Source organism: Coptis chinensis, chromosome 2 (assembly GCF_015680905.1).
Source record: "Coptis chinensis isolate HL-2020 chromosome 2, ASM1568090v1, whole genome shotgun sequence".
Lineage (NCBI taxonomy): Eukaryota > Viridiplantae > Streptophyta > Magnoliopsida > Ranunculales > Ranunculaceae > Coptis > Coptis chinensis.
Window position 1 is genome coordinate 29,628,270 of NC_141457.1, and position 72,089 is coordinate 29,700,358.

Consider the following 72,089-nt stretch of genomic DNA (forward strand, 5'->3'; position numbering starts at 1 on the left):
TGCTAGTTATGAATTGGTAGAAATGCCATGTGTAATTAGGGATTAGGAAGAACCAATTGTTCTGCGTAGCAGTTCAATTCGGATTACGACGATTCGTCGTTACTAAGTTAAGTTGAGTTAAGGTGGAATCAATCCCCCCCCCCCCTAATTCCTTATCATAGAATCGACGTAGTATTTTCATAAATGTTTATTTAGTTGACTAGTTGCATCTTGTGGGTAGTTGCATCGTAGTCTAGCTTATAATTCGTAAATCTCTCATTAGACTTTAGTTAAGATTATTTATATGTAGAGAACATTACTATGCGAAAGAACTAGGAGTGGAACGAATCATCTACTTCACTATATCTCAATAGGATTGAGAGTAGAAATCTTTGATAAATTAGGCACGTAACTTAGTTTTAGTTTTACTTATGTTTAGAGTTTCATCGCTTTATTCATTAGTAAAACTATTAATCTTTTTACGGTTATCAAATGGCGCCGCTACCACCTTAGTTTCACTTTCGCATTGTTTTTGTAGTATAAGTACTCTTCTTAAAGTCCCATTTCACCTACCCACCCTTGTTCGATTGTAACTGTGGTTGTCTTTTTCAGCATTAAACTTCCTCATAAAAATGCACGATGTGGCACTAATGGGCTCTAAATGGAGCGACTGCGCTTAAAGTATCGTAAGTTGAGCGACCAGCGACCCAAAACCGAAGGCGACCCGCTCAAACACTGTAAGTTGAACTTACACGGAGCGCACCTGCGCCCTCAGCTGATTTTGCCGGATTTTCACAGGTTTGTTTCGAATTTCGATTTTTCAAGTTTTTCAGTGTTCTAACTTGTTATATACACTGAACACGCGTAAACAAGACACTATTCATAAGCGAAGCAAGGACGCAATCAAGTATTCCATTCTTCCACACCTCGCATCTTCTGTTAGAGGTTTATACTAGAATATCAGGATTGTTTGGAGGTTGTCGTGTTTAGTTAAGTTTGGTCTTAACCTTGTATGAGATTAAGGTCTGGTCGAACAAAAACACCTAACATAATTACACGGCAACATCAACAAGGACGCCTATCTAGTATACCACTCATTGCACCTCTAGCTACTATTCCACATACTCTACCTGACACAATGCCCGACGAAGGAGAGACTCCTCTCGGACTTTTATAAAGCCTTGGCGATAGCCCCAAATCTTGCATCGTTCTTGCAGGACCGATTGGGGATTTCGAATCCCCAAATATTTTAATTTGTTACCCGTTTTCCATGGTTTAGACCATGAAAAACCTTATCGACTTATCGTAGGATTGAACAAGTTCTTACAACATTCCACCATCCTACGGTGAGTCTTTGAACAAATTAAACTTCGGGTATTTCCCTTCACTTCGGCCGATAAGGCGTCTTGGTTAAGCGCCCAAAGCGCCTAATTACGTGGACTCGTGGGCTAAACTTGTTCATTTGTTTATGGAACATTTTTACCCACCCCTAAAGACGGATGAGATGCTTTTCAAGATTCATTTCTTTTCGACAAAATCCTCATGAATCATTTTGGAGGCTTGGAATCGTTTCACCAATCTCCTTATAGAGTGTCCACATCATAACCTCGTGAAAGACACGTTAGTTCGTGCCTTTTTCAAATGACTTCTACACCACCATAAAGAAGTCCTTGACATAATGAATGGGGTAGTTTCCTAAGTAAAGGAGCCTCGGAGGCTTATAAATTTTTAGAGGATCAAACTAAGAGAAATAACAACTGGGGGGGTAGTGACGATATCCACCGTTCCGCTAGTTCTTCTAATACAGTTAAGGCCGCCAGTATGTTTGACATGAAACACGATCCCGAGCTTAAAACTCTAATTGAATCACTCACTAAAAAGGTAAAGGCCATTTCTATACAACAAAAGCCTATCCCCGTCATGAATGAAAATTCCAATCCATGTAGTTTCTGTTGGAGTCCTGAGCATCCCGACTCCCACTAACCTATAGCCTATGAACATGCTTGTTCCATTAATAGTGAACCTAACGCCCCTTGGAGACAAAATACCAACTTCGGTTGGAGAAATAACCAACAAGTCACACCTCCAGGGTACAATAATCAATATGTTAGGCCAACGCCCAGTTATAACCAAGCTCCACCAAGACAAGGACAGGGTCAGGGTAATTATAATAATTATAACAACCAAGCGCAACCTCGACAAGGTCAAGCACAAGGTCAAGGTAATTATAATAATTATAATGCTAATAGAGGTATCGCTCCGGTAAATAATAACTATCACAATCCGCCCATAAATAATCAACGCGAGATATTTCCAGTCACACCACCTATGACCACTACACCCACCCAACCGGATCATCTTGACACCTTCATACAGGTCAGCCAAAAACTCTTCCAAACCTTGGCTCAATCTAACCAACAACTTCTACAATCCGTTAATAATTTAAGCCAACAGTTGGCCCAAGATAAAGCCCAACCCAAAGGTGTGTTTCCAGGTCACGCGATACCTAATCCTAAAACAACAAACACGGCCTTTGAGGTATCCGATAATACTAGTAATGAAAATGAAAACGTAGGTAAGCTAAATGCCATCACCACTCTTCATTCTGGCAGAGTGGTTGATAACAAAGTAGTTATGCCTATAGTTACCCCATCAGTAGCCCCTACACATGCTACCTTACTAGATACCGAAATAGAAACTGAAGAGCCTACCACAGTAGAGGTACCAATTACAACACAACCTAAGAAAAAGAAAGCCAAAGTTAAACATCCAGGTGATACATATGCTAAATATAGAGAGAAACCACCGTTTCCACAAAAATTAGCCATGTTAACTAGGGATACAAATTATGAGGAGATTAAGGACGTTTTCAAGAATCTAACTATAAACCTTCCCTTCCTCGAAGCTATTAAAAAGCTACCACACCATGCTAAGTTTCTTAAGGAGTTGTGTACTACTAGGCGTAAGACCAATATACCAAAAGGCGCTTTTAACGAACAATTCCCAACTCTATCGAACATAATGGAATTGTTAAGTACAAGGACCACCGGTTAGATCCCTCTTTGTACAATGCACCTTAGGAGATTCCTATCGGACGACCCGGCGTTATTAGACACGGGGGCTAGTGTTAACTTACTCCCGTTTTATTTGTATAGACAAATAGGTCTAGAGGAGATGCAACCCACTAAAATGACGTTGCAATTAGCTGATCGGTCTATTAAGTATCCTAAGGGTGTGGTTTAAAACGTCCTGGTAAAGGTTCAGGATTTCTACTATTCGGCTGATTTCGTCATCCTCGATACAAAAGTCGCTAACGACTATGTCTCGATCATCTTAGGGCGTCTTTTCCTGGCAACTGCCAATGTGCTCATAAATTGCCGCGATAGTTCGATGTCCATGTCTTTTGGCCATCTTTCTGTTGAAGTAAATGTTTTTAAAAAAAAGACACAGTTACCCGATTCGTCTATGGATGGAGAGATTAGCATGATCGAGAGCTTCGCTCGATATTATTTCAACAACACGTTCACTGATAATCAGATGCCCAAATTTCTTTCCTTTGAAGGTTCAGACTCTAACGTTTTCATCCCTACACTAGTCGATACACATATTATGGATGAAGACGAGATAGATGACTTTCTCAAAGATATAGAGGAATACCATAGTAATGTGGATATGACCAAGCTAGATGAAGAATTCGATGAGTTTCTTAGAGCAGGTGATGAGTCACCCTATCAAAAACTACTTTGCACAACATCCGCCTCGACTCCCCTCTTTCCACCCTTTCAAAGGAATCTCAAGTTTGCACTCGATCCTTTTGTTTCTCCTATGCTTCAAAATTTTTTAAATCCTCCTAGCAAACAAATACTTCAGAAGGACAAACCATTTGACACCTTCATTTTCAGAATTGAGACAGTGCCTACCTACACAATGAATGAGTTTTGTGCTTAACCTACATCCTCATTTTTTCCATGCTTTCCTTCTACAACTAATCCATATCCACCATATCTTCCACAACCATTCACTTTTTCACACTTATTCACTAGGACACCCTCTCGTTCAAAGATGAAAAAGAAGGTGCATGCTAGGTTACGTTATAGGTCTATCCGACTTCGCTTTTATTTCACTAGGTTGCGTCATAGGAAATCTTGGTGCTTGATTGTGTTTGGGTATGTTGTTTGTGATATTTATTTATGGAATGATCCACAACTATTTCGGTTATTGATATATGATAAACTGCATGTTCATATATTTGTTTAGATAAAGTCTCGAGTATCTGACTATAAACGACTCAGTTTTTGTGTTTGGTGCATTTCCTTTCATTTCCAGATATTGGTGAGTGCACTATTAAGGTAATCGGGCCCTCCCTATGGAGTGTGTGGCTGTAAGTACCGGATCCTAAGTCCACGTTTAACATAATTCACGTTTTCCACTCTTGCATGTTTTCTCGGATTTTTGAGTCATGTTTCTCTATTGGGTGAATTATGTCCTTATTGCTTATTGTTTTTCCTTATAAAAATAAAAAAATATATTAAATAATAAACATAGTAATCTTGGAAATCTCGAGAATCTGACTTTAAAAGACCGACTTTTAAAAAACAAATTTTCTAAACTCTGTTGTAAAAATTTGTTGCGGGTGTTCGTGTTTAAGATCCTAGAATGTTTTATGTCCCATTAGAGTTGCTTAGGCCATTTAATTGTATTCTGATTCGGGTTGACATAATCTATGAATTTAGAGTTCATTCGTTCGCATAACTTACGTCATGCACGTACTTCGAGGCATTTTCCACTATCTTATATGTAATCCACGTCAGAATAGAGTGTTTTATGGATCATTGGATTGGAAATTCTCTCTTGATCATTTCCATATCTCATTCGCAAAAATCGGCCCGGTAACGAAGCGACAATGTTAGTTTGAAGTCGCGCTAAAATTCGACAAAAATTCGAAAAATTCGAATTGGGCTTGGGCCCAACCCGCGCACACCAGCAGCGCACCTGCGCCCCTATGTTTCCACCAACAGTCGTGCGTTTTCATCATCCAAACCGCCATTGACAAACTTCCAAGCTTCAAACCCTAACAAACAATAAATTAAAAAGAAACCTAACTACACCCACGCCAAACATCCAAATCAATTTCAAATCTTCTCAAAAACCTTTCTACCACCACCTCCATCAATTTACAAAACCAAAAACCACCGAAAAATCCAAATCCTGGAGCTGCCACGCCACTACACCACCACCACCATCATTTTTTTGAGTGAGGTTGTCCCTTATTGCTTCCCCCTACCTTATTCAAACCCCCTAACCTTATCAAAACTTCCAATGGCTCAACAACGCCGGATTTTGCCAGAGCAAGTATTTACTGGTGACCACTTTGCGCCGTTTTACGGTGACGAAATGATTAGTAGAGATTAGAATAGCTTGTGGTACTCGACCGACGCCTTTTACCACGAAGAGCTAGTCCGACGGTTTTACAACACGAGGGAGTTGGAGGGGAATCGAATTTTTGTTACGGTGGCAAAGAGGAGGAAGGAAGTAACTACTGGGTTGTTGGCTGAGATTCTAGGCATTCTGCCTAGAATCCATCTTGATGCCACGTTACAGGAGTCCCAATATACTGGGGTCGAGCCGTTGATGAACGCGACTATTACCGAAGGGAACTACAATGTGAGCTTGCATTGTGTTCGCCAGGCATCCCTCAGAACCAACCAGCTGGCTACAGCTCAGTGGATTGGTAGGAATGTCATAGGGAAGGAGAAGGTCAGCAATATCGGTCTGAATTGCCTTCACATTCTATGGATACTCCAGGAGCAGAAGTATGAGTTCTGTATCTTGGAGTTTTTGCTTAACATGATTAGGGGAGTAGGGAAGTCTATTGCACCTCTCCTTGTTTTGATAACCAAGATCATGCTGAAGTTGAGAGCGACTCCGACGTCTGATATGATTTACCTCATATTACACCGAAATCCTCGGATTTATAAGGAGTGTATCCAACAAGTTTGGAGGTTGCCTGAGGATAGGGTAGTCGACGAGGAGGACGTCGGAAATGAGAATGACTCGGAGGACGAGGAAGACTTGACATGTTTTGATGCTGATGCCTTGGAGAGGTGTTGGTCAGATGCAGAACGCATGGCTGTGATTCATCGTGGCATGCGTTCACTCAATACTATCTGCGAAGACCTCCGGACTCGACAGGCTACTATCCACCATAACCGAAGTTTAGTACCCGGAGAAGATGAGTGGTGGGAACAGATGAGGGGCTGAGCTAGAAGCTCGGTGCGATTCGGGCCGATATGCTTGCCGACGTTTTCCACGGCGGGGATTCTCCTTCGAGGATACATCATCGAGGCTGGCGTCATCGCCGAAAGGCGAATGGTCTTTGGCCCATCGGGAGCTCAGGAGCCATCTCCTGAGTGTGTGCCCTCCGTTACCAGTACAGAAGTGTTTAGGGATAGTATAGCTTGATGATTTTTATTTGTAGTTTTATTATTGTTAGTTATTTTAATGTCAGTTTTAATTCGGTAATTTGAATTTTGTAGTGAAATGTACTTTGAATGAAAAATTTAATATAATGCAGTTATTTTCATTGTGTGTGGTTGTTTAATATTGATCCCACCTTCCCAAATTGTTTGGGGGTGGTATTATCTATTCCATCATAATTTCTATATGACCCTCGTTTTTAGAAGTTATTTCGGAGTTAGGGTGAGAATATTACCGATATGGGCATATCTATGAATAAATATTGGTTAGGATGAAATCTCGATAAGTTAGGTAGTTTTATCCTAAATTCAACCTAAAAGATACTAGGGTTGTTTTAGAATCAAGAATATGAGTTGTTTCCATTTCGGGTTTGAAAATTTTAGTATTTCCGGAAATTGCCGTAAAAACTTTTTGGCAACTTCCCGATCCGGTTTAGCAACTTAAAACCTATAAAAACTTCATTCATTCTACACTCACAACCCACACTACACCTAACTTCCATCACTCACCTTTCACTCCCACGTTTCCGGTTGTTCTTCACCATTTTCACAAATCAGCACCTCGGGCACTCAAGCGCTTGATGGAAGCGCACCAGCGCTAGTCTATGTCATAAATTTTGCAATCGAGTGCACCTCGCTACCCCAAACACTTGGAACTTCGAAAATCATCGAGGCGCACTGCATACGACCTCTGTAAACATAAAATTTCGGTTTTTGCGGGTTGTTCGGATCATTTTGCTGTTCGAGCATCGTTTTGAGATGACATGTCCTACAATAATACCGAACAGTCTTTCAAAGATTTGTTCCAAAGCACTACTTATGGTGCTTGGTTTTTGGCGTGGCGATCACATCGTAAATTTGGAAACCGCTTATGGTAAGACACGATGAACTTTATTCTCCAAAGACTTGCATCTTATTTTTATGATAATTGTATTTTCTTTGATAGACCGGATGGAGAACAAGTGTTCTCCATCAACATTAATGATGAACCAATGGAAATTACCAGGTTCTTGCTAGCATTTGTTCTTGGACTTGCTATGCCCGCTGAAATACAAGACCCATGGTGCTATTGGGTAGATAATATGCATGTCTACACTTATGAGTTTATGCATGAGTCATATGGGGTAGGCATTTTCCGTATCGAGGACCAAGGGGAATATAACGTCGCCTTTGGTAGCCTGTCCATGAACATAGGAACTGTTATGTTTTGGATCATGCTAAACATTTTAGGGGAATAGAGTTTTTCTTCTGTAAATGATGCCACTTGCGCCGTCTTCCTTGCTTTATACCGGGACGTATGTGCCATGACCTTCCCAGAACCTTGATGTCTAGTTTAGCTCGAGCCCATAGCATGAGGCATAAGTACCTTCTTATGCCTGTTCTAATTTCCCATATTATGATATGTTTCTTTCCTGTTTTTTGTACACGTTTCACGGATTGGATTACGGTCGACATTGTGCGACCCACCAATAGTATTATTCGATCTTTCCGTGCAATGACTTGGCAAGGGTGGAGGATACAACCTCATCAGGTTGCACCCTACACCCCGTCAGACCAAGTGGCGCTTAATAGGTTAGCAATAATAGATGATAAATGGCGAGAAGCCTGGCAGATTATCATGGCATGGGAGGACGCGAAGGAACCTCACTTCTTTATAGAAGAAGAGGATGAGGAGGGTAAAGAATAAAAGCGGGAGATAAGGTCAGTTTTTTAATTCCAGTTAGTGTATGCTTATGTCCCAAGCAATTTTATTCTTGTTAACCCCATAATGGGTGGAACTCTTACAAAGTTGCATCAGTTATTATTTTCTATATTACTATGTTATAACCTTGTTTTGCAGATGTTCCAGAATTTCACGCGTTTCCATGGTATTTTTCTACCCTCTTTATTTAAATGCTTTGAGGACAAAGCATGCTTCTTGTTTGGGGGAGGCATAGAAACACATGTAATTAAGGCATCTGTTAGGATATAGATATGTATAATATGAAATTGTTTTCAAGTTAAAATTTTCAAAAATATAAATAAATAAGTTTATGCTATACACTTAGGAATATTGGTATTGTTTTCTTTCTCTATGCTATTAACAATCTAGAAGTCTCACGTAGCTTTTGCATCAGAATAATTGTTAGAAACTTAGGTTAATATGTAGATAATAATCTTTGCATCTATCTATAAATATATTACATGAGTATTTATGATTGTTAGCAGTAAGTTTCTAAAATCTAGGCTAGAGTACTTATTCTACAAATCCTATGAGAATATAGCCTAAAGCCTTATATGAGCGAAACATTCAAGACATGACACAAGGGAGAAGTAAAATCCGGATAGAGAAATCACACGTCCACTTGCTTGATCACTATGCCATATCCTAAGCGAGAATTTAGGCCCTCTTTGGATCGATATAGCCAGAAATTCAAACCTATGAATTATTTTCCGCTAGTCGCCCCTCTGAGCTTTTCTTTAGCCTTCCATAAACCACAATTCCTTTTGTAACGCCCGTATTTAAATACATAATTATTTATTAATTAATTAAATTATTTATTTAAAAATCGGCTGTATTGGATTTGGGATACGCGGGCCTGATTTCTGGGCCCGAGTCTATGTTGGGCTTGGGTTTCAGACCCAAGTATATAAACACATTGTTCTAGATAATAGGGTTTTGGAGAATAAAAATATATTAAAAATGGAGGCAGAGCTAGAAGCTTGTTTGCTCGAGCGCGACGATTCGGGCTAGGAGGAATTCGTCGAGCTGTTCATTAAAGTGAGTAGTTATATTTTTACTCTGTTTCGCAAAAAGCTTTTTGTCGGTTAATTTCGATATCGTATTTCGTTATTTTTTCACATCCCTGTGGAATTATTGAGTATGGTTAGATGTTAGTATAGTTACTTTTATGTAATTAATTGAAAACGTTGCTTTTGAATATCTTTGGAGCTTTCGGAGCAGTCGTTAATGGCGCTGAGCTTCAAATCGCTTTTTTTACTTTTGTTGATTGTTTTGATGTTGGTTGTTGAGGTTTGGGCGGTGTTGTTGGGAGTTGTTGAAGGGGTTAATGGGTGCGGTGGAAGTTTGGAGCAGGCGTTCTTGGAGGGCGAGATATCGATCCGGTTTGAGGAAGGAGTGTTAGAGTTATGAAACGAAGTTTTTGGTGTTAAACGAAGTTGTAGGGGTTTTGTTTTGGGGCATTTTCAGTTGGGTTTGGAGTGGTGGCTGCAGAGAGGAGTGGTGGTGGCGAAATTAGTCTTCTTTGGCCGGTAAGAGAGGGGAAATCGGGTGTTGTTGGTATTGGAAGGTTGGGCTTGTCTTGGGGTTTAAAAGCGAGCTATTTCCATTTAGTTTGGAAGTTTGGTGGTGGTGCGTCTTGAACCGGGCGGTGGCTGAAATTGGTGGCAGCAAGTGAGGGAGGATGACTATTTAATTTGGGCACGGGGTTTGGGCCTTAGATGGGCTGTTGAAATTTTGGGCGAAATGTTTAAGTTCTTTGGGCCATTTTATATTTCTTTTGTTTTAGTTTTGGGCCCGATTTTTGGTTGTTTTGTATGGGCCAGTTCTAATATTAGTCTATGGGCCCGTTTCATTTGTTTTGATTGGGCCGGTTTCAGTTAAATTTTGGGCCGAACCCATTTGTATTTTTGGACCAGTTTAAGTTAAGTTTTGGGACAGTTCTCTTTGTTTTGTTTTCGGGCCGAACTCAGTTGTGTTTTGGGCCAGTTCAGTCTGAAGTTTTTGGGGACAGTTTCTAATATTGCTTGGGGCCAGTCCATAGGACTTAAAATAGATCTTTTTGGGTCTTTCAATGTTTGAGACTTTTGGGTTCTAAGGTTTGGGCTTGGCCAGTTGGGTCCGAACCATTACCTTAGCCATGCGCCCATGAGCCATGCACATTGACCTTAGCCATGAACCATGGCTATGACCCTGAACCTGTCGAACGTGGAAACGACAGTTTGACTTTGACCTTCACTGTCGACTGTTGACCTTTGAGTGTTGACCTTTGACTTTGACCGTTGACTGTGGAATGTTGACTTTTCCCGTTTTTCACATATTTAAGAATATGGACAAATATAGTAATAAAATATTGTCGGACATTATATAACGTTGTTTGTCATTACCTAATTAAGATTTGACGTGAGTAGTGTGTAAAACATATATATATTGGGCTTTGATTGTGGACTGTGGATTGTTTAATTGTGCTACATTTTATGTTGTAAATTGTATGGACAAATCCAATGCTAAAATGCTGTGGAAGCTTGTATAGATTTGGTGGTCATTTATCTAATTGAGATTGGACGTGGATATTGTGACACTATATAATATGTGGGATATATATATTGGATGCAATAGTTTTGGAGACATAGATTTATATAAACACTCCATTATTATATATGTGAGATGCTACTATGAGGTAGTATAGTATTTGTGGATATTTTCCCATGGGATTATAGCTTAGTGCAATAATATATTGGCACGTGAAAGAATGAAAGTGGTTATGAGATATAATTAAGATATTTCTAAATATTGTGGTTTAGTGCAATAAGGTATTTGACCTGCACGTGATATAGTGGAATGTTTATGAGTCATAAATGTATGACACTTGAATAAGTTACGTAACGAAAATCCTAGAACCTGACTACCATAACTCATGTGATTTGGCCCTTCTGGCGTTTCAGTGAATCTGAATGGCCTTCGGGCGTAAGTAATGTGATTGGCCCTTCTGGCGTTTCAGTGAATCTGAATGGCCTTCGGGCGTAAGTAATGTGATTGGCCCTTCTGGCATTTCAGTGAATCTGAATGGCCTTCGGGAAAAGTAATGTGATTGGCCCTTTCGGCGTTCGGTTAAGCTTAATGGCCCTTACGGCGTAGCGAATAGTGGCTTGATTATTCCGTTTAAGAAAATAGAACGAGACGTAGCGATATTTTATGCCGAATAGTGGCATTACTTACATAATGGCTTCCGTGTGAGGATTTACCTAGTGTGCGGCATCTCGCTCAGGGTGGTTACGCACGGAGTGGTTCATTATGTAAGGGGAGGCATGTGGATGTACATGTTCGGCGTTGGGTAGCGATTGTGGTAGCCAGGGAAACTAGGTAAGACATAGATACGACGTGAATTTTAGGGACACACAAAGAAAGTCTAAACTAATATAATTATGATAATATGTTGGTAAATGATATATCTCTAGATAGATGATTATATATGTTTGGCTGGTTAGTAGTTTAGTTAGAACCTAAGGCGCCTCGATGGAGGAACTACATGCCTTATTCATTATGCGTATAGTTTGTTGTGTGGTTAGTGGGAAGTTAAGGCGCCTCAGTGGAGGAACTACCTGCCTAGATTATTGTACTTAAGGATGTTGTATTAGTTGTTGAAAGTTACGGCGCCTCGGGGAAGGAACTAACTGCCGTATGGATGGTGTATATATATGTATAATTATATTTTATATTTTAGAGCTACTCACACCAGCATTTTTATAATGCTGACCCGATTTGCATGTTTGCTTAGCGGGTGTGTTCATTAAATAAACACAGTTGATAAGTCTTGACAGGTTTAGTGTGGAAGAAGATTGGTTGCTGCTCGTGGTTTGCGTTAGCGTCGCTTTTCAAGATAGGCCTTGTTTTCCTTTGAGGTGAAATAGATTTTCAGTTGAGATAAGGTTATTTGCATTTTCATTTATAAATTTTTGTAATGGAGATGACTTTTGTTTCAGTTGAAATTTTTATTGGTTTTTAATTATCCGCATTATTTAAACTGTTTATGGGTTTTTGAGAGTTGAGAGTGTGTCACACCTCGGAGATCGAAGAGTCGGGAACAAATAATGTTTATTTCGAATTCTGTCGAAATTCGGGGTGTGACACCTTTACCCTGTTACAAAAACAAAACAAAATAAAAAATTCAACTTACCCAATCTAGAATAAGTCTGATAATAGAATGAGTGAAGAAAGAAGAAGAGAAAAACACGTGTAAACAAAAAAATTAGTTAGTTGCTTGAGAAAAAGAAAAGAAGTTTCCATCCAAGGAAAAGAAAAAGAAAAATAGAAATAAAAACTCCAAAAATAGAATAAAAGGGAGTCAAAAGCCAAAGAAAAGAAAAAGAAAAATATGGCTAAGGATGGAAACAAAGTATAGAAGCAAACTGAAATAACAAAGTTTTCTCTAAGTTACATAATATGAAAACTCTAGTATCTCAGACTTGTCCTTTTGAATATCCATTTTCTTCCTTCTTAAACCATCCTAATCCCCGCAACACCTAATAAAGACCTCTAGCTCAATTAGGAATAGGTTAGTGTGATAGTAAGTGGCAGATGTGTTTGATCGACTCCGACTTCCTTGTTTGTCATTGAGATTGTAAGGTAAAGTGTGCCCACTGCGCATTGGAGTAGCGAAACTTGAGTGGGAAAATCAGAGTGTTATATCTTGACTATTATTGTGAGAACCTACTTAAGGACATTATTCCGAGTTTCAGAAATGGACCTGTTAATGCATTTCATAGTATTACTCATTGTATATCTGTTTATTCGTAGATGATCGATTATTATGCAAATATTAGCTTAGGTTTTTCAACTTGGTTATTCTTAATCATTTGCTAGTGAGATGTATCGATAGTTGAGACATGAATAAAGAAATAATAGTTTTATTTTTTAGTCGTTGTAGTATAGATGAAGTTTGTGAGCACCTTCACTGAAAAACTCTAACGAGGCTACAACTCGTCCACTAGGGAATTCCTAGTGGTTTAAGGCCTTGTTGCATATGGTCAATGCAATCGCACTCCGTGAAACGAGAGTAGTTAGAACTCCATTTTTTGTCACTTATTCTAATTTCTCATATTTGCTTAAGGACAAGCAAAATGCTGTTTGGGGGTGGTTTGATAAGAGCCCAAAACTATAGTTTTAACCCCTTAACAATCGCACTTTTAGACCAATTATGTGAATAATAAGTAAGAGTTAATATTGATTACGTGTTTTTATGCATTTCAGGCTTCAAAGTCCATTATGTACAAAAATGTGCCACTTTAGCGAGATAAAGGAGCAAAGGTCGGTTGCTAAGGAGTTCTGTGAATAAAGGCCAAGATTCAAGGAGACAAAGCATTTGTAAAGCCCGGTCAAAAGCTGAAAAGTCAACACGGGCAGAAACAGTGCACAAGTCAGCAAAATTTCCGAAGACCATATCTTTGGACTCAGACCTCGGAATTAGTCCTACCTTATGTCAAAACGACCAGCTCGGAAAGAGCTTTCCAATGGTTTAAGCCTTGACCCAATCAGAGGAGCAGAAGTGGACGAAAAGTCTATTTAAGCCAAATCTAGCTGAGGAGCCCTTTTTGGACTGAAAGAATTGGGTTTTGGGCCCGATTTTCCGGCCCAAAACATGGCTCCAAGCCCATGCACGATTTTTGGATCAGAAAGTATAAAAACAAAAGCTTGACTCTTTGTAAAGGATGGATAGTTAGGTTAGAAAATAAAAGTAGCTTAGAATAGAAAGTAGCCATTAGAATAGCTTCTAGATCTAGATTTAATTGTTTTTAATTAAGTTGAGTTTCAAATCCAATTCTTGTTTTAGATTAAAATTTTAAATCATTGATCTTCATTGATTAGATAAATAAATTAGTAGATTCTTATTCAATTCGTTTTTCTGTCATTACATTTATAGATCTAGTTTAAATTCTTGTTGATATCATTTCTTAATTATTAATTAGATTTTAATTATTGTTTAATTTAGATTAGCAAATTTCAATTCTTTATAGTATGTTTAGTTTTAATTTAATCGGAAATGATTGCGTAATGACTCTCGGCTAAACCTCCATTAGAGTGGGGTTGAGAAGTCTTGATGAAAGCTTGATTTGTGTTAGCGTAGGATAGTTGTAATTTCTATTCCACTCTAGAAACGATTAGTTCACCATGAGAATGGGTTTAATCGTTCACATGCTAGTTATGAATTGGTAGGAATGTCATGTGTAATTAGGGATTAGGAAGAACCAATTGTTCTGTGTAGCAGTTCAATTCGGGTTACGACGATTCGTCGTTAGTAAGTTAAGTTGAGTTAAGGTGGAATCAATCCCCCCCCCCCTAATTCCTTATCATAGAATCGACGTAGTATTTTCATAAATGTTTATTTAGTTGACTAGTTGCATCTTGTGGGTAGTTGCATCGTAGTCTAGCTTATAATTCGTAAATCTCTCATTAGACTTTAGTTAAGATTATTTATACATAGAGAACATTGTCATGCGGAAGAACTAGGAGTGGAATGAATCATCTACTCCACTATATCTCAATAGGATTGAGAGTAGAAATCTTTGATAAATTAGGCACGTAACTTAGTTTTAGTTTTACTTACGTTTAGAGTTTCATCGCTTTATTCATTAGTAAAACTATTAATCTTTTTACGGTTATCATTGTATTAAGGCATATGAGAGAAACTATGACTTTAGGCATAAAGTCATCATCATAAGATATGTAATTCACATGATATTCAGGTGGAGGATGATAGGTTTTTAACTGGTCATGAGTATCAAGATGAGCTTTCGCAATGGGCTTTGTTATAGTAACACCTTGTTTCTCTTGCTGGATAGGTTCTGGACTAGTGGAAAGAATATTATTCTCAGATATGACATTATTTGAATCAGATTGGAGAAAACATAATGTAGTTGCTATTTGCTGAGTTAGTATTGTTTCCTTGGCCATTTCCTGGTAGAGTTGGTCTGTGATAGATGGTGTAGTGGAATATGAATTTGATATGAATGTGAATGGTAATGGGTTTTAGGTGAAACCGTAGTCTAACTGACCAGGTGGATAGATGAATGGTGGTTGACTATTTGTGATGGAACTCCATGAATTGTCGACATGATTAGAAAACTCTTGAGTGTATGGAGTACTAGGGAAGTTTGGAAATTGAAGTTCATAATTGTAAGGATTTCCCGTAGTATACTCAAATTTGGTATATGGTGGACAATGGGATAACAAGTAATAAGGACTACAACAAAAAGAACAAAGTTTTGGGTTTGCATTATAATTCCATGATGGTTGCGATGAATATTGATAAGACACGAATGCTCAATCAATGATGATGCACAAATGGTATAAATACATTTTTTTGGATTTTTGAAAATATTTGCTTGGTCTATAGATTACTATGCCCTATTAAAAGGAACAATTGGGCGCGAGACTAGGATGGCTCTACTACATGTCTCAGAAGAGTTGGCAGTCACTTCACCAAGTGGTGTGCTACCAAGAATCTCACTCACGATGAATCTGGAGGAGGGGAGTGAGGAAGGTAGTTAGTCCACCGAAATCTAGTAACTGATTACTCTAAATCCTCGTGGCTATATTTTTGTCCTTTTCTAGAGGAGCGTGACTACTTTGGACTCCAGTTTAATGATTTTAATTAATTTTTTTAGTCTAGGGCTTCCAAGAATCAAGCAACGTCCAATTTACCTACATTGGGTAATGACTTCCCAATGGTTGTTATGTGGCTTGGGTTCAACCTTATGTACTGTTCCGACCCCCACAGATGTGGCCCAATAAAAGCCCATGCTCAGAGCCTATCTATAAAAAAAGCCCACGCTCAGAGTCCATGCTCAAAGCTTATCTACAAAAAAGTCCATGCTCAGAGCTCATCTATAAAAAAGCCCACGCTCAGAGCCCATGCTCGAAGCTTATCTACAAAAAAGTCCACGCTCAGAGCCCATGCTCAGAGCTTATCTATGAAAAAGCCCACGCTCAAAGCCTACATCCCACGATAGTTCTCTCGCCAGTTCTCCAACTTCACCCCACGAGTTGACAGATATCCCGCCAGTTCTCCAACTTCATCCCAGGAGATGCGGTTCTCCGCCGATTCTCAACTTCTTCCCACGGTGGCAGTTCACCCATGATTCACCAACTTCATCCCACATAGTTGTCCGCCAGTTCTCCAACTTTATCCCACGAGCTGACAATTCTCCCGCCAGTTCTCCAACTTCATTCCACAAGCTGACAGTTCTCCAACTTCATCTCACGAGCTGACAGTTGTCCGCCAGTTCTCTAACTTCACCCACTTACCGACGGATGTCCCCGCCGGTTTTCAACTTCATCCCACGAGTGGCGGTTCTCCCACCCGGTTCTCAACTTCATCCTCTACGGTGACGGTTCACCCACTGATTCTCAACTTCATCTCACGATTGGAATATTAGAGAACGAGGAAGTAACTATCACCAATCCTACCTATAAAATCGAACCTTCGTCATTTTCCAGAACTACGCAATCGAGACTTGATCCCAAGCAATATCTTTGGGTACATAGGCAACTTCAAAACCGAAGTCCAGTCTCATCTTTCCCCAATCACCATCTCCAAAAAACATTACTTCCAACCCTCAACTGGTGTGTTTTGGCAAATCTTGCTGAAACATATTTGGCGCCATCTGTGCTCCTACCCTCAACCACAAAACAAAAGTTACGTCAATGGCTTCTCGAAAAACAAACAATGGTGAAAGTATCCCTTTTACTGCACAAGTTCAAAATTCACCTTCTATTGGGAATTCACTTTCCAAGTCCGATGGTCCTCAACCATCTGCGACGGAGAGAGTGGGTATTCATGTATCCGATCCATCAACTCAGGTAGACCGTCGTCTCCGACAATTAGAGAGCAAGAATAACAATCTGAAGAAACAGCTGCGTCAACTTCTCGAAGATGATTCAGGGTCCACGGAAAAAAGTGTTTGGGATCGTTTGAACACTGAAGCATCTCTGTCAAAGACTCCGAGTACAAACTCCCCACAAGAGAAACCGCGGCGAATTAAACTACTTAAAGGCCCGGCGAAACAAAATGTGCAACGCCGAAAGCCTACACTTTCCAGTGTAATCGTAAGCGAATCCACAAACTCCTCTACCGACCTTGATGCCGACCACCCTGTCAGGGATCACCAACTCACAAAAGATCTCATGACGAAAACCGGTTTTACCGATTCGAACCGAATTAAGGGAGATCGGCAAAATATTCATATAGGTCGGCAAGATAGACTACCCAACCAATGAAAAACCAATGAAGTTCCTACCCCAAGCTCTAGAAGGGGTAGGCAAGCCACTACAAGTCCTCATCGCAACAACAGTATGCGCCGATCTCGACAGCAACATTATTCACCAAGCAGTTCCAGTTCACAACCTAGTCGCTCAAGTTGTAGTCCCAATGCAAGAGCTCATTGTCGGCCAAAGTATGTTGACAATGGTAGCCATGGAGATGGAGACTCACTTGCATCAGGTCAAGAAAATCGTTGTGACAGTCCACCATTCCGTCTGTATTCTCCCGATGTTCACCAAAGGAGACGAAGGAACTGAACTCCTCTACTGGCTCGGTCACCTTCACCTACATGGATGGGTCGACGAGAACTTACTCCACCTCCTCCGAAGAAATCTTGGCCAAAACGTCCACAGTTTGGTCGTGACCATCATCAAGAGAATGTTCCATTTTCTGAACGACGTCTACACGAAATGATATTGAAGGCTGTTAATGATAAGGAGTCACGAGAAAATAAAATACGAAATCTCGCTATCGAGAGTGGTATCGATTCTCCCTTCTCTCTCGAATCAAACAACTGTTCATCACAAGGACTTCAAGCGGCGACACCAAAAAAAGTATGATGAGATTGATGGAGATCCTTTGATGCATCTTGTTAATTACAGAAACAAGATGATCTTATGGACTTTCGACGATGCTCTTCTTTGCAAGTTATTCCCGTCCACACTCATTGGAATTGAGTCGATGAAATGGTTTAACATGCTTCCAAAAAGATCCATCCACAATTTTACTGATCTGGCTTACAAGTTTGCCGAGCATTTTCGTCATAACTGGAAAGAACCGAAACATATTGATTCTCTATTCAGTATTAAACAACAAAAATAAGAAAAACTCAGTAAGTTTGTTGTGAGATTTCGGAAAGCGGCTGTTGAAATCCCAGATGCATCTGATATTCTTGTCATTTATGCCTTCAAGGAAGGCATTAATTATGATAGGGACGACATTTACAACTTTATTGTAAAAGACGTCCCAACAACTCATTATGAACTTTTTTTCTCGAACTCAACAGTTTATTCGAGTTGAAGATGATACATCGGCACGAGTTCACAGAGATAGGGATCGAATAAGCAAGCCGCAGGAACAGAGTCAAAAACCGAAGTTTCAACAAACAACCGATCAAAAGTCCAAGAGTGATGGTAGGCCACAACAATGGAACGACAAAGAACAAAAGAAACTTCCAGAGTTAAAACTTACCGCCCTCAACGAGAAGTACGCTGTTATCTATGAGAAGATTAAGGGAAAGAATATCTTATCTACACCTTTTCCTCTCTCCGAAGATACCAAGGCTACACGTGACAAATCCCTGTGGTGCAAATTTCACGATGATTTTGGTCATGAAACTGAACAAGCTTTAGTCATTACCGCACACAATGTAATCAAAGTCGGTCATGCCAGAGTTGATTCAATATCTAACACCCAGCGCAAGAATTTTAATCACTCCAAGATCACTGATCTCAGCCACCACTATGTTTATAGTGGATATGATTTTCTCCACGGAATGGGTACTGAAACTTATGAGGAAGGACCTCTTTGTTGGAGTGACAATGACCTGATAGGAGTGCACCATCCTCATTATGATGCTGTTGTAATACAAGCTTTTGTTGGAATTCATCGTGTGCAGAAAATCATGATCGATACAGGTAGTTCGGCAAGTGTGATCTACAAGCGTTGTTACAAAGGACTCAACCTCCCGAGAAAATGATAGTTCGATCCAAATCCTATCATTGGCCCGATGGGATAGCAGCAACATCAGTTGGTAGATGCTCTCTTCCGGTGACATTAATGAACAAGGAAGTTACAATTGATTTTCTTCTCTTGGATTGTAACTCCTCCTACAATGTCATTTTGGGAAGAGATTGGATTCACTCAATGGGAGCTATCGTTTCTACTTTCCATCAGGCTATCAAGTTCTGGTGTGATGGTATGGTATGCAAAGTTTGAAGTGATCAGATAGTAGCTTTGAAGTGTCATGAGTCTGTACTCGAAGATTATAAAGATTCGGAAGTCAAGGGTAACACCATCCTAAATGTCGATGGGAAAAAGTAGCAATTACAGAATTCCATTGGTAAACGCGCTATGGAGTAAGCGTTTAGGTGGCCCCGACCATCGACGGACTCCTCGGAAGTCTGGTCGGCAACAAGGAAGAAGAAACCACTTTTATTTTTGTGGAAATTTCAAAGAAGAAACAGGATGATCTCATTGAGCTTTTGAAGAAAAATTGCGTACGGTGTTTGCGTGGACGGTCGAACAAATGCAGGATTGATCATTCACTTGCATGTCATGGTCGGATATCGACAAAACACAAAACCGATTGAGTCGGAAGCCTCGTAGAATGTCTCCGATCGAAAGCTCAAAGTGAAAGAAGAGATCGACAAACTTCTAAGTGTTAATTTTATTAGGCCTGTACTATATCCGAAATGGATATCAAATGTAGTAGTAGTCCCTAAGAAAAATGGGAAACTTAGAATCTGTGTTGATTTTCTCGATGTCAATAAAAATGTCTGCTTCACCGTATCCCTTGCCTCGTATTTCTGAAATGGTTGATGCCACTTCAGGGTTTAAACAAATTTCTTTTATGGATGCCTCAATGGGATTTTATCAAAATGCATTAGCCAGAGATGAACAAGAACTTACAACTTTCATAACAGACCAAGGCTTATTTTGCTATAAGGTAATGCCTTTCGGTCTAAAAAATGCACCGCCAACATATCAGAAATTCATTAATACATCATTTTCAAACTTCTTAGGCAAGTTTATGGAAGCTTATATTGACGATATGGTCATCAAGTCGCATGAAGAGTCATCACACCTTCATCACTTGCAAAAATAGTTTGATCGGCTGATGCATATTCGAATGCGTCTAAATCCATCAAAATTTCTAAATCCATTTGGGTTAGCATCTGGAAAATTTCTTGGATATCTTATGACCAAACGAGGCATTGAAGCTAATCCTGATCAAATCCGTGCAATTACTGAAATTCCCTCGCCAAAAACTAATAAGCAAATCCAGCAACTTACAGGTAGGATAGCCGCTTTGGGTAGATTTATCTCAAAATATTCAGATCGGCTCCACCCCTTTTTCCAAGCCATTAAGGGATCCCCAAAATAGACAGATGAGTGTGACATAGCTTTTCAGAAAATGAATGAATACCTAGTACAGCCGCCAATTCTTGCTAGTCCGACTACCGGACAAACAATTGGCATCTATTTGGCAGCATCAGAAATAGCTGTGAGTGCCATATTATTCATTGATGATGAAAATGAACAACCAATTTTCTTCATAAGTAAGACCCTTACAGCTCCAGAAACAAGGTATTCACAGATTGAGAAAATAGCTATCTCACTTGTCCATAGTGCACGAAGAATGAAGCCTTATTTTCAAGGACGTATCATTAATGTCTACAATGAATACCCCTTGAGAAAAGTTCTTCAAAATGCTGATTCGAGCTGATTAGCAAAATGGGAAACATATTTGAGTGCTTACGAAATTTTCTACAAAGCCCGATCATCTGAGAAAGGCCACGCAATGGCATCACTTATAGCCGATTTTCCTGTCGATGACATACCGACCATGGAAGAGCAGTTTGACGAACCTCCTCCTAGTCCACAACAAGGATCGGCCAATCCATCCACAAGTGCTGACCCTTCTTTATGGACTATACACACGGACGGTTCCAAGAACAAATCAGGTTTAGGCCTTGGTTGTGTTTTGATCCGACCTGATGGCGAAAAGATTGAAAAATATGTTCGCCTCGGATTTTGCGCATCAAACAATGAAGAAAAATATGAAACGGTTCTTTATGCAATGCGAACGGCACTTGACCTGGGGGCGACAAAGATCGAGTTATTCACTGACTCAAAGCTTGTTGCGAATCAATTTGGCGGATCTTTTGTTGCTCGAAATGATAGGATGGCTGCATATGTCCAAAAAATGCATGAGCTATCCATTCATTTCAAATCCATTCTGTTTCACCGTAGCTCATAATGATAATCGTCATGCCGATGCCTTAGCTAGCCTATCTCTCTGCCGCAGTTGATGTTAACAATGAAAGAAAAATCTATATTGATTTCCAACCTTTTCCAAGCATAACTGTTATAGAAGAACATGTTCAAAACTTATATATTGCTCATCTATGATATTTCCAGACGACATATCGGAATTTCAAATTCGAGCAAGTTAATGTCGTAACAACAAGGAAAAGAAAGAGAGAAGAGCTAGCTCAATCTGCCGGCACAAGTTCAGAATCTCACTCAGAGGAAGCAGCTCAAGAAGATTTAACCGACCATCAAGGTTTGGCCGATCATCGTGTTGAGAGTGATTCTCCACTCACACATGATGTCGACCAAGTCAATGTTGATATGGAAGATGAGTCCCACGAAGCAGATAATTTTCCAGAAGTACCACATTTGGATCTCCAATCTATCAACGGTGATTCTTCACCAGATGATTGGAGACCTATTTATTTAGAATTTCTGCAACATGGAACTCTACGAGGATTATTAAACTTTCCTACAAAATTAAGAGATGCACGGAAATTTGTTATAATTCCAAATTCTAAAGGAAATCTCCTACTTTATAGGAAAGCAAATAATTTTAGTCCTCTTTTTCGGATGTCTTTCCAAAGATCAAGGTCATCTAGTTCTCGAAGAAATACACTCGGACTTTGTGCAAACCATTCGGGGGCGTAGTCTTGCACATAAAGCCATGACTCAAGGATCTTGGTGGCCTAGCATGCAAAGACACTCGGTGAATTTGCCCAAAATGCATACCATGTCAAAACATGCAAATATGGGCAAACTTCCGCGGAACTCCACCCAATTCTAAGCCCTTGGCCTTTTGCGAAATGGGGCTTAGATATTGTAGGACCCTACCAAAGGCTCACGGAAGTGTCACGATTCTTATTGGTTCGTTGATTATTTCACTAAATGGGTAGAAGCTCAACCGCTTGTCAACATCTCAGCAACAGATGTATGGTGTTTCTTATGGAAAGACATCGTTTGTCGCTTTGGAATTCCATCTAACATCGTCTCTGACAACGGTAAACAATTTGATGCAGAAGAAATTCACAAATTTTGCGCCTCACTAAAAATTCAACATAATTTCTCCTCCCCATATTATCCACAAGCAAATGGACAAGCATAAGCAACCAATAAGACGATTCTCTCGACTTTGAAGAAGAAGCTTAATGAAGCAAAAGAAAATTAGGTTAAAGAGTTGACAGCAGTGCTTTGGGCTTATCGCACAACTCCAAAGCATTCTACCAATCTTTCCCCTTTCAATCTAGCTTATGGCATGGATGTTGTCCTCCCGACAGAATTAATTGCACCAACTACAAGGACAGAAGCAGTACAAACTGGGAACAATGACGCTGCTCTAACTTTGGTAGCAGACTCAATTGATAAAACTCGAGAAGAAGCTTTACAATGTCTAATAAAATATCGGTGACCATGAAACGCCAAAAATATGATGAAAGCTTTGCCTCAAGAGTTTTGAACCAGAAGATTGGGTACTTAGCCGCAAACAAAAGCTCATTGAATCTGGGAAGCTGTCAGAGAATTGGGAAGGACCATTCATTATTGATAGACCAGCATCCAAAGGGTCTTATTTCCTTCGTCGAATCACCGAAGAAAAATTTGCCAAGCCATGGAATGCTTTTCATTTGAAAAAGTTTTATCGTTGAATGTTTGTTTTTCATTCATTGTAATCATTTCATAATTCAATAAAATTCAATAATCTTTCGTTTTAACTAGGGTTCAAATATCCCAAATTTTGTTATCATTACACTATGGGGGCGGCGACCCCCAATTTCATTATGTTATCATTACACTATGGGGGCGGCGACCCCCCAATTTCATTATGTTATCATTACACTATGGGGGCGGCGACTCCCCAAAATTAATTATGTTATCAGTACACTCTGGGGGCAGCGACCCCCCAAATTTCATTATGTTATCATTACACTACGGGGGCGGCGACTCCCCAAATTTCATTATGTTATCATTAAACTATGGGGGTGGCGACACCCCAAATTTCATGCGGTGACACCCAATTGATACGATTACGTTATGGGGCGACACCCCAAATTTCATTACGTTATCATTACACTATGGGGTGACACACCCAGATTTCATTACGTTATCATTACACTATGGGGGGTGACACCCCAAATTTCATTCGTTATCTTGGGGCGTGACCCCCAAATTTCATTACGTTATCATTACACTATAGGGCGGTGACACCCAAATTTCATTATGTTATCATTACACTTTGGGGGGTGACACCCCAAATTTCATTATTATTATTATTATATTATGGGGTGACACCCCAATTCGTTATCCTTAATACTTATATCTATTTTGCCGACCTACCTCAAGGCGGATTACCCTAACTCTTATATATTTTGACCAACCTATTACGATTACCAATCTAATAAAAATAGATAAAACCAAATATCATGGTGGAAAATTGGAAAAAATAAACATAATCGAGAAAGAAAAACCGTGAACCTAACCTCACATCATCCTAACAATAAAAACAAAAACTTCACTCAAGAAGTTTGCATAATGCTATCCTCCACTTTGAACTGGAACACCTTTTAGATCCGACAGAGATACATCTTCCAACTTCCTATAACACATAGTATAATAATCGACAATTTGCTGCAATTTTTCCGTTTCTCAGAATCTCTCGATTTCCAAAGTCCAACACTTGCCGATGCTTCACGCAACAATGCCCCAGATTTCTTAGTTTCAACTGCATGTTTCTCAATCATATCATCCTTCTTTTCACACCCAACCCTAAAATTTTCCACCCTCTCATGATATTCATCTAACTCATTATTCAAAAATGCATTCTCTTCCAATAGTACCTTGTAGTCTCCTCTAATCCCCTCAGCCTAGCAAACTCGTTTTGCCAATTCCAATTTCTCACATTTTAAAATCTCAACTTCATCACTCAAAACCTTCTGCTCCTTGAGAACAACAATTTCTTGATTCTGTTTTGACAATTCAGCTTTCATGATATTCATTTTCATCTCATAGTCGTGCAAAACTACTTCATTTCTCATAAGTACTCCTCTCATACATTCATTCTCCTGAAAAATGAGCTCTCTCTCCTTCCAAATATTTCTCAATCTCGAATATTCACTGGTTTTAATCTTATAATTTTCTTTTGCTTCTAAGATTTCTTTAGCACAATCCCCAATCTTCGACACCTAAGAGAACAAAAATAATGTAAAAAAAAAAAACACACACACACACACACTCACACACACACACACCACACACACAAAATTACCTCTGCAAGCTTTGAATTCAACATATTAACAGTTTTTCCAAAATCTACACTTCGTTGATAATCCAAACACAATAACTCTGGATCTGAAATATTAGACAAAATAATTTAAAATAATAATATATAATAATAAGTCAATACTATTAAAATAACTATTCAACATCTAACCTTCAATTGCCAAGGCTTGCATGTCTTGAGTGATGAGCACAGGCATTGTAGAACTGCCGCTCATCCCTGGCTGCATTGAAGAAGGTACAGTTGGGCCAACAATGATGTTGGTACTAACCACGGTAGACACTTTTGTTGACACGCCTGCATCGGTGTCAATAGAAGTTGGCAATCCAGCACTAGTGCCAACAACAGTTGATACTAAACTCGACACACCAGCAATGGTGCCATCGACAGAAGTTGCTGCACCAGCAATGGTGCCATCAGCAGAAGTTGCTACACCAGCATTGGTGCCAACAACAGGTGTTGGAACTCTAAAAATACTTCCACCAAAAGGAGTTGGCACTCCAAAATTGATCTTGACAACAGAAGTTGAACCCATTGTATCTCCACCATCGAAAACTTTTTCAATCTACATTACCAAAAGAACCATTAAACAATCAAAACGAATATTATTCTAAATCACAGAAACAAGATCAACACTAACATCAAGTCCAGATATATTGTTAGTCATCGCTTCCCCACCGATATCATCATCATCATCAATATCAAGCACATGGTAGTTTTGTGCGGGGAAGACAAAAACCTGTCATAATGAAACATCATTTCAAAACATATTATAGGTATTACATATATGATATTTTAAAAGAAATATTATATACGTACCATTTCTCGACTCTCAATCCCTTCCTCAATTTTACTTGAGTTATCCCCAGTTTTCTTTTCCATCTTTTTTGGACGTACACTTCTTTTCTTCTTTCTAATATTTTCTTGTCTACTATCCTCAGAGTCATCTCCTTCTACTTCTTCGTCATCTTCACTGCTATCATCTACAATAACATTCTTTCTCTTCTTTGAGCCACAGTAAGGTGCTAATTCCCTAGGCTCATTAAGCAGTCCAGTTTCTATATCATGATAATAATCTACAATATCGTCTGGAAACGACAGATCATAGACATCGGCATTATGACTAAACAAACTACCAAATTTCCTTTTTATCACCTCGTTGCTAAACACTGATTTATTTGGAAACTTCATAAAATCCCCCATATAAATATATATATATATATATATATATATATATATATATATATATATATATATAAAAAACAAGATAATCAAAATGTGATGCTAACTATTTAAAATTATAATTATAAGAATATTGAGTTAACATCTTACCTGATATATTGTTAGGATAATCAATATTTTCGAACCTCCAATTGCCTTTGATCTTAAAACCATACAATTTTGCATTCTTGTAGTTTGAAGGCATCCCATAAAACCGATAATTCTGGTTGTGATGGTTATGATACCCCAACGCATAACTTTTAGAAGAGGCCTTGGTTTGCCGCAGAGGCTTCAATAACTCAAACAAAAGGTCTGACGACATACTATTTTGATAAACTTTACAAATTCTCGCTACACGGGCAAATATAGCCCAATAGCCAGTAGATAATTGTAAGGGATGTACTCTCCATCGAGCTAATAACTCGGAAACTGATTTCCGAAATGGAACACTACAACCAAGCCAAAAATGTGAAAACAATAAAATTATCTCATCCTTTTCACATTTTTGGTCAATATCGCTACCAACATACTCAATAGAAACATCATCTCCAATATCATACTTTGCTCTCAAACTATCAGCATCAATTCCCTTCACCACCCTATTCATATTAAAATCCCCCTTATCACCCCATCTCCTCTTCAAGTTATAATTCTTCTCCATTATCAAATATTTTCAATACTGTCAAAAAATAAAATAATATCGGTTAATCCTTCTCTCAAAAACAAAGATGAGTTTCTTTGATAATAAGATCTAAACACATGGTTTACTGTCTCGCGATCACTACAGAGATCCAAATCCTAATATACATTCCTCAAAAAAAAAAAAAAAAAAAAAAAACAAACAAACAAACAACCTTACTGTTCATAACTTGACGATTTTTTTTTTTATTATTATGAATAAAACAAAAAAAAAATAGTGTGTTAACGTGAATAGAACTTACCTTGCTGCACAGGTAAAACAAGAACATGAAGAAGAAGAAAGGAACTTTTATTATTCTCTTCTCAAACCTAACTTTCTCAATCTTTTAAGTCTGTGAGTATTTAAGACATCAAGTTCTCTTTTGTATTTACATTCTAATTTAGAGAATACTAAACAAATAGGACTCTCTTCTCTCTGCTGAAGCCTAATACATCCAACACTTGGTTTCCTAGTTCGCCTCTTATTATCATAGTTCAATCATTCTATCCGATACTAATGTGAACCAAGTTCAAATTAACAACCCAACAATTATATAACAACTGCCGACCTATTAATTTTCTTGATTTGCCGATCAAAACTAAAAGTTTGAATTGCCGCTCGAGTAGCCGATCCAATAATGCCGCTCGCATTGTCGCATTGTCGCTGGTGCGCTAATCCATAGAATAGCCGCTGGTGCGCTGATCCATAGAATAGATGCTGAAGAATAGCTGCTGAAGAATTGTCGCTGGTGCACTGATCCATAGAATAGCCGCTGCTGAAGAATAGCCAGTGTCAGAGGCCTTCAAGATTCAAGGACCTTAAAGGAGCAGTTCATAATAAGGAGTGACCGTAAAACTCAGTAAAAGTGATATTACTCAAGTCCCAAACTCCCAATAGTTACATCCAAGCTCCTCCAAACCCCAAAAACTACTGAGAAAATGTACAAGATTGATGACCATGTTGCTTGTGTTGTGGCTGAGATTATGTCGGATGCCAACATCCTGATCAATACTGCTAGAGTCCAAGCGCAACGCTACACTTTTTCTTACCAAGAACCAATGCCTGTTGAGCAGCTTGTTTAGTCTCTATGTGATACTAAACAAGGTTACACACAATTTGGAGGGCTTCGTCCGTTTGGGGTGTCATTTCTATTTCTTTGGTTGGGACAAAACTACGGATTCCAACTTTACATGAGTGACCCGGTGGAAACTATAGTGGGTGGAAAGCTGCGGCAATAAGAGGAAACAACAAAACTGCCGGTCAATCTTGAAAGCGGGATTACAAAGATGATATCACAAGGGAGGAGGCTGTCCAACTTTCACTTAAGGTGCTCAATAAGACCATGGACAGCACTAGTCTCACTCCAGTCTGTTGCAGAGGAGCCTTGAGTAACGTCCCGTCTTTAAGAACTGCTTTCGCTGCAATCTTGCTTCAGGCATTTTTGGATTACTTTAATGCGACTTTTTTGGGTACTTAACTGGATGCTTATTGCTGATGCTTTTTACTTATGGTTTCTTTGTACTTATCTGAACCATGCCATAGTATTTCCAGTTGATGTTCTAATGGAATATTTTCAGTGCAAAAAAAAAAAACTTCTTTGCTACACAGGCTTTGCCCATGTAACAAAGAGAGGGCGATGTTCCGGCCCCCACAAATGTGGCCCAATAAAAGCCCAATTTAATACAAGCCCATGCTCAGAGCCCATCTATAAAAAAAGCCCACGCTCAGAGCGAATGCTCAAAGCTTATCTACAAAAAAGTCCATGCTCAGAGCTCATCTATAAAAAAGCTCACGCTCAGAGCCCATGCTCGAAGCTTATCTACAAAAAAGTCCACGCTCAGAGCCCATGCTCAGAGCTTATCTATGAAAAAGCCCATGCTCAAAGCCTACATCCCACGACAGTTCTCCCGCCAGTTCTCCAACTTCACCCCACGAGCTGACAAATGTCCCGCCAGTTCTCCAACTTCATCCCAGGAGATGACGGTTCTCCCGCCAGTTCTCCAACTTCATCCCACGAGCTGACAGTTCACCCGCCAGTTCACCAACTTCATCCCACACAGTTTTCCGCCAATTCTCCAACTTTATCCCACGAGCCGACAGTTCTCCCGCCAGTTCTCCAACTTCATTCCACGAGCTGACAGTTCTGCCACCAGTTCTCCAACTTCATCTCACGAGCTGACAGTTGTCCGCCAGTTCTCCAACTTCACCCCACGAGTTGACAGATGTCCCACCAGTTCTCCAACTACATCCCACGAGCTGACAGTTCTCCCGCCAGTTCTCCAACTTCATCCCACGAGCTGACAGTTCACCCGCCAGTTCTCCAACTTCATCTCACGATTGGAATATTAGAGAACGAGGAAGTAACAATCACCAATCCTACCTACAAAATCGAACCTTCGTCATTTTTCCAGAACTACGCAATCGAGACTTGATCCCAAGCAATATCTTTGGGTACGTAGGCAACTTCAAAACCGAAGTCCAGTCTCATATTTCCCCAATCACCATCTCCTTCACCATCTCCAAAAAACATTACTTCCTACCCTCAACTAGTGTGTTTTGTCAAATCTTGCTGAAACATGTACGAATGTAAATTGCAGTGCGGAAAGTAAATTTCAAACAGTCACGTAAACAAGCTTGAACACACAAGTATTCTCTTATGTGGGCTTCGAGGAGGGTTAGAATTTACCTCTCAAGCCATGCTTACACGCTGTTTGAGGAGAAGGCGACGTCGGTTGGTGCTTGATCTGAGAATCAGGCCCAACCTTTCGAGCTTTACACTGTTTTAAGTTACAATAAAGGCATACTTAAAAAGCCCACAAGTTAGGTTTTTTTATAATTTATACAATTTTGCCTTCAAGGGCTCTGATAAGAGCCCAAAACTGTAGTTTTAACCCTGTAACAGTCATACTTTTAGACCAATTATGTGAGTAATAATTAAGAGTTAATATCGCGATTCACGTGTTTTATGCATTTCAGGGCTTCAAAGTCCATTATGTGCAGAAATGTGCCACTTTAGCGAGATAAAGGAGCAAAGGTCGGTTGCTAAGGAGTTCTGTGATTAAAAGCCAATTTTCAAGATGACAAAGCCTCTGTAAAGCCCGGTCAAAAGATGAAAAGTAAAAGTCCACGCGGGCAGAAACAGTGTACAAAGTCAACAAAACTTCCGAAGACCATATCTTTGGACTCAGACCTCGGAATTGGGTCTACCTTATGTCAAAACGACCGGCTCGGAAAGAGCTTTCCAATGGTACAAGCCATAACCCAATCAGAGGAGAAGAAGTGGACGAAACGTCTGTCGAAGCCAACTGCAGCTGAAGAGACCATTCTGGACTAAAGAAATTGGGTTTTGGGCCTGATTCTCTGGCCCAAAACATGGCTCCAAGCCCATGCACGATTTTTGGATCTGAACATATAAAAACAAAAGCTTAGCTCTTTGTTAATGGTAGATAGTTAGACCTAGATTAGAATTAGATTAGTTAGCCTCCATTGATGAGTTTTAGAACTTAGTTTTAGAATTTCATTTCTTGTTTTAGATTAATTTCTTGAATCATTGAATATCATTCATTAGATAAATAAAATAGTTATTATTCTTGTCATTTCGATTTTTGTTATTTCAATCTATTAGATCTAGTTTTAATTATTGTTGGTTACCATTTCTTAGTTGTTAATTAGAATTTAATTATTGTTTAATTTAGATTAGTAAATTTCGAATCTTGATATTATGTTTAGTTTAGATTCATATGGAAATAATTGCGGAATGATTCTCGACTAAACCTCCATTAGAGGGGGTTGAGAAGCCTTGATGAAAGCTTGATTCGATTATCGTAGAAATTAAGTCGTCGTAATTTCTATTCCACTCTAGAAACGATTAATTAAGCCATGAGAATGGGTTTAATCGTTCACATGCTAGTTATGAATTGATAGAAATGTCATGTGTAATTAGGGATTAGGAAGAACCAATTGTTAGCGTAGCGATTCAATTCGGATTCTGGCGATTAAATGGTTAGTGAGTTAAGTTGAGTTAAGGTGGAATCAATCCCCCCTAATTCTTTATTATAGAATCAACGTAGTATTTTCGTAGTTGAATCAATTATAGTTTGTATCTTGTGGGTAGTTGCATCGTACTATAATTCCCCCTCGTAAACCTCTCATTAGACTTAAGACCGATTAATTAGATTAGAAAACATTCCATGCTAGAGAACTAGGAGTGGAACAAATTTGTTACTCCACTCTATTTCGATAGAATTGAGAGTAGAAACTTTGATAAATATAGACACGTAAATAGTTTTAGTTTACTTACGTTTTGAGTTCATCGTTCATTCCGTAGGTAAACTATCTAATTTTACGGTTATCAGGCTCAAACTTAAAACTAAACTAATATTATACTAATCTAATTAACTAGTTTTAGATTAATTCCTAGATTAACTAGAGTCAAATAGACTTAGAGTGTTGATTATCAAGTTGATTTAAAGTATGTAAGCTATGATTCACAACTTGCCTCACACACTTGAACTTCCCAAGGCAATTAAAACTCTAATCCCTTGGTAAGTATATAACTTAAACCAAGTTTAACTCATGTTCATTATAAAAAATCAATCAAAAATTAATTTTTCCTAATTTTTTTTGATTTTCTGTTTATCACTAGCTATGACAATCAACTTCCATTGATTTCTCCTACTATATTACAAAATCCGGGCTCGGAGTATAACTATTCATCACAAATCATTTGGGCTGCCATAACACTGGACACCCTTCAATGGAACTGAGCTCGCGGTCTCCCTCCACCAAGGCCGCGGTCGCCCATCGGCACCGGTGACTTTTCGTCTGCTTTTGTCTGTGTCTTTAGCTTATTTTCAGCTTTGTTGTCCCGCAACCTGATTTGTAAGAAAGTAGATCAGTACTAAGAAATAATAAAATAAAATGACAAAAAAAATAAAAAATAAAATAGAAATGGAAAGATGAGAATGATGCTCCCTTCTTAGATTCTAAACCAATCACTCTTACTCCTTCAATCCCCGGCAGTGGCGCCATTTGAAGCTTTAGATAGTGGTGAGTATACTTCAAAAAGTTTGTTTAAGATTGAGGTTCATCATAAATTGTTTAGAGTTTGAATGAGTGAGATGTGAAGAAGAAAGGTAAACTTTTGTATGGATTGTAATGGTTCTAAGCTAATGAAAACTTGAAAGATTTAACTGTTGTATTGAAATGACTTCAAAACATTAAAGTAAAGATTGATTAAAACTTGAAACAAGAACAAGTAAACAAGATTAAAGATTGAAACTTGAAACTTGAAACAAGAACAAGTAAATAAGATTGAAATAAGAACAAGTAAATAGCAAGTTGATTGAAATAAAATAAAACAACAAGAAAGTAAAAATATGAATTGAAAAACTAGACAAGAAATTAAACAAACCAAATGGTTTAGATCATAAGACAATGGATGGTTTCTCTCTCCCTTGCTTTTAGCTTATATACCCTTACTTTAGCCTTTTACAAATTTACCTTTCTCCATTACAAAGTAAACACCTCACACTTCACTTTTCCTTCTGCATTTGCTTTTGGTTTTTGGTTTTTTCTTGACCAAGGTAGGTTTAGGGAGAAAGTCATCATATTTTGAGATAAGGGCCTCCATCTTTGGTCTTCTGATTTAAGGGCTTTGACTTTTGACTTTTACCGTTGACTTTAACTGGTTGACTTTGACTTTTTCAGCACTTTTCCATAGCAGCTACTGGTCTTCATAATAAGCGTGATTTAGGCTTCTTTTGGTGCTAAGATACAATTTTTATAATAAGTGGCCTGAAATACTCCTTAACCTGAAAATGACAATAAAATCTATGAGTTGTCTTTTCGTTAAGCGTAAAAGGGACTATAATGCAGCAATATACGGGTAATAAAATGCACATTTGTAAGCTAATAAAAAATTAGTCAAGATGATTACTGAGGAAGTTCTACGTTTAAAGCCCAAGAATCATGAAGAAAAGCCTTTTTCAAGCCTAGTCAAAGATGGGAAGTCAAAGTCAATCTTGGTAGAAAAAGAACAGAAAAATCAACAGAACTTCAATAGGTTGTATCTTTGGACTCGGGCCTCTGAATTGGGCCTACTTAATGTCAAAATGACAGGATCGGAACCATCTTTCCAATGAATGCAGAGCTATAAAAGTAGACAAAAATATAATGTAAGTAATTTTTAGTAGTTGTGGCCTCTTTGTACTTAACCTAATGGACTTTGGGCTCACATTAGAGGCCCTAAGTCCCCCTTTTTTACCCATGCACAAAAATGTAACCCTAACCCTCTCATATATAAAGAGGGTTAAGGCTAAACATTCCTCTCCTTTTCTTTTCTCTCAAACCCCTTAGTTTCTCATTAGTTTTAGTTTAGTTTAGGGTTAGAATAGTTTTATAATTGTAGCCTCCATTAAAACTTCTTCAATAAAAGCTTTAGTATTAATTTCAATTCTTGTTTTTATCATTATATCTCTATTTAATTGTTTAGTTAATATGATTTCAATTACACACTGCTAAACTTCTATTAGAGGAGGTTTATGAAGCCAAGTGAGAATGACTAGCCATTAGTTTATTATTGTTTTGCATAACGAACTTCAAGTTCTTCGTTGTGAGTGTCTAGAGATAGAGCTCATAACTGAGAACTAGAGTTTAGAGCCACCACCAAAGAGATTTGTGGGTAGCTAAACTCTCAAGCTAGTGAAACCTTGATCCGAGACGACTTGGTGTTCACTAGGAATCAAACAAGCAATTCGATAACTAACTAATAGTCAATCAAATCGCGTGGCGGATTAACATTCTCTATATCTTCTCCCATAAATTAATTTAATATTTAATTATTGTTTTCACATCGTATTACTCTCACTAGTAAAAGCATTTAACTAATCTAGATTTGCATTCAAGTAACGTACGACTAGAATGGATTGAACACGACTACTCCTCATTATTTCTATGATATTGAGAGTATTTTAATTACTAATTTTCCATCATAAATCTACTGTTCAAGCATCTCTAATCTAGTGTTCATCAATTTATTCTAATCCATTCTTATCTAAGTACTTTTATTAGAATACTTGTGAAAGCTGTAGTAACAGTTGATTACAACTTAGAATTAGAAAATATAAACTTGCTAACTTCTGGAACAAAATAAAAACTAAACGTAACTAAGGAGACTAAAGTTGTGTCTTCCCAATAAAGACTCCCTTTTAAAGCAAGAGATTTCTTAATTTTCTTCCTACCCACGTGAATCAACCACCTAATTTAATTCTACCATTTGATTTTCCTAACCACATCATTAAATACACTTTTGTTTTTTTTAATCAATAATTTATCTTCCTACCTAATCAAGACTTTTATGTGCACAAAAGTCTTAAGTGCAATAATGAGTTTTGACTTGAGAATTTTATTTTGAGAGTTTGCATTCACGTGGGAATACATGATGATAGCATGACCGTCTGTGGGTCTGCATAGTGGGCCCACGTGCTATATACAGTGACGGGTCTATAAATCGATTTATGCAAAATTTGGCATGAGATAGAGCTTGTCGCACTGATCGTTCTGATGGTTCACTTGCCAGATTTGTAGTCTAGGTTCAGAAGATATATGCTTCAGAAGTTTGATGTTTTCCAGCACGTTGATCCTGTTCTGATTTGGAAATGTCCTTTTTGTGTCTCAGGCTTTGGTTACACTTCGTGGAGCTTTGGATGGGCTAAATCAGAATACTTCACGTACACACACTATTTCATGCTTAAATACTGGCTTTATCCTCATTTTTATATTCAATGCAAAAACCTGTAAAAGCACAAAAATACAATTAATTCAAGATTATTAAACACATAATTAACCAAACTGCTATGTCTCTATGGGGTTTTATATTATAGTTTTTGGTGTTTATCACACCACCTACAAACAACATTTTGCTTGTCCTCAAGCAAAGAAGAGACATTAAAACATATAAGTAGCCAAAAATTTGTAGTCTTAAACTAATTCTCGTTTCGCAGAGTGTGGTTGCATTAACTGTATGCAATAAGACCTTAAACTACTAAGAATTTGCTAGTGGACGAGTTAGCCGTGTGAGAGTTTTCCAGAGAAGATACTCACAAACTTCATTTATACTAACAACGACTTAGTAACAAAGGGTTGTTCCCTTAATTAATCTCAGATATTTATACATCTCACTTGCGGGGAACTAGGATTAATTCCTTTGAAACTCAAATTAATATGCATGTAATAATTAAAACATCTACATATGAGCATGCATATATTGAAATGTACAAGTAGGGCCGTTTATGGATCCTTTGGAGAGCATCCCTAAATAGGTTCTCACATGTATGTGTCGAAACACAAATTTGATCCTAATTTTTCTACTCAGGTTTCCCTAACTCCAGTGTGTAGTGCCATACATTTGCTCACATCTCAATGACAGTGAGAGGAGCCAAGGTCGATAAATCACGTCTACTACTTATTATCACACCATCATACTCCTAATTCAGCTAGAGGTCTTTATTAGGTATTATGGGGCTTAAGTGGTGGTGCAGAAGAAAATGGTAATGGAAAATAAAAAACAACAAGTATGAGAGAATAATGCCTTCAAGATATTTACACTAAAGAAATCCTTGTTTTCTTTTTCTGCTTCTATATGAGTTTCCATACTTAGCACTTTTAAGCTTTTGGACTCCTTTTGATTTGATTTTGGGGAGTTCTAACTTTGATTCTTCTTTTGATTTTTGGGAAACATATTTCTATTTTTTTTTTTCTTTTCTTTTTCTTTCGAAAGCAAGTAACTAATTTTGATTTGGGACAAGTCTTTTTCTCTATTTTTCTACATTTCATCCTATTTCTCATACTCATTATTTATGTGAGTTTATTTTATTTAGGGTTAATAGATGGGTAAGGAATTGTTGGTGAAAGTGAAAGGTTTGATGGAAGGTTCAATAGGGCGACTAGCGGTAAAATTTGTAACAGGTATAAATTTTTTGGCTATGTTGATCCAAAAAAGGCCTAAATTCTCACCTAGGATTCGGATAATGATCAAGAAAGTAAACGCGTGATTTTCTCTATTTGGAAAGACTACCCCTCTATGTCATCACTCATATATCACACATATCGAGGCTTTTTTGTTAGATTCTCACAGGATAGCTAGGTAATTTAAGTAGACTAATCATAAGTCCTAGAAACTTACTACTATGTACAGTCATTGACACTCAGTGCATTAATGCTCATGAAAAGATGTAAAAACTATTGTGTACATATTAACATAAATTTCTAAAGACAATTTCTCATCTTAGTGCTATAAGGTGAGATTTCTAGACAATTTTCATCACAGAAAAAAAACAAGACTTTGTCACTAAATATGTTAAAAAGAAAAGAAAAGAAAACTATAAACAACCTAAATCTGCTAAATTTTTGCGAAAGGTTCTAACCACCCCCAAACATATATAATGAAGTTTTGTCCTCAAAGTGTCAAGAGATGAAGAAAGGAAATACCTGAGAAGTTTGGGCAAAAATTCAGCTAACACTACGACAAAAAGTGACTCGAACACAATATACAACATACCAAAAGAAAGTTGAAAATATCACACCAATCAGAGAAAACAAACAAATATACACAATCAAATATCACACAATAGGAAAAGGAGAGCACACCAAATGAGACATGAGCTTTTGCCTGAACACCGTTACATGGCATGTACGTGAAAAGTTAATTTTTTTTCAAGGTGGGTCTTTTAACGTCAGATTCCCTAGATGAAGATCGAGACTTTGTGATGAGGTAGAACATATGGAAGTAGGCTTCACAAGGTAGTTAGACCAACACGTATATTCTGAATTGATCTGATGGCGCAAACCTCAATAGTGGAAGCTGTTTGGAGCTTATAAAGTAGCGCACAAGACAGAGTTTATGCACAATCTAGTAGCGCACGCAACCGTATTTGAGCAGAATTAATTCATTTTGCTTTGCTTTTGTCATTTTTTTATTTGTTTGATTTTTAATGGGCTTTCTAATTATTTTTTGTTTTTTATGATAAGGCAAAAATACAAGTAATACACACAAATATAAACATAGAGAATTTCTCAAATTAATACGTAAGACGTACAATTTGTGAGAATTTATTAAATACACGACACGTATTTACAAAAACAACAAAGAGAAGGAAAGAACGGAAGTCACATAGATCTAGATATTTGTTATAACTAGATACCACATCAACAACATGACAATAATAAAAAGTGTCAACTAGAAGACCATAATTGCATCGTCAATGTCCTATTTATTCAACTTCTCTAATTTATCCATGAAGCCGAAGTAAGATGAGAATATATATAGGAAAATTTAATGGTGGAGAGGTTGAGAATATGAGATGAGGAGGTGAGAAGATGGAATGTTGAAATGAAGATCACAAATTTATAGGAAGGAAAGAGTGTCGTTGGGGTGTCCATTAGCTGACCGTTAGGAGACTACCGTTAGGACTACCATTAGAAGATGACCGTTAGGAACACCGTTATCAAACAATTGTTAGCAGACGACTGTTTGTCATTTTTTTTACGGGAAAATTAACGTGTTACCATCATTGTTACGGCTATTGAACTCTTTTTCAATCAAGATGATCTTAGGCAACTTTTTTGTCGGCTAAGCGAGAACCCAATCCAGCCAGACAGTGGCTTTTTTTATCTTTTGGGGGTTTTACTGCTCAGGACAATACCGTCTTAGACCTTGCGCAGAGCACGACGGACTAAGATGCCCTTATTACATATGGCTTATAGCCTCAAACTGCCCCTTAGAAGAATGGAAATTGTGTACTTTCAGAGGTTGGTCTAGGTGGAATCCACTGCCCGTGTCCCTAGTAGATAACGAATGATAGTCTACACGAAATCTTTTTGTGCGCAGCAATAGCACAAAGGTGAATTGTAAAAGACATGTGTATATACATGTTGAGTCATTTAGAGTCAGATCCTCAAGATTATTCCCATCCTATGGGGGAAACGGTGCGGCAGCGAAGTTGATCCCGCTCTGCTGGTGTGAGGTAAGTGTACACCATGTACTAGCAAGCATCTCTCAGCAGTTGAAAACCGGGGCAGGAAGGCGTTTGAGAATTCATACACCACCCCATCCTTTGCGCACGATGTTGACGAGAAAAATAACTACGACCATTACCTATTCGTAATGGGTGAGACTTACACCAAATGAAGAGTTGAATGTTGGAATGAAGAGAGTAGAAAAAGGTAGAGAATGAAGGAGGGGAAATTTTGGGCACCCATCGTGTACCAGAATGAACGTTTGCTCAATTATCATAAGACATTTATACTCAATTCTGAAATAGAGTTGTCGTAGACTATGATTTCGACGCTTACAACCACTCACTCTAAGATAATATTGAGAGAAGAAAAGAAAGGAGGGCCAGGGTACCAAAATGGTGCACTCCCATTATATAAGAATGGAATGGAGTACACCTGAAGAAAAAGATGAGTCATTTAAAATCAGATGCTTGAGACTTTAATCAAACCGTGGGGGGTCCTCAATTATCAATAAACAACTTATCATAAATCAACAACCAAAAAAGTCATGGATCTGTCCAACTAACACATTTTTCACCCCCAAACAGATTGAGACACCAAGATTCGTTACCCCGAGGTTTAGTAGACCGAGAACCTAAACGAGCGTGCATATTGGTTTCTCTCAAACGGAACGGTATTCTAGTAGATGACGATGAGAAAAACGATGCTCATAAAGCACACTTGGGATGTAGATGTTTCAGCAATAATGACAAAGTGGGTTTAGAACTAAACTCTTTGAATATGTGGGGCTCTACTGTTTCATATTTGGAAAAGAAAAGCTCCCGTGGTTCATTCATGGGTATGACATTCTCGCCAGAAAGATTGAAAAACTAGTGAAGAACGGGAGAGGCGAGAAAGTTGAGTGCAAACTCAAGGATCTGTTGAAAGGGTGGAGGATGGAAATCATGGTGGTAGAAGGTGGGTGGGTTTCTACAGGTGGTAATTGTAGTGGCCATTATGGGATATGGGATTTGGACAAGGACAAAGGGGGAAGGCAGTGAAACAAGGTAGGTCGGGGAGTACTGGATCATGTCCGTAAAACCCTAAAGAGTGGATGTGGCACAAGTAATAGTCGTGTGATAAAGGGAAGGGGAAGGGACTGGATAGGTGTGACTTAGTCAGCGGGACAAGAGAGTAAAGCAGCTTAATATGTTACCATAGGGAGTAGAGGATTAGAGCCGCGGAACCATAAGAGGCAGACGTGGTTGTGGTACGGCAATAAGGAGAACCGTCAGATGAGGGGACAGATGAATGGTGCATAAAGGGAGGGGGAGGGGTATAAAAAGAAAAGAAGAGGTAAGGAAAGGAGGAGGGCCGCATTAGAGAAAGAGGAGGAAAGAAAAAGAAACAAAGTGAGAGGAAGAGATTTTAGGTTCATACATTTGGCACCATCTGTGGGGACAAGAACAAAAGCAAAATAGGAATGGCACCTAAAAAATAGGTAGGCAGACCGAAGAGAGTGGCGGTGCAAGAACCGACACCAAAGGTGATGATTGATGAAAACGGAGGCATGAGAGAAGAGCCAGAAGCAGACGAGACGTGACTTATGAGAGAAGAGATAGGAAGGTTAAGAGAGGAGAATGAAGGGTTGAGAAGAGAAAGAGAATGAGAAGAGGGAGGCACAGACGGATAGGCAATTGATAGATCTAAAGAGGAGGACGATGAGCCGAACCTTGTTGAAAACCCGGTGACCGGCTTAACAATTGAGCAGGTGCAAGAGATGATAGACAAGGATAGGGAAGCGAACCTGCAGAAGGCTAAGAGTCAGGGAGGAGCAGCTAGTCAGGTGGTGGCGGGGCTAAAACTGCAATCCGTTAGCAGACGTCATCTAGTCGTCGGAGGTCCCAAAGTGTTTTAATCAGCCTAGATTCGAGAGGTAGGACGGTAAGGGGGACCCAGCAGATCACATTCATCATTTCAGGCAGCAGATGCCCTTGTGGCAAGAATCAAGATATGATGGGCTGAGATGCATGATGTTCCCAGCCAGTTTAAAAGGAGGGGCATCGAACTGGTATTATCGGTTGTCAGCAGGGAGCATAAAGAATTTCCAAGAGTTGGAACAAGCATTTGTAGATCATTTCATACACCAAAAGAAGCGGGCGGTGGATATCGCGGCCTTGTTCAATGTGAGACAGAAGTCAACGGAGTCAGTGAGGGAATATTTGTTTCGGTCCAAAGTTGAGACATTGAAGGTCGAGAATCTGGATGAGAGAACTGCGGTGATTGCGTTTGAGTGAGGGTTGTGGCCAGGAATGGGAGTGCATTAGTCAGTAGCGAAGAACGAGATTGCAACCTTGCATGAGCTATATCCGCGGGTAGAGAAATACATCAGGTATTAGGACACTTTACAAAAGGAATCTAAGAGGTCAGGGAAAGTTGTTTTGTCGTTGGAGAAAAATAGGGAGCACCGAAGGGAGGGGACATCTGAAAGGGAAAGTGGGGGGTACCGCGGACACGCTCTGAGGGCGAAAGAGTTCGAGAAATGGCTCGAAGGGATAACAAAGAAAGGAAGCCGTACCGAGAGATAGAGGTGACACCATTGAATAGACCCTTGAGAGAAATATTGTCGTTGATTAAAAACCTGCAGGGGTATGAAGAGCCGCGGAACACGCCAATAGAGTTACCGGATAAACCCTTCTGCGCATACCACCAGATGAGAAACCATGAGACGGACGACTGTTACATGCTAAAGTGGATGGTCTAGAGGTTGGTGGAAAAGGGTAAGATGAGAGAGTTTGTGAGGGATGCACAGAATGAGGAACATAGGCTACGGCAGGATCAGATATTGGGAATAATTCACATGATTTTCAGTGGGGAGGTGCTAAGTCATAATGCTCACAGAGAATGGGTAAGGAGGACCGCGAGCATTCAGCAGATCAACCAGGGGACTGATATACCGAGACAAAGGATAGGGTCAGCAGAGGACAAAGACAGTATCATCTTCAGCAAGGCGGATTTTCGGGTAGTAGATTCTCCCCATGAAGATGCGTTGGTCATCACGGTGGCAATGGGCAATTACTTGGTGAAGAGAGTGTTGATCGATTGTGGCAGCGCGGTGGACTTGTTATTCAAAGGAGCGTTGGAAGAAATGGGAATGGATCCTAAGCAGTTGAGGCCTCCGCGAACTAATTTATACGGATTCAATGGAAGCATGACAGAGCCTATAGGAGAACTCTTGTTGTCGGTGACCACTGGTCCGGTGACAGTATTTGCGAGGTTCATAGTGGTGGACGCTATATCACAATACAACGCGATATTAGGGAGGCGATGGATCCATGAGATGAAGGCCGTCCCATCCACATACTATCAAGTTATAAGGTTTCCTACTCCGACGGGCACATATGAAGTCCGCGGGGATCAGGTGACGGCCAAGAATAGTTATAGAGGTACGGTGAAGAGATTGGTCCACGGGACAGAAGAAGAAAGTTCTTACCCTAGGAAGAGGCAGGCATAGCAATTACAGTGTGTCCTCGTGGAGAGAAAGTTGGAGCCTGCAGAGGGACTAAAGACGCTAGATGAACTCGAAGTGGTGAATATTAGAGACGGGGAGGAAGAAAGGTTCACGTCGGTGGGGTCCAGTCTGCTAAAGTGCTGGAGGAGTACATTGATACAATTCTTTTCAGAAAATAAAGATGTGTTTGCGTGGACCATAAAAGATGTAACGGGCCTAAACCCAGAATTCGCATGTCATAAGTTACACATGAGGGAAGATGCCAAACCAGTAAGGCAAAAGATACGGAGCAATCGACTGAAGTATCGGAGGGCATTCGCGAAGAGGTGGCTCGGTTAAAGGGAGCTAGAATAATTCGGGAAATAGAGTTCACCGAGTGGTTATCCAATGTGGTCGCGGTACTGAAATAGAATGGCAAAGTACGTATATGCGTAAATTTCATAGACGTGAATACAGAGTGTCCGAAGGATAGTTATCCCATGCCGCAAGTAGATGAATTGGTGGATAGGACGGTAGGGTACAAAATATTCTCTTTCATGGACGCGTCTATAGGGTATAACCAGGTCGCGATGTATGGGCCGGATTAGGAGAAGACAGCATTTGTGGTAGAAGGCGGCACGTACTGCTACATGATAAGAGCCCAAAACTGTAGTTTTAACCCCTTAATAATCATACTTTTAGACCAATTATGTGAATAATAAGTAAGAGTTAATACTGATTACGTGTTTTTATGCATTTCAAGCTTCAAAGTCCATTATGTGCAGAAATGTGCCACTTTAGCGAGATAAAGGGGCAATGGTTGGTTGCTAAGGAGTTCTGTGATTAAAGGCCAAGATTCAAGAAGAAAAAGCCTTTCTAAAGCCCGGTTAAAGCTGAAAAGTCAAAGTCAACGCGGGCAGAAATATCACATAAAGTTAGCAGAACTTCCGAAGACCATATCTTTGGACTCAGACCTTGGAATTGGGCCTACCTTATGTCAAAACGACCGGCTCGGAATGAGCTTTCCAATGGTCCAAGCCTTGACCCAATCAGAGGAGCAGAAGTGGACAAAACATCTATTGAAGCCAACTGCAGCTGGAGAGCCCATTTTGGACTAAAGAAATTGGGTTTTGGGCCTGATTCTTTGGCCCAAAACATGGCTCCAAGCCCATGCACGATTTTTGGATCTGAAAGTATAAAAACAAAAGCTTAGCTCTTTGTTAATGGTAGATAGTTAGACCTAGATTAGAACTAGATTAGTTAGCCTCTATTAATGAGTTTTAGAACTTAGTTTTAGAATTTCATTTCTTGTTTTAGATTAATTTCTTGAATCATTGAATATCATTCATTAGATAAATAAAATAGTTATTATTCTTGTCATTTCGATTTTTGTTATTTCAATCTATTAGATCTAGTTTTAATTATTGTTGGTTACCATTTCTTAGTTGTTAATTAGAATTTAATTATTGTTTAATTTAGATTAGTAAATTTCGAATCTTGATATTATGTTTAGTTTAGATTCATATGGAAATGATTCTTGGAATGATTCTCGGCTAAACCTCCATTAGAGGGGTTGAGAAGCCTTGATGAAAGCTTGATTCGATTATCGTAAAGTAAATCGTGAATTTCTATTCCACTCTAGAAACGATTAATTAGCCATGAGAATGGGTTTAATCATTCACATGCTAGTTATGAATTGGTAGAAATGTCATGTGTAATTAGGGATTAGGAAGAACCAATTGTTTCGCGTGCGATTCAATTCGGATTACGACGATTCGTCGTTAGTGAGTTAAGTTGAGTTAAAGTGGAATCAATCCCCCCTAATTCCTTATTATAGAATCAACGTAGTATTTCCATAGTTGAATCAATTATAGTTTGTATCTTGTGGGTAGTTGCATCGTAGTATAATTCCCCCTCATAAACCTCTCATTAGACTTAAAACCGATTAGTTAACTATGAAATCATTCCATGCTAGAGAACTAGGAGTGGAACGAATTTGTTACTCCACTCTATTTCGATAGAATTGAGAGTAGAAAATTTGATAAATATAGACTCGTACAAGTTTTAGTTTACTTACGAATTGAGTTTCATCGTTCATTTCGTAGGTAAATTATCTTATATGTTTTATCACTACACAAGGATGCCATTTGGGTGAAGAATGCTGGAGCCACTTTCCAAAGATTGGGAGAGAAAATGTTCGAAAGCAAGATTCGGAAGGGAATTGAGATATACATAGATGATATGGTGGAAAAAAGTATGTCCGAGGAGGAGCACATAGAGGGCTTACAGGAGACGTTTGGAATACTGCGGAAGTACAATTTGAAGTTAAACCCAGAGAAGTGCACCTTCGGAGTGACTACAGGAAAGTTTTTGGGCTACATCGTGACTCATCAGGGAATTGAGGCCAATCCAAAACAGATAAGAGCCTTGATAGAAATGCCTTCACCACAGAACGTTAAGGAGGTGCAGCGGTTAGCGGGAAGGGTGGCGGCTTTGAATAGATTCATTTCCAAGTCATCCGATAAATGCAAGCCACTATATTGATTGTTGAGAGATACCTCAGATTTTTCATGGACCGCAACATGTGAGGAGGCATTTCAAGAGTTGAAGGAGTATTTGGGCAAGGCGCATTTATTGTCACGGCCCGAGGAGGGGGAGAAGTTGTACTTGTATTTGGGGGCCACCGAGTATGCCGTAAGTTCGGTGTTGGTCCGTCTGGTAGAGAGGGTGGAGAAACCGGTGTATTTTCAAAGCAAAGCACTACTGGATGCAGAGACGCTGTATAGTAGGATCGAGAGGTATGCCCTGGCATTGGTCTTTTCGGCTCTCAAGCTGAATCCCTACTTCGAGTCGCACTCCGTGGTGGTGGTGACGAACCTACCTCTCAAACAAGCATTAAGGACTGAAACATCAGGAAGAATGCTGAAGTGGGCAATGATGCTTAGCGCATACGAGATACAATATTAGGTAAGGACCGCAAAGAAGGCACAGGCAATGGCGGAGTTTTTGGCCGAGTTCCCCTCTGAGGATCCCACTTGGGGGGGAAGAGATGGTTATGGAATCAGAGAGAGAGGGGGAGTCTGATTCTCTAGACCCTTGGGACAAGAGGAATGGATGGAGGGTATTCGCAGACGGGTCTACCACCGACGCATGCAGCGACATATGGGTGGTGTTAGTCACACCTGATAACAACATAATAGAACAGGCAATGAAGTTAGGTTTTGCAGCATCCAGTAATGAAGCTGAGTATCGGGCAGTGATAGCAGGACTGAGAATGGCTGAGGATCTAGGTGTGAAGGAACTGACCGTGTATTCAGACTCAAATCTCGTGGTGTGTCAAGTTAATGGAGGGTTCGCTGCTCGATGTCCGCGAATGGCAAAGTATTTGAAGGTGGTACACGAGAGAGCTAGCAAATTTGTAAAACTCCAATTTGTACATCTGGGTCATGGGGTGAATAGACATGCGGATGCACTGGTGTATGTTGCAGCAGCCATGCCCAGATCAAAGGAAAGGGCATTACGGGTAGGGAGGTTGGACAAGCCGAGCATGGAAGAGTTGGTAGAGGTGTGTCAGGTTACGGAAGATGAAGGGGGATGGATGGAACCCATTAGATATTTCTTGGAAGGAAAGGAGGTTTCGGACAAGAAAGAAAAAAGAAGGTTGGAACAGACGTCCTAACGGTATATGCTGGTGGAAGGGGAATTATACCGAAAGAACTTCAGTGGGCCCTTGTTAAAATGTCTGGGGCCGCAATTGGCATCGGAGGAGTTAATAGAGTTGCATGAAGGGGACTGTGGGAGCCATTCGGTAGGAAGGACTACCGTGCACCGACTTTTGACACAAGGTTACTTTTGGCCCCATATGAAGAGGGACGCGGTGGACTTCGCAAAGAAATGTGACAAGTGTCAAAGGTTCTCATAGCTGATATTCGCACCCACAAAACCGTTGCATAATGTCTCGAGTCTATGGCCTTTTGCAATGTGGGTCATGGATATCATGGGACCGTTGCCCATGGCCAGCGGCAAAAGGAGGTATATGCTAGCGGCTACGGACTACTTTACTAACTGGATAAAGGCCGTGCCTTTACAGCAAGTCAAGGAAACACAGGTGATTAAATTTCTATGGGAGTACATCATATTTCGGTTTGGGTTACCATACGCCATCATTGCAGACAATAGGACGCAGTTCACGGGAGCTAAATGACGGCTTTTCTACAAGCATACAAGGTGAAACAAGGATTCTCTACTCCCTACAACCCCGAGGGCAACAGCCAGGCGGAATTGTCTAACAAAATGATAATGAACAATTTGAAAAGGAAGTTAGAAGATAAGAAGGGTGTGTGGGCTGACGAGTTGAACCATGTGCTCTGGGCCTACCGAACCACACTGCGGACAAGCACCAAGGAGACTCCCTTCGCCTTAGCATACGGTGTCGAGGCCATAATTCCTACAGAAATGGTGATGGCCACTATGCGGACCAAGGCTGTGGAAAGGGGGTCGAATTGGCGCATATTGGCACATGACTTGAATCTGGCAGAGGAGAAATGAGACTCAGCTCGCATTCGATTGGAGGAGTATCACCGAAGGCTACAAAGGCAATACAACAAAAGGGTCCGACCACGGTGTTTCAAGATTGGAGAGTTGGTGCTCCGCCGAATAACTCCGAGTACCAAGGAAGAGAAGGATGGGAAGTTAGGGCCTAACTGGGAGGGGTCATACACTGTGGTGGAAGTGGGAGGTTCTGGTACATACAGGTTGCAGACCATGAAGGGTAAGCTGATAGACAAGCCTTGGAACATAAGAACGTTGAAAAGTTCTATGACTGAATGTAATGGAGTCTTGTGTAATGTAAGGAAGTCTAGAGCAGAGGATTGGAGCTGTATGTAAATGTATAAAACCGCGGCACTTTTGTGAATGAAAAGGCGTTTCTTATGTGTAGTGTTTAAAGAAGAATAAAAAATGTGAATCTGAGATGCAAGTGATACATGAGGCAAGGAGAATGGCCCTAATAGGTTTGAAAGCCTGATTGAGCCCGCAGAGTGGGATGAGCCCTCCGCAGATAAGAGATACAAGATAAAGGTAGGGAGTGACTCCAGAATCTGGTCGAGACTGAGGAGTGGGATGAGTCCTCCACGGATCTGAGATGCGAGAGATACATGGGGCAAGGAGAGTGGCCCCAACAGGCTTGAGTGCCTGATCGAGCCCGCAGGGTGGGATGAGCCCTCTGCGGAACACATGGGGTAAAGAGAGTGTACCCAACAGTGGAGTGGGATGAGCCCTCCAAGATGCGAGAGATGCATGGGGCAAAGAGAGGGCCCCAATAACTGGTCAAGCCCGCGGAGTGGGATGAGCCCTCCGCGGAACATAGGTGCAAGAGAAAGGAGGGAGCAAAGAGAGTGTCCCCAATGCCTGGTCGAGCCCGCGGAGTGGGGTGAGCCCTCCACGGATCCGAGATGCGAGAAACACCCGGGGCAAGGAGAGTGACCCCAACAGATTTGAGTGCTTGATCAAGCCCGTGGAGTGGGATGATCCCTCTGCGAAACACATGGGACAAAGAGATTGTCCCCAACAGCAAAGTGGGATGAGCCCTCCAAGATGCGAGAGATGCATGGGGCAAAAAGAGTGACCCTAAAGCATGGTCGAGCCCGTAGAGTGGGATGAGCCCTCTGTGGATCCGAGATGCGAGAGATACATGGGGCAAGGAGAGTGGCCCCAACAGGCTTTAGTGCCTGATTGAGCCCGCAGAGTGGGATTAGACATCCGCGAAACACATGGGGCAAAGAGAGTGTCCCCTACAGCGGAGCGGGATGAGCACTCTGAGATGTGAGAGATGCATGGGGCAAAGAGAGGGGCCCCAATAACTGATCAAGCCCGCAGAGTGGGAAGAGCCCTCCTCGGACCAAAGATGCAAAGGATGCATAGCATACTAAAGAGGGAATAACATTGCATAGGCAGAGGTTTGCATATGGAGAAAGAACCAACAGTTAAGGAGGGGACAACATAACATATTAAACCAAGTATCATGCTAAAAGAAATGATGGGACTAAGAGAAGTATGGCGAACTACAGACATTTAAAAGGTATTAACATAGCAAAATATGCAGACATGGCAAATCCAGGTCGCAAGTTCGTGACAACTATTTGATACAAAGAGAAAACAAGGGCATTCCCTAGGTGGATGAATCAGCTATGTCTTCAGTAGCAGTAACTTCAGCAGCGGCAGTAGGGGACTCTGGTATAACTGCAGCAGGAAGGGGGTAGTCGCTCATCCCAACGTTCTCGGGTATTCCGGAAGTATCCGCGGCTACCATAGGATCACCGGCGACTTCAGTGGGGTCAGTCACCAGATCGGCAGGTCTCTCTAGAAGAAGGCGGCCTTCCTGGGTGACCCGAACGAGTTCCTCCTAGACTTTCCGCGCCACCCTCTTCTCCGCCAGAGTCTTGAAACGGTCGCGGAGAGCTGTCATGTCTGATTGGTGTTGCTCCATCATCTTGGTGGTGTCATCCTTTTAGGCCTGACTGAGGGCGTCCACGGTCTTTTCATGTTGTTGGGTGAGGGCGTCCAAATTAAGCTGGTGATGGTGGAGAAGTTCTTCTCTTTGATAGCGCAAGCGATCGTTGATGGAGTCCATGTACAGTTGATAGGAGGATTTCGTGGACTTAAGTTCGTCCTGAGCCTGGACTTTGGCCAAATTGGCAGCTGCCAGATCTGTCTAAAGTCTGGAATAGGCCGCTCGCAAACCAGTAGGGCCGTTGAGCTCCTGTTCCAGAGTAATCACCTTCTTCTTGGCGCGGAGAAGGTCGCAGATCATGAAGGAGATGTCCAAGCTCACCTGATTCAAAAAGGTAGAGGGATAAAAAAAAAATGCTCTCTTCTTCTCCAGCGCTCTCTTCTTCCCCAGCGAGAAACCCAGCGCTGCACTTCTCATGCAACACGCGCCCAGCCCCTTTCACCATCCACCACCATGACCATCCACTAAAAACCCGACCTTGTTGCACCACCACCACCACCTTCTTCCACGCCCTTGCTACACAACTCGTGATGCGCCTCTTCCATCTGTCGTCACCAACACCAATAACCACCTCCATTATATAATATCCCGCCACCACCACCATTTGTCATCAACCACCAATTAAAAAAAAAACAGCGCCCTTCTTCCCCAGCAAGAAACCCCATCACCTGCCACCGCACCTCCCCAGTACCTCCCTTACCATCCATCCCCCATCCACCACCAACAGATTTGGTCACATTCCCACCATCATCACTTCCACCACAACCGAACCACCACAACAGTCTCCAATTCATTTGATTCCTCCTCCCACCTTAACAACACAACACCACCATCACTCACTCAACACTGTCAGCAACAGTGCAATAGTGCACTCACTGGTTTTTGTTTTTCAGTATTTTTGTTTGCTAGAACATTGTTGTATGTTGTTTCTGTTCTTGTCTATTTTTGTAACCAAAGACTTCATAACCAATTCCTCGATAATAAGCTGAATTGCTGACAACATTTGGTTTTCGATTTGGTTGTTAGACTGGTTTTGGGATTTGTCTGTGGATTTGTCTGTATTGGGTTTTGTGTGGTGTTGTTCGACCGGTTTTGGGGTATGGGATATGTATAGTTTGGGATTTGTTTGGTTTGGGGTTTGTTCACCTGGCTACGGGTTTTGGCTATGAGAGGGAAGAAAGGTCTTGCCCTCTCAGTGACTTCTTTGGGGGTTTGTGCCCCACCCCCTAAGAAACGTGTCCATTGTCCTTTCCGGGATCGCCATGGATGCACCAATGGAGTAAACAGTAATGGGTTTACTGTTCCCTATATTTTCACGCATTTCGATAACCAACATTTGGATTATCAGTTGACTATCGATAGGTTATGAGATGAAATTAAGGATGATCGTGAATTGTATTTGTCACTAGAGAACTCCTTAAGGTCATTAGACAAATGGGTTTGTGGCATTTGTCTTTGCATCCATGCACTTGGGATACCGTGTCGTCATCCAAATGATACCATAGAACTGCCTGCTTTGATGGAGAGTGGAGAACCCGCATGTGTTATTGTGGGCATACCACAGCCGCCCTCTAAGCCCAACACTATGGATCTTACCCTCACGACACACAGGGGTGACGGTGATACCCCTAATCAGGTTGGTAATGTTTCACATCTTGATGAGACGTTACTTGATAGTGCATTCCGTATACCCTTTCATACTGTGAAAAGTATACCACGTGCTTGTCGTTTGGCTTTTTCTAGTGCACTGAAATCTGCTCTCTGGGATACTACGGCTGATCCTGGGCCAGTTATGCCTTGTGTTTGTCTCCTTCTTCTGTCGTGCTGTACTCTTCAAGTTTTTCAACCATAGAATCGTCAGGAACATTGTTCTAGTACTAGAAAAAACCTTCAGCAGAAACAGATTTTCCATGCCTTGACGACATGGAATGAGCCTAGTGGGATGTTTCGTCTCTTAGAGTTTGTAATAGATCCTCCTTCAATCCAGCTAACCAGGAAATCTACCTCCACTCAAAATGTACGTCGATGCTTACAGAAAGTTGATGATGGACATTTTGCTGCAGGGTTAAAGTGTTATCATCATCAGGAGTTGCCTCTAATACTGTAGAGACTATACGTGCATTAGAGGAGAAGCACCCGATGCGACAACCACCTGTGAGACCGACTGTTCCTTTTGTTGATCCCCCTTTAGTGGTAGAGAGAGTCGCCCTATTGGCATGTATTCGGTCATTTCCGAAAGGCACTTCTTGTGGTCGTGATGGTCTTCGAGCTCAGCATTTGTTGGATGCCATGAGTGGTGCGGTAGCAACTATATCGTCTGATTTGCTAGATGCATTGACCCCTATGGTGAATCTTTGGTTACAGGGATGATGTCCACAACCATTAGCTGAATTCATCGCGAGTGCTCCGCTTACTCCACTTCTCAAGCCGGATAATGGTATTCGTCCTATAGCTGTGGGGATGGTTTGCCGTCGCCTCGTCTCCAAGATTGCAATGAAAGGATTTTCAATGTGGTAGGATACTTACAGGATTTTCAATATGGTAATGTGGTAGGATACTTACAGGATAATTACAGAAGCACTTTTGCACGCTGTCAACCGCATAGTGTATGTTAACAGTGACAATACCTCTCTTTCGATGCTGCTTGTAGATTTTCGGAATGCTTTTAACATGGTTGATCGGACTACCATGTTGAGAGAGGTTCATATCCGTTACCCAGCTATTGCCCCTTGGGTTGAGTACTTGTAATGTCAACCTGCGAGGTTATATATGGGGGATGACTACATATGGTGCGCTCATCGGGGTTCAAAGAAGACGACTTTGGGTCCCCTTCTATTTGCACTGGTGTTGCATCCCCTGATTCTATAGATCCAGTCCAGTTATCATTTGTTGCTACATGCTTGGTATCTAGATGATGGGACTCTGATTGGAGATACAGAACAGGTGGCGACAGCTTTGGGTATGATTCAGGAAGAAGGACCTTCTTACGGGCTGGTTCTTAATGTGGCTAAAACTGAGATATTTTGGCCATCATTGGATCCACGTCACTCCACTCCTGGTCTCTTTCCTTTAGATTTGTCCCATCCTCAGCAGGGAGTCAGGTTGCTTGGAGGTGCGGTCAGCACTGATCCATCCTTTGTCATGGGCCTTGCTTGCAAGCGTGTTGAAAAGGTTGCGACTTTGATGGACTATTTAGCTATATTAGATGATCCATAGTGTGAGTTAGCTCTCTTACGTGCTTGTGCTGGGCTCTTTAAGTTGGTATTTATGATTCGTACTTGTCCACCATCCCTTTTTAGAGAGGCAGCTAAGACTTTTGATCGGCATCTCCACAGTGTTCTCCAGGGTATTGTGGTTTCTGATGGTCCTAACTTCGGTGATTTGCAGTGGCATTTATCGACACTCCCATTACGTCTTGATGGGTTAGATATTTATTGTGCCACTGATGTCTCTACTTTTGCTTTTGTGGCCTCCCGTAGTCAGACTTTTGAGTTTCAGAACCACATTCTTAGGAGTTGTGGGCTAGTGCCTTTGGATGAGATTCTTGATGTTGTTAGCAGTGCATTGAGTCTTTGTCTACCCAATTTTGACCTCAGTTTTATGGCTGGGAGTGCTACTGTCCCCTCAAAACCACAAAAAGTTTTGGCTGAGAGGGAGTTTGTGTTATCTGCTCGTCAAAAAGCAGTCATTGGATGCTTGCAGTCAGAACACGCTAAGGATTTTCTACTTGCTATTCTAATGGAGGGACTTGGACAGCGTATGTCTTCAGTGGAGTATCGTTCTATTCTCCGGTACCATCTCATGATTCCTTTGTACTCTGATGGTGATCTATGCCCTGTTTGCAAAAAGAGTAGACTAGATGCTTTCGGGGACATGCAACACATTGTAGGCATTTTCCAGGTTTCAAATACCGACATGATCATGTCAGAGATATTTTATGTGATGCATTTTGGAGGGCTAGGGTACAAGTGAAGAAAGAGGCTCCTGTGAATTTTCTCACTGATCCGAATGAGGGAAGATCTACACTTCGGCCTGTGGACGTGTTGATATACAGTTGGTCTGAGGGGAGACATGCATGTGTTGATCTGATGTAACTGGAGCCTCTCCGTTGGTAGGGCTTGGGAATGGAGTCTTTGAGGTGGGAGAAGCAGCTAAGAGAGTTTTGATAAGGATGATGGAGAAGCATAAGGAAGCTTGCACGGCTAACCAGCATTGTTTCATTCCATTTAGTTTTGACACTTTCGATTTCTTGGAACAACAGTCTGTTGAGCTTCTCAAGAGACTTCAAAAAGTCATGGACAGTAACGTTGTGATAGCTGGTTCTAACAAGTTTGTTTTTAGAAGAATAAGATTTGCTATTCATAAAGGACTTGCGGCGCAACTTGTTGCACACTTATCCTAATTATTTGTAAAAATCCTTATCAGTATCAATAAAATTTCAACTTAATAAAAAAAAAATTAAAAAAAAAAAAAAAAAAAAAAAAGAAAGAAAGGAGAGGAAGTTATACCCTTTCCCAGTTTGTGTATAGCGAGGTGCGATGTTGGTACCTTAGCATAGGCAATGTCTTTAGGCAGATGAGCGTTATAGAACAAGGAGGAGGCCACAGCGGCATTATCTAAAGCGGAGTCCACCGTATTTACTTTCTGGTTGCGCACATTGAAAACAGGATAGAAGTCCTCAACAGGCGCAAGAGTGGATGATGGGGCAGGAGGCTGAGCGGGTTCCTTGCCAAGCCGGCGAGTGCAGGGAGAGGAGTCAGCTGGATGAGACGGTGCAGAAGCAGGTGCTAGACTTTCAGGCACTGAGCCCTAGAGAATTACAGAGACAGGCCCCTCAGATGTGGATGTCCGCAGCCTCTTGGCTGGCGGTTGATCAGCCGGCGCATGCATGGTTGCAGGTGGTACTTCCATCACATCATCATCAGAATCACTGTCGAATAACTTCTACTTGCGAACGTCCATGTCTTCTGGAAGAGATGGGAGTGAGGTGAACTGATTGTCCCATTGGGAAATAGAGCAGTAGGATGGGACGTCGTCGGGAATGGAGGAAGGGTGGAGGTCTTGAGGGACTCGAGAGGCAGAAGAGTGTGAGGACGTTTGCGGAGAGGGGCGATGAGACTTATGGGGGCGAGGTCTCTTCTTTGAAGGAGGAGAAGCACGGGGCTTCCGCTCTTTGGGAGGGGGAAGACGGAAAAAAGGACCTGTTAATCCACGGAAGGTGTTAAAAGCGAGAATGGGTACTATGGGAGTAGCGGTGGTGGGATGAATGCCTAAAAAGTCGGCTTGGGTAGAGCCAAGGGTGCGGAGCTTGGCAAAGATGGGACAAGAGATGTTGTCGTAAATCCGGGATTTGGAATCCGGCCGCCAACCTATAAATAAAGACGATTATGAGTTAGTAGGTTAAAGGGAAAACATTTCAAATAGTGGGAAAAGAACTATAATAGTCACCACGAAGTCGGAAGGCAAGATGATTAAGAGTCAGGGTGGAGGGAATATCTGCGAACAGGAAGTTTCCTGAAACATAAAGCGGATAGTGGTGCCAAACTTTATCTGAAGTGGTAAGACGAAGGAGGAAAGATTGTTTCTTAGGACTAACATAGAAGGATTGGTATCCTATGCTGACGTCCTTGGTGCTGGTTTTGAGGTAGTAGTGAGAGTAAATGCCACGGCTGGAGATCTTAGGTTCTTGGGTCCTATTGTACGAATTCGTGGCATACATTATCCACCAAAAATTACCGATGCCTTGGCAAGGGGGAATGTTAAAGTGGTTGCAAACTTCGACATCTAGGAGTGAAAGGGGAAGCCGTAGACCGACAACTATTTGTCCTACAGTGATGACAAGAGAGCCCGGTCGGCAGGGAACCAAATGGGGGTAGTGAGTGACGGTGGACACGTGTTCCAGTTGAATGTCAGCTGGAACACCGTAGGCAGCTCTAAGGGCGTCTAAATTAGGTCTACGAGATCTAGGGGGGCGGCAGTAAAGTAGTGAGGCGGCCGGAAGTGGAGGGTACCGCAGTGGAAGCCGGAGGAGGAGAGGATACCCCCGCTGAATGGGAAGATGATGAGTCTCCGGATTCACGGTCCAACATTGTAAGGGAGATGAACAGATTCCAGAAATTGAAGTATTTCAAAACAAGAAAAGAAAAGAGATAGGGAAAAGACAGTGCAACAAAAAAGAAGAGTACCAAAAGAACGTACCGATCAAGGGGAAGAGAGAGCTGGTGAGGCCTTGAAAGATAGCCGGAGGGGAAGAAGAATACCGGAGAGATCACCACAGGTTAGCACGCGAGCACCAGGGAAGGAGTGAAGGGAAAGAAAAATGGAGAACTGGAGCAAGGGGAGAGGGGAATAAGAGGTGAGAAAAAAGAAAGTGAGGGAAGATGAAGAAGGAGTGTGGTTTAAATAGTATAGGGGCAAAAAACTAATTCCAGGGCGGCGAGGAAATCGAAGCGTCGGCTGGAGCTCCAGCCGAAAGACGACATGTGTAAGCGCAGGAAACAAGGGACTGCCAGAAAATTTCGTGTGATGAGTGCCTTTCACATCACACACTTCCCAAAGTGAACATATATTAGCTGGAGAGAAGATAAGGAGGTGGAAGTTCTCAACCTCGGGTCAATTATATGACCGCGAAGTCGAGAAGGGGCATTTGTAGTGGCCATTATGGGATACGGGATTTGGACAAGGACAAAGGGGAAAGGCAGTGAAACAAGGTAGGCCGGGGAGTACTGGATCATGTCTGCGAAATCCTAAAGAGTGGACGTGGCATAAGTAATAGTCGTGTGATGAAAGGAAGGGGAATTGACTGGATAGGTGTGACTTAGTCAGCGAGACAAGAGAGTGAAGCAGCTTAATATGTTACCATAGGGAGTACAGGATTGGAGCTGCGGAACCCTAAAAGGTAGACGTGGTCGTGGTACGGCAATGAGGAGAATAGTCAGATGAGGGGACAAATGGACACGGTGCATAGAAGGAGGGGGAGGGGTATAAAAAGAAAATAAGAGGAGAGGAAAGGAGGAGGGCCGCATTAGAGAAAGAGGAGGAGAGAAAAAGAAACAAAGTGAGAGGAAGAGATTTTAGGTTCATATAGTAACTCATCATAGGCTCTCAAGAATTCGAAGTATTCGTCATCCAGCTTGTCTGGATTTACAGGATAATCTTTATCAACAAAAGTACGTGCAACTTTAAGGAAATCTTCAATATCCTCGATAGTGAATTCGGAAAAGAAATTGTGATCCTTGTCGTCCTTCGTAAGAATAATGGGTACCAACGTTGGAGTTAAGACATCCACCGAACTAGTGATCATGTTGATCTCACCATCCATAGTTTGTGGCATCAATTTGAATACATTTATTTCCATAGTGAGATTTCTAAAGGACATGGTCATGGAACCATCACGACAATTGATAAGGGCATTTGCAGTTGCAAGAAATGGACGCCCTAGGATTATTGGAATGGAGTCGTATGCAACTTCCGTGTCTAGAATGACACAATCAATAGGATAGTAAAAATCTTGGACCTTGACGAGGACATTCTCTATAATGCCCTTGGGATGCTTGATGGAACGATCGGGTAATTGCAGTGTCATGGTTATAGGTTTGAGTTCATGGATACCCAACTATTTGAAGAGGTAGTAGGGAAGTAAGTTGACACTTGCTCCCAAGTCTAATAGTGCAGTAGCTGTATACCTATCTCCCAAGGTGCATGGAACTGTAGGACGGCCAAGGTCCTTGTATTTTACTATTCTATTTGATTCAGATAATGAAGGAAATTGGTCGGTTAGAAAAACGTGTTGTGGGACATTGGTTTTCCTTTTATTAGTGCACATATCTTTCAGAAACTTAGCATGTCTTGGTAATTATTTGAGAGCATTGAGAAACGGAAGGTTTATCGTCAAATTCTTGAATGTTTCTCGAATTTTGTCAAAAAATTTATCAGGTTTGTTCTTTGCCAAACGTGCTGGAAATGGGGCCATTTGTCTGTATTTTGCAAATGGGACTTAGGCTGGTTTGTCTCTTCGGGTATTGGCTCCTCGACAGATGTAGATACAGTTGTTTTAGCTGTGACAGGTGGGAGGTTATCCAGCATACTAATTTGATTGTCAATAGTTCTGCTAGAAAAAAAAAGTGGTGATGGCATTCACCACTTCCTTATTTTGGTAACTTCAAAGTCTGTGTTAGTGGGATTAGGATTTGGAACCACTTTTCCAGGAAACACACCTTTCTGAGTTTTGTCTTGGGCTAACTGCTGAAGGGATTGATGAATGGATTTCAAGATTTGCGATTGTTGTTGCATGTAAGACAGAAAAGTTTTGTTTGTCTTATCGGCTGAAGGTTGCATAGGTGGTGCTGCCGAAACGAGGTCATGGTAGTGGTTGATGGGTTGTTGATGTGAGAAATTTGGATTGACAGGCACAAGGCTGCGGTTGAAATTGAAGGTAGAAGAGCTCGGAAACTAGGTTTGTCCTTGCTGGAATTTCTGATTATATCCTTGTTGATATGAATTGAAGTTTGGATTTGGCCTAATAGGTTGAGTGGTGAAACTTGGGGGACCTAGCTATTGTTGGTTGTTACGCCAAGCGAAATTGGGATGTTGTTACCAAGGTGCATTAGGCACGTTGAAGGTACAAACTTCTTCAGGTAGTTGAGGATTGGAATCATAGAGCAATGGGCACGAGAGTTCGGCATGGTTAGAGCTCCGACAAAGGTAACATGGAGAAGTGTTGATGTTCATGACCTGCTTTGGCTTTTGATCATTCACTTGGATAGAAAGAGTATCAACCTTCTTGGTTAGGGATTCGATCAGAGTTTTTAATTCTGGATCGGGTTTCACCTCAAACATAGATGTAGCTTTGGGAGGATCGGGTTTCACTTCAAAAAAGTGTATGCCTCGATAGCTCCTTTGTCCATGAAACAATTACCATTCATGATATCAAGCATTTCTTTTTGATGGTTGGAAAGACCGTCAAAGAATGAACGGACGAGGATAGTGGTGTCGAGTTAATGATGGGGGCATTCTAAAAGAAGATCAATAAATTGACTCCATGCTTCCGTAAAGGATTCATGAGGATGTTGGCGAAAGAATTAGATCTTCTGAAGCATTTCAATAGTTTTCCTCTGAGTGTAGAATTTGCTCATAAATGATTGCACGAGTTTAGCCCACGTGTTGAGAGATTGTGATGTTTGACCTGCTAACCAAACTGAGAGATTGTGGTGTCTACTAGTTGAATCCTACGAAGGTGATTGTACGGCTTCTCATGGTCTAAACCATGATAAACATATAACAATCCGAAAATGTTAGGCGGGATTCAAAAATCACCATCAATGTCCTCAAGTTTGATGGAGGAAGAAGGCCCTTCCTGTAAGGCAGTATAGAAGTCCGAAAGGGGCTTCTCAGCTGGTGGAGTTTCGTCGGCCATAACTATGGGGTTAATGGCAACAAGGGATTTTGATCATGTATATTAACGGATGATGAAGAACTTTGTTAAGGTGATAACTTATGCAATTGCCTATCGTATTTTATTCTACGATAAGTATGTTTAAATTCCTTACTATGACCAGACCTTAATCTCATGCATGCACAAAATTTTAATCTAAGGCACACAAGGAACGAATTTTTACATGTATTTTATCATTGACGTAAGTATTAGAAGTGAACAACATAGCTCTGAGCTGTTACTAAAGGTAGCAGCGAAGCGAGGAATACGTGTGCATATACCAACAGCCAAGTCACAAGAGAACCTCAATCTTTCGAGCTTTCTAGATACCGTTAGAATATGTTTGTGATTTTTCTTTTTGGACTTTTTTTTTTTTTTATAAGATATTTATTTACAATTTATGCAGACAATAAAGGCACAAGACATGCAAATATTGGTTTAATTAACTAATAGTTATTATGTTATTTTTTTATAGGCACGAAATATATAGACAAGAAAAACACAAAGCATGCAATATATCGTACAATATAGGTAATGATAAAAACAGGTATCATGCAACATGTTATAGGCACTACACACTAATCATGTTATTAACAAGTTTCTATCATGCATAACAACTTAAAACTAATCAGGCGATATAAACATATCCACTAAACATGCGACGTATTATAGACCTAATATGATGATATACTAAACTGCGCATGTATCGCATAAAAATTTCATTTCATCAATACTCAGTGAGATTGCGATGTCATATAGAGAGCAGCTTCACCCCGAAGGGTTTCGAAACAACTTACCCCAACTCGGATTTTAACCCTCGTTGGAATGTTCTCCTCTTTCTTGACAAAATCAAATTATTATATACAAAACCTTCCACTCATACATATATATAAATATTAACAGGCAAATCAAAATCACTCAAGCGTATATATGCACTAACATGTGTCACACGCCATTCATACATATATCTATTCTAACAAGCAAATAATAGTCCATAACATGTTATTTTGTACATACGAGATATATCACAGGTTAATCATGTAAACATTAAATGAAAAATTAGAACATGTGAGTGTCCTGCAACTCCACAAAAAAAACAAAACGTTCGTTTCAATTCACGCGAACGTTATGAAGTCTTGGTCGTACTGGAAGAATCCAAGACAGATGAAAGGAACCAAGAACAATACTGGAGTGTCATAGAACATGAGATTCTTGTACTGAAAATTGAACTGAAACAGGCACAAAATGGCAGCGCATGTGACCAAAGGGGCGCGCACAACTCGAATGAGTCGCGTGAGCGACTAAATCACTCGCGCCCGCAAGTCTTTGAAGATTGTACCACTTCAGATTTTCACAGTGTTCTTAGAAATTTGTGTATGTTCTATTCCAGTACTTGGTCAGAGGTACCTGTATGCACAAAAAAATCATAGTACACGGATCAGTAGCGAAACGTGAATAAATTCGAATGCAAACCAAACGTAAAAAAGAAAAATGGAAGAGATGAAAGGGTAGGAGTGGGGGGCCCCCCTTGGTGTTATTCCAGCTTATAACGTGGGTTCCTTGATGCTTTAGGAAGGTAGCGGAGCCATTTTATGTTCACTTATTTCGTGTGTACACAAGTTTAACTCATATACATGCTCAAACACGACTCATTCAAATAACTTACTCACGTGCACATTGGAATACACTTCGAGCAAGGGTTTCGTTCCACTCCTAAAGTCTAGAACATTTTAGTTTCTTCACTAGAATTACTACCTAAGGAACTTGTGAGAAGGATTTTTTTCAATGATTATTCAAATTACACTACGGTGTTACTAGGAATTCAATTTACTAAAACTTACAAAAGCTGATTTTTTAAAACGAAAGAGATAGAGAAAAAGAAAGGTGGAAAGTTGATTCGTCTCATATTAAATCATTCCCATAATTAAGAATCTTAATTCATGTTGTCTCTAACTTGTTTTGGGTTCATAGAAAAACCAAAAACGAGTTGAGACGTCGATCCATAACAACACGAACCTATCTCTAAGCCCATCTTGTTAGTATGCGGGATTGAACTGATATTCATCTTTGAAATATCTATTCAACCCCTGGTTCTATTCTACACCAGCCGCTCAAATTGTAGAACCTGGATTCACCAGAGACTCACACGCACGACTAGCCCCAGTGTCACTGATAAACGTAAAAAGAGTAGTTTACTACGAAATGAACGGTGAAACTCAAACCGCAAGAAAACTAAACTAAATTACGCGTTTCTATCAAAGATTTCTATACTCCCAATTCTATCGAAATAGAGTGGAGTAAAAAGTTCGTTCCACTCTCAGTTCCTTAGTATTGAAGTTTTCTACAATTGACTAGTAATCCAAAGTTTAATGAGAGCAATGGTAGAGGTTTTATACTACGACGTGAATTGAGCGACAAGATCTGAATAGCTAAAAACGACATATATAAAGATGTGAACTTTACTACTTTTAATTAACCAATACTTCAAATCTAATTAATGACTAAGAATTGAATAACAACAATTGAAATTTGATCTAATAAATTGAAATGACAAAAATTGAAATGACAAGAATAACTATTTTATTTATCTAACTTAAATGAAGAACAATGATTCAAAGGATTAATCCAAAATAATGAATTGAAACTAATTAATTTAACTAATTGAATTCAAATAAAACTAGATCTAAAAGCTATTTTAATGGCTATTTTTTTACTCTAACCTATCTAACTATCTCTAACTTAAGAGCTAAGTCTTATTTTATACAAGGGAGGAGACCAGATCCACAATTTTGTGCATGGGCTGAGGAGCCATGTTTTGGGCCAGAAAATCGAGCCCAAAGCCCAAGTTCTTTAGTCCACAGAGCCCGTTTCAGCTGGCTTCGACTTCAACCGACTTTTCTTCCACTTATGCTCCTCTGATTTGGTCAAGGCTTAGACCATTGGAAAGCTCTTTCCGAGACAGTCGTTTTGATGTAAGGTAGTCCTAATTCCGAGGTCTGAATCCAAAGATATGGTCTTTGGAAGTTCTGCTGACTTGTGCACTGTTTCTGCCCGTCACTACACCATAACAGCTTTTTTGTGAAGCCTATTTGGAGTCAGAAATACGGCGTCTCAATTGGTGTCATAAAAATTTGTGATGGTATTTTGGCGTCAGTAATTTTTGTGACGGCATTTTGGCGTCACAAATTTGTGACAGCATTTTTACATTTGTTATGCCATTTTGGCGTCACTTTTTTTTGTGATGGCGTTTTGGCGTCACAAATTTCTGACAGCATTTTAGATTTGTGACGGCGTTTTGGCGTCAATAAATGTGTTTTAGTTTTAAAAAAAATAATAATTATTATTTTGCTATATGATCAATCATTTTGCACTGTAGTACTGTCAAAGAGACAACTTATTTTAAAAACAATCCAATTAATCCACAAAATACACAAGTATACCTTCAACAATTAAAATTTTATTATAACTCAAAATTGCCAAATAATCCATTTCACATTTCAGAAATAGTCTACAAAGTACATAACGATGAACAGTCACGATTTACTCTATATCTCTCAAAATTATTATCAGATAATTTTCACACTTCTGCAATATACAACTACAAGGTACATCTTCTTTGCAAGTATCCAAGGTCTAGCATAAATGAAGCACCTTCAAAGCTCCCATCAAGTGAAAAGAACTAACTCTTAACTTGCCCTTCACAAAGAAAGAAGAAAATGAAGAAAACTTTATTAATGAACTAATAAAAACGAGAAAATATATATCTCATCTAAGTATATATATTGAATATGACAATTGCTAACCAAGGACAAGACATAAGATATGCTGAAAACTTAATAAACTCTTGCAGCCAGTAAAATGATGTTTAGAGAAACAAATGCACCTTTACATTTAGTGTTACCAATATACAAAACGTTATTTACACACTTCCCTTCTTTTGACATCTACGGATCACTCATTCGAATGACATGAATCCATATAGTCAAAATACATTAGCAGTAATAGAAAGGATACACACAGAACAAATAAACAATAGAGAAAAAAGAATAGCATAAACCTAAACTAGCAAAACACAAAGAAACCTAAACTAGCAGAGACACAAAGAAACTTACAGTTTCTTGATGTTTAGCATTCTTTCTCCAATGTATGAAGGGATTGGGCGATAATTGAGCGACTTCTTAAAACCCCAAAAGGTAAAGCTTAGTCCTTTACAAGACTAATAGTAAGATTACACAAGAAGTATATATCCACAACTCAACTTACAATTCTTCGGTTTTGTCGACTCTTGCGGATCGGGGAAAATCCATACTCGATACATTCAGGTAAGATATCCTCCTAAAACAAAATATTGATCACACAAAATGGTTAAAAAGATAATTAAAACTATCATACAGTGGCAAAAGGCTTTACAGTTCTGTTAGGTTTCTCAAGAGATAAATGTTAGGTGGAATAGGACCCTCCATATTTGTTCCTTGCATATCTCTGCATTGGTTAACATAATTGTTAGTAAATTATGCAACATTTCTCAAAACAAAAGTAAGAGATATTGAAAAAGGCATACACTCTTCTCAGTCTTTAAAATGAGTAATGAGTAATGAACCAACCAAGTTGACTTTAAAATACAAAAGAAATAGGCATATGCTCTTCTTAGTCTACGCAGATTTCCAAGCTCTGGAGGAAGGGGTCCTCCAAGATTATTGTCTTGCAAGAACACGTAAAATAATTTAAGTTGGGTTAGTATAGTATAATTGGCATTATACAAATTTACTCTTACTCATTTTGGAATCTTACAGTTCTTCCAGAGTAGCAATACTACTGATTTCTCTTGGAATGGTTCCACTGATAAAGTTTCCCAACAAAGACCTGATAATGTAATGTAGATACTTATTATACTTGACTAGTATAATACAGTTAAATAAATGTGCAACTCTTAAGTTAAGCCTATGAAGTTAAAGTAGTTTCAAAATGACGAGAGGAAGTGAAGCCCAAGTTCTTGGAATAGACCCATTCAGAAAGTTTCGAGTCAGGTCTCTGCACAAAAGAGAAAAATCAAGACCCAACTTCCATTTCAAATATTCTCAAATAGTCAAATGCGAGGGAAAGAGTTGTTGGGCCAAATACAGTGAGGCCCATGAAACTTGAGTCTCGGCCTCGGATAGTATAGCCCATAATTGGCCTTGGTAAAACTCAATTGGGAAAAATGATCCAGGCTTACATTTCGCGCAAATAAGTGAGGTTGGCCAAGTCAACTGGTAATTCTCCCTCTAAGCTCAAACTCTTGAGTTAACTGAAATTGAAACAAAAACATGACTATTAAAAATGTAGAACATATTATGTAGCAATTGAAAACATTGTAGAATCATTTGATCTTGTGTAAATTAAGAAAACTGCATACGTGTTTGTGACGTGGAAAATGGTGGAGGCGTTGAAAGTACAATCACAAATGACATTGCTCAAGGCATCCGACGACGACCCTGGTGTGGTTATACTAAAACCTTGGCCTGTTCGGCAAGAATTCTGGTTCACATTCCACTGTCTGATTCCCAATTTTGTGGATATTCGTTGAAGCGTTTCCAGTCATACCATTGCACACCAGTACAACACCACACACTACACACAAACAGTCCACACACCACCAGTTCACACATTGCACCACCAGTCCACCACGACACACTGCACACCACCAGTTCACACAATGCACACCACCAGTCCACCACCACACACTACACACCATCAGTCCACACAATGCACACCACCAGTCCACACAATGCACACCACCAGTTCTCCACCACACAATGTGAAATATAAATGAACTAGCAGCTTGAGTAAAGAGACTTGAATAATTAATAGGATGTAATGTAAGGAATGAAGGTTGATGAAAACATCATGACTTACCTTGTATCCCGGAAATACAGTTTGAATTCGAATAGTTGCAATGTCCTCAATGCTTCTTTCGTGCTCTTCAGTGAAGCATATATTCCATCTTACAAAATGCGCACTTGAATTTCACAAGAAACCAAAGCAAAAGATGTACATGATATTTCAAATAATATTTTCTTAAAAAAAAAGCCCCAGTGTGAATAACTAAAGTGAAGGATTGAGATTTACTTGTGCTTAAGATAAGCATAGAAATTCGCAGATAAAACGCACTTGTTGTGAGAAGAGATGGCAGAGATCAGTTTATAGGAAATTGATTCGACTTGAGTTTCTAGGGTTTGCCATTTGCATGATTAGGGAAAAAGAGTAACGTTGAGAGATTTTTTTTTTTGGGATAAGAACAGGTGAGAGAGATGAAGTCGTGGGAGCTGATACTTAGACGTCTCCACGTGTTGAAAGCGTTAACTTTATTTTCAAAAACCACGCTGGCCTGCCGTCACTTTATTTTTAAAAACTCTAACAATTTAATTCCCGTAATTATCTGATTACTAGTGACGGTTTTAGTTCACTATTGACACCTATCTGCTGTCACAAGCTTACTGACGCCTTACTGGTGTCACAAACTGAAAAAGCCCAATGTCACAAAAATACAATTATGGTGTAGTGCGTGTTGACTTTTCAGCTTTTTACCGGGCTTTACAAAGGCTTTGTCTCCTTGAATCTGGGCCTTTATCACAGAACTTCTTAGCAACCAACCCTTGCTCCTTTATCTCGCCAAAGTGGCACATTTCTGCACATAATTGACTTTACTGCCTAAAATACATAAAAACACGTAATCAGCATTAACTCTTATTTATTACTCACATAATTGGTCTAAAAGTATGCTTATTAAGGTGTTAAAACTACAGTTATGAGCTCTTATCAAACCACCCCCAAACAGCATTTTGCTTGTCCTCAAGCAAATATGAGAAATTAGAATAAGTGACCAAAAAATGGAGTTCTAACTACTCTCATTTCACTGAGTGCGATTGCATTTACCATATGCAACAAGGCCTTAAACCCCTAGGAATTCCCTAGTGGACGAGTTATAGCCTCGTGAGAGTTTTCCAGTGAAGGTACTCACAAACTTCATCTATACTATAATGCACTAAGAAATAAAACTATTGTTTCCTTATTCATGCTCTAAATTAACTATACATCTCACTAGCAATGAATATAGAATAATCAAGTCGAAACCTAAGCTAATATATGCATAATAATCAATCATCTACAATAAATATATATTCAATGAGTAATACTATGAAATGCAATAGCAGGTCCGTTTCTGAAACTCGGAATAACGTCCTTAAGTAGGTCCTCACATAAATGTCAAGACAAAACCCACTCTGATTTTTCTGCACAAGTTTCGCTACTCCAGTGTGCAGTGGGCACACTTTACCTTACAATCTCAATGACACACAAGGAAGCCGGAGTCGATCAAACACATCTGCCACTTACTATCACACTAACCTATTCCTAATTGAGCTAGAGGTCTTTATTAGGTGTTGCGGGGGTTAGGAGATGGTTTAAGAAGGAAGAAAATGGATATTCAAAAAGAACAAGTCTGAGATAATAGAGTCTTCATATTATGTAACTAGAGAATACCTTGTTCCTTACTTTCGCTTCTACACTTTGTTTCCATCCTTAGCCATATTTTTCTTTTTCTTTGGCTTTTGACTCCTTTGATTCTATTTTTTTTTTGGAGTTCTAACTCTTATTTTCTTTTATTTGCTTCTTTTCTTATTCCTTTTTTTTTATTTGGATGGAAACTTTCTTTTCTTATTTGAAGCGATTGACAAATTATTGATTTCAAAGGTCTTTCTCTTTTCTATTCTTCATCTCTATTCTCATACTTATTCAAAGAACGGATAGGCTGATTTTTTTTTTTTTTTTTTTTTGTAACAGGTTAAAGGATTTGCGGTTTATGATAGGATAAGGAAAGGCTCAGAGGGGCGACTAGCGGAAAATAATTTCATAAGGGTTGAATTTCTGGCTATATCGATCCAAAGAGGGCCTAAATTCTCGCTTAGGATATGGTATAGTGATCAAGCAAGTGGACGTGTGAATTCTCTATCCGGATTTTACTTCTCCCTTGTGTCATTTCTCAAATGTTTCACTCATATAAGGCTTTAGGCTATATTCTCATAGGATTTGTAGAATAAGTACTCTGGCCTAGATTTCAGAAACTTGCTACTAACAATTATAGATACTCATGTAATATATTTATAGATAGATGCAAAGATTGTTACCTACATATTAACCTAAGTTTCTAAAAAACTATTCTAATGCAAAAGCTACGTGAGACTTCTAGATTATTAAGAGCATAGAGAAGGAAAACAATACCAATATTCCTAAGTGTATAGCATAAACCTTTTATTTTTATTTTTTTAATTTTTGATATTTTAACTAGAAAATAAGTACATATTATACATATCTATATCCTAACAGATGCTTTAATTACACGTGTTTCTATGCCCCCCCCCCAAACAAGAAGCATGCTTTGTCTTCAAAGTATTTAAAATAAAGACGGTATGGATAATACCATTGAAGCGCGTGAACTTCAGGAACATCTGCAAAACAAAGTTATAACATACTAATATAGGAAATAAAAACTGACGCAGCTCTATAGGAGTTCCACCTGCTATGGGGTTATTGCTTGGGACATAAGCAAACACTAACTGAAACTAAAACTTACCTGCACTCCCGCTTACTCGTCCTCTTCCTCATCATCTGCAAAGAGATGAGGTTCCTTTGCGTCCTGCCACGCCATGATAACTTGCCAAGCCCGTCGCCGTGTGTCATCTACTTGTGCTAACCTGTCGAGTGTTACTATGATTGATGGGGTGTAAGGAGCAACCAAGTGAGGTTGCACCTGCCATCCCGGCCAAGTCATGACTCGAAAAGAGCGAACCACCCAATTGGTGGGTCTCATGACTTTGACCCTTTTCCAATCCGTGAACTGGGTACAAAATTCAGGTAGGCAACTGAGCATGATGCGGCAACTAAAACAGGCATAAGAAGATACTTATGCCTCATGCTTTGGGCTCTCTTAAGACTAGCCACTAATACTCGGGATATGTCATATCGGCAACGTCCCTCAGCTACAGCAAGGAAAATGTCACCAGTGGTACTATTTGCAGAGGTAAACTGCCAATCCCCTAGAATATTCATCAGGATGAATAACATGGTGGTGCCTACATTTAGGGACAGGCTACCAAGGGCTATGTTGTAACGCCCTTGGTCCATTATACGAAATACCCCTCCCCCGTAATACTCATGGAAATATATATAGTCATAGAGGTAGGCATTATCGGTCATATATCCCCACGTGTGAATAGGATCAGGTATTGGTATTCCTGAAACTAACGCTACGACATATTTATTGAATTCTAGTGGCGTGCCATCTACCGTGATGGAGAATTCTTGTTCTTCGTCTTGGTTACAATAGAACTTAACATTATTGTAAAAAAATTCAGTAAGTTTAGGTGAATACGAGTCAGCGTCACTTACCAATAGATGCGTCCAGCCTAACTGCAAGATCCTTTCGCAGAACCAATGTCCATAAGTCTCGCTTCCCAACAAGTGTTCGAAGGACTGCTCCGGTATCACTATAGGAGGAGTTATCACAAAACTACTTTCTAGAACAGCTGCTACTATCCTGGAACAACCCTCGGAAAACTGGAAATTTTTGGTGCCCACAGGAGTCAGGGTGCAGGTTGCGCTCTAATGAATTTCGAGTTCCAGGCACTTGGGCGCAGGTGGAGCTCGGGTTTGAGCTAGCTAGAGCAGGTCATTTCGGGGTAGAATTTTCTCGGCGATTGCTTAGGGCACAAGTCTTTCGGAGGTGATAGGCGAAGTCGCGAAGGAAAAATAAGGTAAAGGGGGAGTGAAACGTGAGAGATGAATGTGAGATGTATTTGGGGTTGTGAGTGCAGAATGAATGCAATTTTTATAGGTTTTAAATTGCTAAAACGAATCGGGAAGTTGCCAAAAAGCTTTAAGGCAATTGCCAAAAATAATAAAATTTCCAAAACCAAAAACGGAAACAACTCATATTTTTTATTCTAAAACAACCCTAATATCTTTTAAGCTAAATTTAGGATAGAATCTGCCTAACTCATCGAGATTTCATCCTATCACAATACCTATTCATGGCGATGCTCATATCGGCAATATTCTTAACCCTCACTCCAAAACAACTTCTAAAATGGATGATCATATAGCGAATTATGCTCGACTAAATAATACCACCCCAAAAAAATTAGGAAGGTGGGATTAATGATAAAAATAATGCATAATTCGAAAATAACCAACTTATATTAAAATTAAATTCAAACAACAGAACACAACCAAATTCAAATTTGATTACTAAACTAATATTTTTACATTCGAACTAAATAAAAATAAATACAATAAAACAAATCAACTCATCAATCCCTAAATAACGCACTACTGGTAATGGAATCCGCATGAGAAGGAGATGGCTCTTGGGCTTCCAAAGGGCCAGAGCCATCCGTCCTGCGGCAACGACGCTCGTGCCTAACAGACTGCTCCTCAGAAGAAACCCCCTGGGGTAGAAAGCGTGCAATCATGTCATCTCGGAACTAGAGCTGAGCTTCCATCTCAGCCCTTGTCTGTTCGCACCGCTCATCCTCACGCCGAGCACGAGTCTCAAAGTTATGATGCATGGCAGCCTGCCAAGTCTGGAGGTCTTCGCAAATAGTATTTAGGGAACGCATGCCATGATGAATCACAGTCATGCGTTCTGCGTCAATCCCACACCGCTCCAAGGCATCGGCATCAAAACATGTCGTGTCATCTTCATCCTCTGAGTCGGTCTCGTCAGCTACCCTCTCTTCAGGCAACCTCCAAACTCGTTGGATACACTCCATATAAATATGAGGATTTCGGTGCTCTTTCAGGCAAATCCTATCAGACCTCGGAGTCGCTCTCAGGGTAATCATGATTTTCGTAATCAAAATAGGAAGAGGTGCAATACTCTTCCCCACTCCCCTAATCATGTTTCTCAAAAACTCCACAATACAAAACTCATACTTACATTCTTTGGAGTATCCATAGCGCGTGAAGGCGATTCAGACCTATGTCGTGACTTTCTCCTTCTCTATTACATTCCTACCAATCCAGCGAGCTCTGACCCGGTGGTTGGGTTTCGAGAGACGCTTGGCGAACACAATCGAAGCTTCGCATTGTAGTTCCCTTCGTAAACGATTCGCGTTCATCAAAGGTTCTACAGCAGTAAACTGGGAATCCTGTAATGTGGGATCGAGATGGTGTCGAGGCGGAATGCCTAAAATCTCAGCCAACATCCCAGTAGTAATCTTTCTCCTCCTCCCAGCCACCTTAACGAAAATTTTATTCCCATCCAACTCCCTCGTCCTGTAAAACTCTCGGACCAAATCTTCGTGGTAAAAATTGTCTGTCGAGTACCACAACCCACTCCAGTCTTGTCTAACCATCTCATCACAGTAAAACGGCGCGAATTGGTCGGCAGTAAATGCGTGCTCCGGCAATATGCGACGTCTTTGAGACATTGGAGTTTTGATAAGTGTGTTGGTTGGAATAAGGTAGGGAGGCGTGTTATAAAACACTCTAACTAAAAAATAATGGCAGGAGGCGCGGTGGTGGTGGTGGCAGTTCGAAAATTTTGAAATTCCAGTGGTTTTTGGTTGTTGAAATCGGTGGAGGTGGTGGTTGGTGTAGGTAGGAGGAGATTTGGGGTGGGTTTAAACTTGGGGTGTAGTTGTGTTTAGGTTTATATTTATTTTTATTTTATTTTAGGTTTGAAGCTTTGTAATTTTTTTTTTAATGGCATTTTGGAAGAAGAGGAGGAAGAAGGACGTGACGCGTTCTTGGGTTCACTGTGGGCTTGACCCAAGCCCAATTCGAAACCCATAAAAAATTCGTTTTTTAGCGCAAATTCAAACTAAAATTGCCGCTTCGTCACCGGTCCGATTTTTGCAAATGAGATATGGGAATAATCAGGAGAGAATTTCCAATCTAATGATCCATAAAACACTCTATTCCGACCGTGGGTGACATATAAGAACATAGAAAATGTCTCGAAATGCATGCATGACATAAGTTATGCTCACGAATGAAATCTAACTTAATAGAAAATGTCAATCCAAATCGTAATACGATTAACGGTCTAAACAACACAACTAGAAAGTTGACTAATCCAGAACGAAAACAAACACTCCACCCCCAAACAAATTTTAGACATAGAGTTGAGAAAATTTGTTTTTAAAAGTGGGTCTTTTAAAGTCAGATTCCCGAGACTTCTTAACTTACTATGTTTGTGATTATAACAAGTTTTTATTTTTTATGAATAAAATTTTAATATAAGAAAAACAAGAAAGCATTAAAAGCATAACTCACACCATAGAAGAACATGACTCGAAACCCGAGAAAACATGCAAAAGTGGAAAACGTGAATTATGTTAACCGTGGACTTAGGATCCGGTACTTACAGCCACACACTCCATAGGGAGGGCCCGATTATCTTAATGGTGTACTTACCAATATATGAAAATGAAAGGAAGCACACCAAGCAACAAAATGAGTCGTTTATAGTCAGATACTCGAGACTTGAACAAATAACAGGATATATATATATATATATATATATATATATATATATATATATATATATATATCAGGTTCCATATATCAACAACCTAAAGAGTTCTGGGTCTTTCCATAAATAAATAACATGGAATGCATTCCCAAACAGAATTAAGCACCAAAATTTACTACGTCGCAACCTAGTGGAATGAAAGCGAAGTCTGAAAGACCTCGAACATAACCGAGCATGCACCTTCTTTTTCATCTCTGAATGAGTGGTTGTCCAAGTGAATGAGTGTGAAACAATGGATGGTTGTGGATGATATGGTGGATAAGAATAAGTATTAGAAGGAAAGAATGGAAAGAATGAAAATGTTGGTTTAGCACAACCCTCATTCATGGTGTGGGTAGGAAGTGTCTCAATCCTGAAAATGAAGGTGTCTAGTGCCGTTTCCTTGGTAATTATTTTTATATTAGGAGGATTTAGAAAATCATTAAGCACAGAAGAAGCAAGAGGGTCAAGTGCAAACCCTAGGTTCCGTTGAAAAGGTGTAGGATGGGGTACATTGATGGAAGGTGAATAATGTGAGGTGGGTGAATGGTTATCAATAGGAGGGGACTCTCAAGGTGGCGAAGAAGAGTTGCAAAAGAGTTGAAGGAAATCTTCCTCAATTTCCTCAACGTCCACGGAGTCCTTATTAAAGTTGGAACTTCCAAAGGACAGGAATTTGTGCATCTGATTATTTGGAAACTTGGTTTTAAAATAATCATGAGCTAAACTCTCGATCATGCTAACCTCTCTATCGATATTGATATCAGGAACCTGTGTGATCTGTTTAAATACATTGACCTCAACGGAAAGATGGCCAAAAGATAAAGACATCGAACCATCGCGATAATTTATAAGAGCGTTGGCAGTTGCCAAGAAGGGGCGCCCTAAAATGATTGGGACAGAGTCATTAACGACTTCTGTATCGAGGATAACAAAATCCGCAGGATAGTAGAAATCTTGAACCTTAACCAGCGCGTTTTCCACTACACCCTTAGGATTCTTGATAGACCTATCAGCTAATTGCAACGTCATAGTTGTAGGTTGCATTTCTTGTAGACCTATTTGTTTATATAAATAATAAGGGAGTAAGTTAACACTCACTCCCCGGTCTAATAAAGCAGTGGTCGTGTGAGTATCTCCTAAGGTGCATTGTACAGTAGGACAACCATTATGTTCTGATAAAATTGGAACCTGTTCAGTGAGAAAGGCGTCTTTTGGAATATTTGTCCTACGCCTAGTAGTGAACAACTCCTTAAGAAACTTAGCATGGTGAGGTAATTTTTTAATTGCATCGAGAAAGGGTAGGTTAATCGTTAGATTTTTGAAAACTTTTCTAATCTCGTCAAAGTTTGTATCTCTTTTTAACATTGCTAATTTCTGGGTAAACGGTGGTTCCTTACTTTATTTATCGTATGGTTCAACTGGATATCTAACCTTTGTTTTTTGTTTCTTAGGTTGTGGTTTAACTGGTACCTCTACAGGAGTAGGATCTTCAGTTTCTGTTTCGGTATCTAGTATAATATCTGGTGTAAGAACTCCTTGTGGGGTAACTATAGACATCGTTACTTTGTTATCCAACACTCTGCCTGAACGGAGAGTGGTGATGGAATTTATGTCTCCTACGTTTTCATTTTCGTTACTAGTATTACCGTTTACTTCAAAGGCTATGTTTGGTGTTTTAAGATTAGGTATTGCTTGTCCTAGAAACACACCTTTGGGTTGTACCTTCTCTTGAGCTAACTGTTGTAAGGAAAGTTGGATGGCTTGTAAAATCTGTTGTTAAGTTTGCATAAAGGTATCAAAGCGATCCGGTTGTGTAGTGGTATTTATTACAGGTTGTTGTGACAGGAACTATGTCACGTTGATTATTTATGGATGGGTTGTGATAGTTATTATTATTAACCGGAATGATACCTCGATTTGCATTATAATTATTATTGTTATAATTATTATAATTACCCTGACCTTATTGTTATAATTATAATTATCCTGACCTTGTCCTTGTCTTGGTGGACCGTGGTTGTAATTGTTTGTTGGCCTATCATTTGGGTTAAACAACCTTGGAGGTTATTGATTATTTCGCTAACCGAAATTGGGGTTTTGTCGCCAAACTGCATTAGTTCGCTATTAATGGACCAAACATTATCTTGTTGTGATTGTTGTTGTTCATATGTGAACGGACAATAGGAGTCGGGATGCTCTTGACTCAAACAAAAATTACCTGGATTGGAGTTGACATTCATGACGGGGATAGGCGTTTGTTGGACAGAAATAGCCTCTACCTTTTTAGCTAGAGATTCTATTAAATTTTTAAGTCCCGGATCGGGTTTCATCTCAAACATACCGGCGGCTTTAGCTGTTGTAGAAGAACTAGCAGAATAGGAGATATCATCACTACCCAATGATT

The 72,089-nt window shown here is 40.0% G+C and overlaps 2 protein-coding genes and 1 pseudogene across 2 annotated transcripts; all 3 read left to right on the forward strand.

Moving 5' to 3' along the window:
• Window positions 1-27,337: 27,337 nt before the first annotated feature.
• Window positions 27,338-28,177, forward strand: LOC147515705 (proteasome subunit alpha type-4-like; annotated as a pseudogene).
• Window positions 28,178-44,234: 16,057 nt separating this feature from the next.
• Window positions 44,235-44,864, forward strand: LOC147515706 (uncharacterized). The gene has a single exon (XM_086593019.1). It carries the CDS (start codon window positions 44,235-44,237, stop codon window positions 44,862-44,864), a length of 630 nt encoding a protein of 209 aa, XP_086449145.1.
• A 521-nt stretch (window positions 44,865-45,385) lies between these two features.
• LOC147515707 (uncharacterized) lies at window positions 45,386-45,733 on the forward strand. The gene has a single exon (XM_086593020.1). It carries the CDS (start codon window positions 45,386-45,388, stop codon window positions 45,731-45,733), a length of 348 nt encoding a protein of 115 aa, XP_086449146.1.
• Window positions 45,734-72,089: the final 26,356 nt, after the last annotated feature.

Bases quoted from the DNA above. Each gene is read 5' to 3' on its own strand.
- LOC147515706 (XM_086593019.1), top strand. From the start codon at position 44,235: ATGGTTATGGAATCAGAGAGAGAGGGGGAGTCTGATTCTCTAGACCCT.
- LOC147515707 (XM_086593020.1), top strand. From the start codon at position 45,386: ATGACGGCTTTTCTACAAGCATACAAGGTGAAACAAGGATTCTCTACT.